Source organism: Hirundo rustica, chromosome 1 (assembly GCF_015227805.2).
Source record: "Hirundo rustica isolate bHirRus1 chromosome 1, bHirRus1.pri.v3, whole genome shotgun sequence".
In the NCBI taxonomy this organism is placed as follows: domain Eukaryota; kingdom Metazoa; phylum Chordata; class Aves; order Passeriformes; family Hirundinidae; genus Hirundo; species Hirundo rustica.
Genome location: NC_053450.1, coordinates 145969202 through 146041290, shown reverse-complemented (window position 1 = coordinate 146041290; position 72089 = coordinate 145969202). Strand labels below are relative to the sequence as shown.

The following is a 72089-nucleotide window of genomic DNA, read 5'->3' as shown; positions in this document are numbered from 1 at the left end:
AGGGGAGGATCCAGGGGCTTCACAGGGATGAAGAGTGCAGCAGGAACAGCTTGCTGAGAACTGTGCATGGCTGTGCCTCAGGTCACCTGGGGAACAGGAGCTGGGGGAGGGATGAAGGAGCAGCACCACACAGGCACACATTGGCTGGAAACATCAGGGACCTCTTGAAATCATCCAGTCCAACCCCCTGTTCAAGCAGGCTCAGTCAGAGCAGATTCTCATCGCTGTGTATTATCAGGTTTGAGTATGTCCAAGGATGGAGCCTCCACAACCTCTGGGGAACCTGACCCAGGGCTTGACCTTTCTCACCATAAACCAGATTTTTCTAATCTTTAATGTGCTTTCCTGTGCTTTGGTTTGAGTCCATTGCCTTTCATCCATTCTGTGGATACCCTGAGGAGATCCTGGCCTGCTCTATCTTCTTTCATTACTCCCCTCAGCACATATTTCACACACAGAGGAGATCTCTCTGCAGTGTCTCTTCTCCAAGCTGAACTGTCCCAGGTCAGGACTGGAGAAATGATGCAGCAGGAATGATGCAGGTGATGGATAAAGAGCCAGTGACAGCTCCATGGGCAGGGTGAGGAGGACCTCATCAAAAGCAGGTCCCACTAAGCAGCTCTGGTCTCACTGGTGGCACAAACATCACAGCCCAGCCCAGCCCAGCCCAGCCTGCTCCAGTGGGTGTCCACAGGCACCAGGCCTGGAGTGTGCTGGGCAGGTGATGCACTGAGCCCGTGTTTGAAATGCACTAAAGGGAGGGACATGATGGCGCATGTGCTCTTCTTACAGCAATGGCACTTGTGCTTTTCCTATAGCAACAAGGTCCTCCAGAGTTTTATGTTCTGTTCTCCTTCACTTCTCATGTTTGCGTTTGCAGTAGCCATCCTACAGTTGCTTTGTGTAAATACGTCACCTGTCACAGTGTTGCTTCTCCAGACAAGTCCTCCTGTCCCAAGCTGAGTGTGCCAGATGTGCCCCAGCCCCATGTCATGCCCTCTGCTGCTACAGCTCCTGGTGAGGTGTTGGAGTGCACTGCCAGTCCCAGCTGCACCACGGGACAGGGCTGCCACTGCCTGCGTTTGCTCACGGCAGGAGTGGTGAATACTGCAGGGTCCTGACGTGACCCAGGGAGACAAATCCACTTTTCCAGCCCTCCCTCCACCTCTGGTACCATCCTTGGTCAGGCCCTGCCAGTGACATCCTCTACCTGACATCCTCTGCCTGGCCCTGCCCTGCAGCACCTGATGCTCCCTTCACCCAGCACACTTCTGCCCACCTGCGCCAGGTGATGAATTGAACCCACTCCGCCGCTCTCTTTGCTGCAGGTGTAGATTTGGGATGAGGCCAGATCTCTGCCTCACAGCTTGGCACCCAGAGGAGCTGTTTGCTGCGGGTGCACTGATCCCTGACACTCCAGCAGCGGGGCGCGATGGCTGCTCCGCGGCCCCTCTGTGCTCGCTGCCGTGCGAGCCCATCCCGGCCTGGTGCCCGTGACTCGGACGCCTCAGCAGCCGAGCAGCCCCGACAGACACGGCGGGGAGAAAACAGCCGAGAGGAGCCGAGGCATGGCCAGAGACTCCCGACGTGAGACGTGGTTATTTTTAGTGTCGTAGCACCGAGGGTATGGAATGAGCCGCTTCCCTCTCGTCACTCTGACGCCATCAGCCGCCACCCACGCACCCACTAAGTGGGTTATCGCAGCCCATCAGGCTCCCGGGGACGGGGAAAGAACACAAAAAGGTCACTTCTCTCCTCCCCCCAACAAACAGCAGGGTACTTACAGTGTTGTGGTATTTATTAATGGACTCAGGTTTAAAATGCTGAAGGTGTCTTGGGCAAGACATCGCTTCTCCTGCTGTGCTGATCTCAAGTCACCAGCCTCACAAACGTGGGCAAACCAGATCTGCAGCACTTACAGAGGGCTTTCCTCTGTCTCAGCTGATAAGCCACTCCCTGGATCCTTGATTCTTCTCCGTTAGATATCACTAAAATCACTGGGATCCCAGATACCAGCCCTCTTCTCAGATGCCTTCTCTGTCAGTCTACTTTTCTCACCTGACATGTCGAAATTCGCACTTGTTGAGATGTTTGTGTCCTTTGTGCCACAGTGTTTATGGGGATTCTCAAGGGATGTTGTTGTCCTCATCTAACACAGGGAAGCGCTGCAAACTCCCCATTCCCCACACCGGTGCGAGATGAACAATGGGCTCAAGGTGGAAAAGACCATCCCGGCCCTTTGCACCTCAGGGTTGAACTTTTCCCTCCTTTCCTCTTTTTCCTCCAGTTAGTCAATTTGCTGATCCACAGTCCCCACTCCTCCCCAGTCACCGTCCTGTGTATCCTTCCAGCACAGAGCTCCTCACTGGGAAGTTTCAGCCCATGCTGTTGCACATTTTCCTTCCTCCATGTTGCTTCTTAAAATTTCTGGCACCAACAAGGCGCCTGCTGAAGTGGTGCCTCTCTGCTCCTCATCTGCCTCACCAACTGCCTGAGAGGGTGTGGGGCAGGGGGGTTTCTGCAGAGATTTATAGACTGAAGGCCAGAAAGAACCAGCATGATCTATATCTGTGGCATAATAAATGCCATAGACAACCAGGCAGCAGTTCCCACAACAAGTCCTCCATCACATCACTTTGTGCTCTGTCCCTAAACAGTGCAGATCCTGACCCAGCCTTCCTGCCTTTTTTTTTTTTTTTTTTTTTTTTTTTTTTTTTTTTGGTAACACTAATTAAGGTATTTTTTGTACTATGAAAATATATAACAGGAGGAGGCCTGCTAAGGTTCGGAAATCTTAATGACCAGGTTTGGGAAGACTGCAGTCCTGTGAGAGGAGTAGTAATTCAGGCACAAACAGCATTTTAAGGTTGCACAGTTTAATTAGAAAATAATACCATCCCATAAAATATGTTGACATTCCTAAATATTTTGTTTCAGTGAATATTGACACCTGTCTCCTCAGGGAGTGCTGAAATACTCAGGACCTGTGCTGTGCTGAAACTCATCCCTGGCGTAAACCCAAAGCTGTGTGATGGGAACCTCCCACTTGTGACAGCCCAAGCAGTGCTGGAAGAAGCCAGAACAGCACCAAGGCAGCAGGAACAGATTCCACATGGACACCCAGCCCCTGACTCAGGTTATCCCAAAGACTCTCTGTCCTGGGTAGCTGTGCCTCCATAAGCACAGATCCAGCTTTCTCCCTGCCACCAAAAAGCTGTCATTCCACCTAACCTGCCACCATTCCTCAGCCTCAGGTGACCGAAGAGCCTAAAAAGCCTTAACCTAGATGGAAGCCTGCTATGTTCTGTTCCCAGCCAAGGGGTACACAACAACAGAGGGGTGTTTGCCCAATCCTAGCTCTGCGTGGTGTTCTACAAGTCTCCACTTTAATTCCAGTTTTCTGCCAGATGCAGGGAGGACTTGAAGCCTCCTTTTCCCAGAACCATAACCAGTAGACTCTTGTTTGGCTCTGTCAATAAGCTTGCTCTCCCTTGCTCAAGACAGATCCCCCAGCAAGTCTTGTCAAAAACCTAATCACAGCCCTGATCACCAACAATAACAGTGGCCTGAAGAGTTCTGGGAATTCCCTCCTTGGTGTCAGAAAACATCCAGAGCTGCAGCCCAGCAGCACAGGCCTAACCTTGACCCCAGAGCCCGAGGTGGGGTTTGAGAGGGTTGATTTAATCTGTCTGTTATCTTCTTGAATGAAGGGCAAGAGATGCTAATGGATGCAAACTCCTTAAGAATGTGCATGGAAGTATTTATTTTCTTTGTTTTTGTTAAAACAATCAAGGAATTGGTGCTTTTTTTAAAAAACATCACTAAAGCTTCCCCAGCACAGGCTAAGTCTCTAGCAGAAGACAGCGTGATGCCTGGTGTTCATTTAGGTATCTACACACCAGAACATACTGCAGGCACTTCTGTCAGACAAAAAGTCCATTTATGGAGTGTCTCACAAACAGGTCCAGCATCTCCCTGTGTGGAACCAACATCATGTGGGTGCTTCACTTGGGCCTCCCAGGGACAGGAACACCAAGATGTAGAGTTCTCCACTGTGATCTGGTGGGAGAAGGCTGGTGTGTCAGGCTGCTGGGAAATTTCTGTCCAGGAATATCTGTGAAACTGGACAATCTCTTGAGTACTGTAAAATATAAAGAGGATCCGACAAATCTTTATCTGCGGATTTCTTGCTTAGTAAAAACCACATTACTCATGGTCAAAGAGAATTGACACTGATAATTCAGTACTTAATGCCACATTTTAGTAATTTTAAGAACCGATATACTCTAAATGCACAGCAATCTGCTATCTATGGCAAGTCCCTTTTTCCAATGATGGATTTAAGTACAAGCAGAGTGGGTGAGAGACACTCGGTTGATTCAGCAACACTGGTGGCTAATTCCTGTGAAAGGCACCCCTCTAAAAGGATGCTGCTTCTCTCCAGACCTCTGGGCAGAGACTCACAGTCACCAGAAGGCAACGTGCACTAATCAACCACATGTGTGCTCTGTGACTGTCAAATAGGAGCTTCTCACAAGTTAGAGATGTGCACAGGCCAGCAGGGCCGTGGTGTTATCAGCAGCATGGAGCCATGGGGGGAAGGCTCCTACCACTGGGGGGGTCAGTGGAAGGAGAGAGGCTCTTTAGGAAGGAGATGTGTGGGAGATGAGGAGGGGGTGTTCGCTGTCTGTGCCAGTGTTGGAGTGCCTGGAGCTCTGCCTGGGGATGGAGGAGAGCTCATGGGTCAGGGTTAAAGAAAGGGAAGGGACAGGTGACATCAAAGGGGAGGTTTGTTTGCTATAGGCTGCTCCACCAGGAAGACCAAGCATGAGGCCCTCCACAGACAGACAGGAGCAGCCTCACAAGCCCTGCTCCTCCTGGGGGTCTTCAACCACCCCAGTACTTGCTGGAGGGACAACACAGCAGGGCACAAGCAATCCAGGAGTTTCCTGAAGGTGCACAAGTCCATTGGACCTGATGAGCTGCATCTGTTGGACCTGAGGGAACGGTTGGATAAAGTGGTTGAGCCACGCTCAGTCATATCGGAGAAGTCAATGCAGTCCATGAAAGTCCCAACTGAGCAGAAAAGGGGAAACATAACCCCATTTTTAAAAACGGAAAAAAAAAAAAGAAGGGGACTGAGAAAGTCAGTCTCACCTCTCAGCACCTGGCAAGATCATGGAGCAGATTCTTCTGGAAACTGTGCTAAGGCACACAGAATATAATAAGGTGTTTGGTAAGCCAACAGGGCTTCACTAAGCACAGACTGTGACTGAAAAATGTGATTGTCCTCTAAAATGGAGTGGGTGGATATCCACCACAGCATTGGTGGGTAATGGAAGAGCAACTGATGTCATCTATTTGGGATTATGCCGAGCATTTGACACTGTCCCACGTGACACCCTGTGTGAAGACAGGCTGAGAGCTGGGGCTGTTCAGCGTGGAGAAGAGAAGGCTCTAGGGAGACCTTAGAGCACCTTCCAATACCTAAAAGGGATCTACAGGAAACATGAGGAGGGACACTTTATCAGGGAGTGTAGTGATAGGATAAAGATAACAGTCTTAAATTGGAAGAGGATCTAGGTTAGACATTAGGAAGGGTAATATGAGGGTAAGGAGTTACTGGAATGCACATTTACTGGGAAGGCAATGAGTTACTGGAAGAGGTTGCCCAGAGAAGTTGTGGCTGCTCCATCCTTGGAAGCGTTCAGGGTCAGGCTGGATGGGGCTTTGGGCAGGCTGGGCTGGTAAAAGGTGCTCCTGTCCATGGCAGGGGTTTGAAATAAGATGGCCTTTAAAGTATCTCCCAACCCCAATCCATTCCATAATGCTGAGGTAGCTCAGTCCTCTTTCATACAGTCTTAGACCAGTGCTGGGAGCACAGAACGGCAGATACATCCAGATGATTTGCTTGAAACAGAGCAGCTGAGCCACATCTAGTTATCTAAATTCAGATAAACTCAGCCATCAGATGACCACTTAAGACAAACAAGTTTAGAATGGGTGTGCTGGTTTCAGCTGGAGTAGAGTTAATTTTCCTCACAGTTGCTGTGTTTTGGATTTGTGCTGAACACTGGGCTGATAACACAGAGATGTTTTTGTTCTTGCTGAGCAGGGCTCACGCTGAGCCAAGGCCTTCTCTGCTTTCCGTATGGCCACAGTGGCCAGGAGGCTGGGGGTGCCTGGGGGCTGGCAGGAAACAGCCAGGACAGGTGACCCCAAGTGACCACAGGGATGTTCCAGACCGTGTGACACCACACTCAGTGTATAAAGTGTGGGAGAAGGAGAAAAGGGGGACATTTGGAGTGATGGGGTTTGCATTCCCCAGTCGCTGTCATGTGTGATGGGGCCCTGCTCTCCTGGGAATGGCTGAACACCTGCCTGCCTGGGAAGGACTGAATAAATTCCTTGCTTTGCTTTGCTTGTGGGTGCAGCTTTTGCTTTCCCTATTAAACTGTCCTTATCTCACCCCAAGAGTTTTCCAGCCTTTGCCCTCCTGATTCTCTCCCCAGTCCCGCTGGTGTGGGAGTGAACGAGCGGCTGCGCAGGGCTGGGTCGGTCGCTGGGGTTAAACCACAACAAATGGCTACCCTGCATTTGTCAATGGTTTAATGCACTAGAAGTGTATTTATAAGATAGGGATAATTTCCCAGTCCTTGAAAAAGAGCACTTTGGGAAAGCAACTGCTCCATCTAGCAAAGTATTCCTGGATGCAGTCAAAAAGGCATTCAGAGCAGCATTAGTTTACTACGATACAGCTTTGGCCAAGAGTCTCTCTTCAGGTTACAGAGACATGGTCTTTGGTTTTATAACTCATACAGCTGAAATAAGTGCCAAAACACCTATGACATCGTAAATCATGTTGTACAAGTTCTCTGCTTCTTCTCTCTGACCAGATTAAATAGCAGCTGCAATACAAGCCAGAACGACAACACTATTTTTTTATAAAGTGGGTTGTAAAATTCCAACAGGGAATGATCCTCTTACTTGAATGCCAGCAACACATTACACTTGAGCCAGCACTGTCTGGGGGAGATATTCCAAATAAAAGCACCCTACTGGTGCCAGCAGGGCTGGGCTGGTGGGGCCAGGGCAACCAGCCAGGCTGTGCAGCCTCCCTCCATTGCTGGCCACGGCCCTGCTGGCACACAGGGTGGTACAGAGCACCAAATCCCTCCTCACCCTCCTAATTCTGAGGAACTGTAGCTTTATTCAGCATTTCCCTGACTGTCCCTTCCTTTGCCCCTGCTCATTCCTAGTTCAGACTCCCTCCCCGTGACCCAGAGGAGCAGGGTGAAGAGCCAAAGTTGGACAAGGGAAGAGGCTGGGAAAAGGGTAATAAGGTCAGGACAACACCGGACTAGACTGCTTGGGAAGGTAGTTTCCATTGTGGAAACAAAATGAATGCAACAAATAATCTGTCTGGCATTAAGGGAACAAAAGAAAGGCAACAGATTCATTTTCTGAAGGCCCTTCTAGAACTTTATTCCTTATTATACTGAGCAATCCATACTTTCAAAAATTTACTGTCTCATAATAGCAGCCACTTGGTACTAGAAAAACCCCAAACAAGTACTCATCAACCCAGAGGAGCAGTGATCAGGGTTACAAGCAGCCTCTTTGTTTCACTTCAGATTTTGTCAAGTATTACACAACCTCTTAGGAGAAGCAGAGTTCTGAAAATTTTCAAGTCTCTAGTTATACAAAGGTGAAAGACAATTAGAATAATTCTCCTTTGTGTGGAAAAGTTCTGGAAGGCAGACTACAGCTTGAGTATTTGCTCTGGTTTTGGGCCAATAAAACCAGCAAATTGGAAAAGAGGAGATCACCAAGTTGTGGGGCTGGAGCACTCGCCCTGGCAGGAAGGCGGAGGGAGCTGGTGCTGGTCAGCACTGAGGTGGGATTATTTTGGGGAAACTTACCTGCAGCCCCTTCCATACAAATGGAGAGCGATCTAGGAAAACAGAGCAGGGATCTGCATAGCAAGGCAGAGGAAGAACAAGAGGGAAGAGGCACAAGGGTTTAAGGAGAAAGGCCTTCCCCAAAAGGGCAGTCAAACATCAGAGCAGATTTCCCAGAGAGGTTGTACAGTCTCCATCCTTGGAGGCTTTCAAAGCCCAAACAGATAATGCCCTAAGAAACCAGCTTTGATGCTCCTTTGAGCAAGATGTTGAACCAAAGACCTCAGAATTACAGAATATTCTGAGCTGGAAGGGATCCACAAGGATAATCAACTCCAACCCAGTGCAAGGTCCAGGGGAAGACTGAACACACTTCTTTGGCATTACTAGCACCATGTACCTTATGAGATCTCTTCAGACCGTAACTTCTCTAAGTTTCTACAGTTTGTGCTGCATGGGAAAATATTTAATAGCAAATAGAAAACCATTTTATGAGCTGCAGCCACTTCCTAACAGACTGTCATAAAAACCATGCTACACGTTTATATTAATAAAGAATTGCATCTCTTGGCCATTTGCACATATGAACTCAAGTTCACAGATCAAGCCTTTGAGCTACATGTGTCTATATAAGCTGTGTAAATCTGTGCCTTCATATTTCAACAGAGCTGAAGAGCTACTCGAGCAGACCTGTGGTGGTGTGTTTCTGTTAAGCTGTTGTGAAGTTATTCTCCCAATGGATCATCCCTGTTTCCCCCCTGATATGTTTGATATCGTCCAGGTTATCTCCTCCCTCACCCAGTTGTCATTCACTCCCTAGATCCACCTGTCACCTCATCTACATAATGTCAATCCTCCCTAATCCCTGCCCTTGTTCCAGAGAGTTCCCTGTCAGTCCTTGTTGTCCCAACCCCCTGCCTAGACCCCTCCCGGGAATTCCCCTATTCCAGGAGGCCCCATTGGCCGATGTGACCCTTTCCATTCCCATTGTCCTTCCTATAGGTTGTCCTGTTGTGAGCCCCACCCTTCCCATGTTCCTCCCTCATTTAAAAGACTGCAGAACAGTGATTTTCGACTTTTTGTCACTGCCCTCCTTTGAGAATCACACGGAAGGCTCCTCCCTGTTCTTGGCCCCGATCCTGGACGCTGTCCCACCGGCTGCTGTTGGAGCAGGGACAGCCCTGCTCTGCACCCACTCGGGTCAAAGCCGGACCCGGGGCGGCTGCGCCTGGCACGGACCAGGGAGTGAGAGTTGCTCGGGGGATTTCCCTGGGGAGCCGCCTCACAGATCCAAGACACAGAACCAAAATTCAGCTGACCAAGGTGCAGAGGAACAGGTCTCCAGGCTCCACTGGCTGTTGATCCAATCTCCATGGACCAAGCAGACAATTAAATTTATGTAAGTCTGTAAGCTAAATCCCAGCCACTGCCTAGTGGTCTGTAACTTAATTTCTGTGTATTATATACACGTCCCTTACCCTTTTATGTTGTATTAGCAGACAACAGCCTAACACAACCCCGCCATTAAAGTGCTTACAAGTCAAATCTAACGTCATTTGCTTGAGAATTTTTACCGAGCTGAGCTCAGTCTGTCTTGGCAGCTGTGGGCAAGGGACAGGAAGACAACTGTAAGAAGACGGGACCAACATTTTACACATCTTAATGGAGAAGTGTCTTGTGGTCATGGTGCCCAAGCTTCTATGGAGCATGAGAAATCTCCACAGACACCTGGCTCAGCCTGCTGTTCTCTTCCTGGTGCACAGGAATTTTTAAATCACCAGTTCTCAGAGAAATGGAATCAGAAAACATTTAAATGTCCCCAGAAATGCTGCCAAACACCTGAAGGTGGCTGTGGATCAGGGGAGGCTGACTCTGGTGACAAGTATCCACAAATGGAGACAACCTCTCTAGGCAACCCGCACCAGTGTTGAATTATCCTTAGAAAAACCAAAGGGGTTTCTTCTGCCCAAACAGAATTCCTTGTTCCAGTTAATGTACACTGCCTCTTGTACTATTGCTGAGCACCACTGAGAAGAATGTCTCCAACATCTTTTCTCCCTGCCTCAGGTACACACAGACAAGATCTCCCTGAGCATCTCCAGGATGAACAGTCCCAGCTCTCACACTGTCGTTTGACAGACGCTCCAAATTCCTTCATCATCTTCACAGCTTGCCACTGCACTTGCTCCAAAGGGTCCATGACTTTTTTTGGACAGGGGAGCCCAATGCTGGACCCAGCAGCCCAGGTATGGCCTCACCTGTGCTGAGCAGAAGAGAAAGATTATTGCTCCCTGACCTGCTGGCAATGCTCTGAGGGCTGCCCAGGATGCCACTGGCCTTCTGTACTCTAAGAGCACATTGCTGTCTCATGTCCACCCACGCTGGGCCCCCAGGTCCTTTTCTACAAAGCTGTTTTTCCAGCTGTTTTCCACACCCCAGCTGTTGCATGCAGTTGTTCCTGCAGCAGGAAGTGCAGGATTTGGCATTTCCCTTTGTTGGACTTTGTGACATTTCTGTTGGTGCCCATTTCTCCAGCCTTGTGGAAGTCACCAACTCTACAACATCTAACAAAACCAGTCTTTGATAAAATATAGCCAGAAATATAGTAGGCAATCAGCAACTCACCCCCTTACAGTTAAATAGCAACCCTCAACAGAAATTACAACTTATAGGGAAAGGGGATTGTACACCTGATTTCAGGCAATTCTACATAATTTGATACAAAGTAGTGACTTTTCACACTAAATCAATGCTAATGCCTGCTGCATCCTGGGCTATCAGGACCACTGAGACAGCAGCATCTGCTGAGGCTAAACAGTGGAACTTGAGGTGTGCCACCTGCATGAGGTCTGTTGCTAAGTGAAGCTCCAGCTTCCTTGCCTTCCCATTCCAGAACCACCTCTGGGACCTGTATTTCCTTTTCTGTGTCAGAACTTAAACTAAGAAAGAGTTCCACAGAGCATATCTTGCCTCTTTTTTTTTTTTTTTTTTTTTTTTTTTTTTTTTTTTTTTAATTTTCAAGCTCAATGTTCATTAAACCCAGCTCGTAACTTCCATGTGTCCAACCCAGTGTGGCTGCCTTGGATTTCCTAGTCTGGGAAAAAAGCATGGACCAGCACTCAGGATGGCAGCCAGCATGACTGAGTTTCTGTCTCCACGGGAATCACTTGTTCAAATGGAAAGTAAAATACACAGGTTTATCTGAAACAGACTTTGCTACCAAGGAGGCATTTGTCTGGCAGTTCAAGCAGTAAAATCCACTGAGAAAAATCACTCTAGCAAATCTGTCATTTCAGGGTCCACTGTCTGAATCAACAAGTCTCTCCAACACCTCTCTGCCACAGCTTCATGGCAGGAATCCTCCCTCAGCACCAGCACGAGTCATCCCAGAGGAGACAGACATATTGCCAGTATGCAGGAAGGACACAGACTCCAGCAAACACAGAAATGAAGAAAACATCACACAAACACCATAAACCCAGCAACAACAGTAAATAATAAAAGATAGAGCATACTTTAATTTATGTATGTATACATTATAGTTTTGAACAATACCTAGATAAACCTCCTCGGAGTACTCAAATTGCTTTACTGAGTGGGACAAAATAGAAACCTCCAGCAAACTGAAATGCTTTGGAATGCTGAGTCTATTGTATTTCTGGAAATGGGTGCAATTCTTAGGAGCAAGGAGCTGCCATCTACCACAAGCAATGCAGCTCCCAAGAATAGAAAGCACTGAATGACTGGAGAGGAAAAGGAGAGTATAACGAGAGGGAAAATGACTATGAATTTTACACATCCCATTTCTTAAGGAGAACAAGATCCTTGAGTAAGAGACTGTGTAGGTCATGCCAGACACAGACACCACGGCTCCCAAGAAGTTCCACTTAGGAATAGGGCCTTCTCCCCCACAAAGCCTATTTAACTGCCCACCTTTGTTCCCATCACAAAGTGCATCCTGCTGCCCTCCTGCAGAAGAGGCACCAGCTGCCTCCCACCCCAAACAGGACCGGCTTGTAGGGGCTGTGAGCCATGGCTGTGCAGAGCCGGCTCCATTCCATGCTGACACCCTAAACCTAAGTACACTGGAGTCGGAGACAAAAGAGCAAAAGTGACAAAGATTTCTTGTGTGAGCAACGACCTATGAACTGTGGGTTCCTAGAAAACACCCCAGCTTTAGAGGTGACAGGTTGGACCTGCTGAATCTCAATCACTTTTCTACCTGGGCTGACATCTCAAGCTGCACTGAGAGTGTGCATGTGACTGTGTTCAGGAAGACATTAGACACATTTCATTGTGTTTCAGTAATTCTGCCCATGTCGACTTCTTAGATCTGTCCAGCCTTGGCATATTTTACAACTCTAAATTCTTCCATTTATCCCTCCTTCCTCAGAGCACCCTTAGCCACGGTAGATTTACTGCTCTGCAGATGCTGTCTGCATTCAGCAAATGGGATGTGAAGCCATCGGGCTGCAGGATGGCTTCTGCACCCTACGTGCATAACACAAGCACACAGAGCAATTTGCTCGTCAAACTGATGGGAATTCAGCTAAATTAGGGAGTGATTTTATCCTTTGACTCCCTTCCCCAGCATACGCCCACTCCTTTTGCAAAACAGTGCACTGCTCCCAAACCAGTTGTGACAAGATGCACTAAGACCTTTAATAGTCTATCATAAGAGAGATTTAAGATTTAGCACATTTACAGCTTGTATATAATAACCAAAAACACTAGAGCAGAAATCGGACCCATTCTCCTCTCCATTGTGAGAAGAAGGCTCAAGAATGGCCAAGCTTGATGACTGGAGCCACATACACTGGAGGGAACAAGGCAACGTTTAAGCCAAGATTTCTGCCTTCCATTTGTTGTAAGCCAACGGTACCAACACTCAGTTTACTCTGGCTGGTTGTAATACAGTGCTCCTGCCAGGACCATCACCATGCCACTCTTCTCTGGGCATCAACTGTACTCCTGTTCCTTCCTCCACTGTACTGCTGGTACAACAAAAGCTGCTGACCTATCCCAAGCCCTCCTCTTTCCTGGGTGCTTTTCAGAGCAGCCAGTGTGCAGCTGTGATGGAGCACACAGGCAGGATTGGATGGCACAGCTGAGGCCACTCGGCCTTTCTGCAGCATTTCTGTGCTTATTTGGCACAACAGCTCAGGAACTGTATTACATGTGCCACTTCCATAGGAGTTACATTTCCACCTGATCAATTTATGTTGGGCATTGAAATATATGCCAAGATGTATATCCACGATGAGTGGAGGCTGCAGTAACCAAGCCACCATAACCAGATGGCACCAGGCTGGTACAGAGCTTATTCTCTCAAAAGCAGAGATGAAGTGTGTAATGTTGCTTTCATCTGTACACCAGCAAGATTTGAAATTCAATCACTTTCCTGACTTAAATGGTTACAGTCATAAAATGCTCAGCTATACCAGAACAAGAGGCTTTAACGTAAAGGTTTGTGAAGTAAAAGCATATTAGAAAACTTAAAACATCATGAAATCTTATTTTCTAAAGAAGCCTTAGGATGAAAGCGTAATGCATCAGTTTCTGTGACAATAAGTAACTTTTGGATGCTTAAATTGCACATAATTTTCTACATTCACTTTTTCTCATCATGCCCAACTTGACACAAACCCACGTGTTTAGCATGAACATTGCTGCAACCACCACTGAACGTCACTTTTTATTGAGGAAAATCAGCACAAAGGGAACACTGCCCAGTTTTGTTGCGCAAACAAATTGGTCCCCAATTTCTGTCACAGCTGGGGTGGTCCTCCAGAGCCAGATTAAGAATTATGGCAACATTGCTGACAATTTTCCATGCATTTTTACACATTAAGTGGTAGAAAACTTTGTCTCAAGGGCAGAACATGCTCAAGTGAAAACTGCTTGGCTTCAACTACTTGTAGCCTAGGTCATCACCAAAGCCCAATGGTTAAGTGACTTTTCCAGCCTAGAGATGCTCACAGTGCCCAGTGCAGGCTGGTATTCCTGTGTTTGCCTGCTTTCCTGAGCAGAGTAGTCAGGAAACAGGAGCAGTAACAGTCTAACCTGTCCAGGAGCTTACAGAACCATCAGCCTGAGGAATAATACTGCAATACTTCCCAAGATCCATATAAACCAAAGCAATTGTTAATACTTCCATGCTTACATCCATTGTTATAATTGGTCAGATATAGCTGCATAAGAGAAAAACCTCAACAAAATGATGGAAAAAAAAAAAAAAAAAGGTCGTGGTGATGTGGTGCTTGAATTATTTCCAAAATATTCTTTTATATAGACAGAGTATCCCAGAAGCTCTTCTTTGCTAGATGCAAGACCTTCTTTGAGAAGAACTTCTAAAACCAGCTAAAGCCAAAAATAATCCCAGGACATCTCCAGATTCAAGCACCATGCAACCAAAGCACCAACCCAAATATTAAAATCCATATTTAGGACCAAGCCAATACCTTATCTAATAAATTGATGAAACCAGCAAAGACTAGGACCTTCCATAAACAACACACCAGCTTTTGTGTTTGCTTTAAAAAAGTTAACCAGTCATAGTTACCTATTAGAGAAAGGCACTGCAGCTTTCAGAGATACCACAGGAGTTCTTGCTGCTGATACAGAGCCTTAGGTGATGGTTACAAGAACTGTGTTGAACAGGAGAGCAAAAGTGGTTTTCCCAAAATTAGAAATATGCAATTTCCAAAAATGGGAGCAAAAGACAAAAGGTAATGAAAAATACTGCTGAAGAAATGTTTAATTAAAAAAATCAGGAATTCAACAGTGCCTAAATCTTTATTTTTCATAACCTACATATTTTTTTCAAATTAGACAGTTTTACATTTTATGACACAAAAGGAAACTTAAATTACTGATAGTTTACATGTAAGCTTGATTCCAGTCTTAATGGAAGAAGAACAAAAACAAAAACCCTCAAAAAGGCTCCCATATTACACTTCTATTTCATGAATTGGCAGCTGTTAGGTCTCCTTACAAATCTTGGATTGTCTGCTGCTATTAGTGTAATAGGTTACAAAGCACAAAACCCCTACCTGTAGCTGAAGGAGATACAGAGATAGGTGTGCACCATTACAGTCAGCTGTTGCTCCTGATACACTGCACCACGCTCCAAAGGGCCTTTCCATGCCAATGGCTCAAGGCTTTGAAGGATAACGCAGAAACATCAAAAATTTGCCACTGCTCACACATTTCTAAGTGACAGTGTCACGGGGTGGGGGCTGATCTGAAATTACATTCGCTTTCGAAAGAACGAAAAGCATTACCACACAGTTCTAACAGGGTAAAATGCCAATTTTAATTACTGTATCCCTGAACCTTGAGCTTAGCTACTGCTTTTGGGAGGTTTTTCATTTTAAAAGCCAGGTTTTAATCCCTCTCTGTATCATAGCAACAGTCTGCATGCAACTTCACAACTCTACTCCGAAAACTCCATTTTGTCACTGAGCCGGGGGGGAATAAATCTCAAAGTAAAATACAGTAAGGAGAAGTTGTATTGTATATTACACAGCGATTTGGCGTGTCACTTTTTTTTTTTTAAAAAAAAAGCTATAAAACCACATCAGAGGAAGGTTTAAACTTCAGATGCAACAGACTGTTGCTGGGTAAGCAGTAATTACAGTGTATTGACCTATCACAAATGGCAGCAGAATACATTAGAACAGCACAACACATCCCACTGGTCTCAACAGATCACCTGGGGCACCGGCTGAGCACCAGGACGAGCCGCTCACAGCCGCTGGAAGGGACCACTTGCCACTGTTTGCAGCTGGTAAAGCCTTTCACTTGCAGCAGACAAACAAAATGAATCATACAGCTGGCCTAAACCATACACAAATCTAGCTACCGCTTTCACTGCCACTGGGGAAAGGAGAAGGGGATAAAAAAATCCAATGACAGGAGTAGTTGAGCAGTTTTGGTGATGGTGTTGGGGTCCTATCTCCTCCCACAGCATTCACAAAGTGCGCTTTTTAAACGAGAAAAATCAACAGACTCCACGTGCCCTATTTTGACCAATTCTGCAGCATACAGCAGGCTGGATTTACAATGCCAACTAGTTACCAATTGATGCTTGTAATAGGAAATTTATCAGGAGTCAACTTCTATAGTTATTTTACAGTTCTATGAACCATGCACTGATACTCTTGAAAGCAGACAAGTAAGGTTCAAGTGTGTATTTTTGCAGCAGTCAAGTTTTTTCCCCAATTAGACTTGATTTTTATTCATGACTTAAAAATTACAGTTTGACTGCTGAAATTCATTATTTACATCGCAGAACACTTTTGAATTGGTTAAATTGTTTGGTTTTAAAGGGACTTTAGGAAAACGTTTGAGGGCTTTCAAATAAGACTTCCGTTCCATTTCCCTTTTGCAGTGAAGAGGCAGAGTCAGTTCAACACACCAGAATAAAATAAGAAAAAGAAAAAACAACAAATTAAAGTAATATTCAAACCACAACATTTAGTTTATCTACATCCAGCTCAACAGCAACATTTATAATATCAATAATTTTTATCAGATTTTTTTCTTTAGGGTACCTTTTTATATGTTCTGATTATTTACAACTGTACAAGCAAAGCACACACTTCCAAGTGCACATATTTAATACAGTATTGACTATTTGCATTTACAGGTTTTTCAACAATCTGAAAAAGATCAACTGTTTAAGATCTTTAAGGTATATTACAAAAACTGCTGCTAGTTCCTGTACTACAGTATGTTTACCCAGTAAGACCAGTGACAATAGATACATACTGTAACTGAGTAATTCTGTATGCCATTCATGCTAACCCTCCACGGGGTCAGACCTCATTAACTCTAAACTGTCTTGTACAAAAGTTAAGGCAAAGTCATTTTCAAGTTTAAATAAAATTCAAGTCTTTAAATATTGGATGGAAATAATTCTTTAAAAAAATCAGTTGTTTAAATAAACATTTTTGTGGAATAAACTGTACTGTCATAGTCAGCAGGAATGAGTTTTGTCTGAACTTCCTGCAGTTTAAACACTTAAAGAAAAGCTTCAGGCATTTTAAAACAAAAATAATTTATATTCAACTTTATTAGAAACTTGCTAATTTAGTGCATCCTTGTCCTTCAGAAAGCGCATCACTTCTAAAGTAAATAAGTGTGAGAAACCTCATCCCAGAGGTAAATATCAGGGATCTCTTCCTCCACCACACAAAACAAACACCATTATCTCACGTCTCGAAAAATTTAAATCCATATGCCAATGCTTGTAGTTACAGGAAGATGTCAACACAAGGCTGACTAAGATATGAACTCTTTCAAAGAGCACTTGGGGCAGAGTTTAAAAAAAAAAAAAGTCTACACAGAGCACAGGGGTAACCAGAATATACAGCGCTGACTCAGTTAACTCCCTTACAAGCACAGGGAAGCTAAGGTTATCACAAGAAGGCTACTCTGCTTTCTCCTGATAACATCCACTAACAGGCTTCACCACCATAGAAGCTCACAGACTTGATTCTTTCTATTCACAATGTGCTTTGTATTTGCAAATTATAACATCAGTTTTATTCTGGAGTGAGAAGATGGTTACTTGCTTGCAGTAAGTCAAAAAAGGAAATATTTCAGAAAGACTGCTATGGTGCCCTGTAGAATTCACTTTGTGTGTGCAAAACATCAAAAAAAGATTAAGTTTTTAAAAATGCTAGAAACAGCTACTCATTTAACCTAAAAGTGCAAGTTCATTTGCTGACACTTAGTACAGCAGCCCAATAAAAAAAAAAATCTTCAAGGTCACATACTAATTTGTAAAATATATCTACTTTCTTGCACTCTACACACTAGCTGCCGTTATCAGTCTTTTGGACACTTTAGATATGTACTTGCAGACCAGTTTATTAAAAATATTGCAGCAGCATGTTTCTGCTTAACAGTTTAGAAAAAACTCACTATACAGAGCTTGCACTCACACAGCCACAGAGAGGCTTAATAAAAAGTTGATTTTTTTTTTTAAGACAAATATTTTACACCTTGGAGAAAAAAAAAAAAAAAAAATCACACTAAGCTTCACCTCCAATTAAGCACCAATCTAAATGTAAGGTTTAGAACAACTATCCAGAAATACCCAGAAAAATAGAATGTTTGTTCAAGAGGGGAAAAAGTATTTCACAGAAAAATAACTTGCAGGCATTGTTACATGCCTTGTATCACTGCAAGCTCCTAACCAACAACTCATTCTCAGGTATCTTAGTGGGAACATGGGTTTAATTTGTGGGAAACAGACCTCTTCTCAAATCCCTCCCAGGTGTTATTTTCACTGAGGAGATTTTGGAGGGGTACTCTGTTCTTTATTTAAACGTTTGCCAACGGCTGGAGGGGACGATCTGCGTCCTGACTGTCTCCTCTGGTCTTTGGGTTGTCCAGGATGTGACTTTGCAGGAGGAGGTTCTCTGTTTTTCTCTATTGTTTCTGTGGGCTTTCTTTCTTCTTTCCCACATGCTACAGTGTTTGGCTTCTGTTCTTTCTGGGGTTGCAATGTAGGAGGATCCTTAGTTGTTCTCTGGCAAATTTCCGCATAACTAGGTTTTCGCAGTTCCTGGGAAATCAGGAACAAACAGGACAGAGTTAAACAAAGCATCCTGAGAAAAAAAAAATTACTTTTATGAACAAAAAAGGGACAAGTCCTTGCCCCAAAAGACTCTTGCACTTAAATATGCAGATGAGGGCTTGAGTATGAAGTTTACAGAAACTGTATAGACAATAAAGCTGAAGAAAAGGTTAAATGTAAAACAGTATGCCAGAAAAATGGGGTACTGGCATAGAGCAAGATACTTCCTTTCAAACTCTAAACCAGCTGAAACACGATGAATACTCTGGTTTCAACATCAACATATGTATTAATATTTCTACCTCAAAGATACTACCAAGAAAAGGATTCAGATAAAATCTCTTTTGCACTGTTAATTGCATAATTCTATCATGCAAGCAATCATGAAGCACAGTAAGCAAATTTAAAGCTGCTGGACAAATTCTAGGATGCTAGAATTGATTAGGCAACACTGGGTAGCAATAAATATTCTGTTAAACGCAAACTGGATCATTAATAAAAAGTGAATTAATATGATCACTTACTATGGCAGCCCCATTGACTTGTACCGATTTACATGCAGTACTCAGTGTGGAAGAAGAAAGTCTTTCTGTACTCTGTGTCTCTCTCTGCTGTTTATCCACAACTTTGGAGTCCCTGTAAGCATCCAGCAGGAAGCAAGGCTCATGAAAAGTGAAACTTCAGGCTAGATGAATGGTTTAATAATAGGTCTGAAAAGTTTTGAGTATGACTGCAAGTAGTTACAGCTATAATTTGCCTAGCACATGATGACTAGCATTGCACTCAAAAATGCTATCAAAAATAGAAAAAAATATATTCCTGTGCAAGTGACACTACCTGTAATTTGTCATGTTCTAATAACATTTAGTTACTTAGCTATTTCATTTGCAGGTTCCAAATAAAGTGTCACCAAAACTTTTTTTATGGTACGGACATCAGTACTGCCCACTGGGCCATGGGTTTACTCTGTGTTTCAAATCTATCTAAATACAAAACAGTAAAGTTATTCATTAAACTTTTACTCACAGAAATTAAACCATGACACTAAATTTTCTTCTGCTATTATGATTGAACCACTATTATGATATTGTTTGGAAATTAAGCTTTATTGCCTTTACTACAAGTACAACAAAATATTACTCCTTTCATTGATTAAGATTTTAATAGCTGTTTACATTGTTCTGCTTGATGAAAGAAAATGCAAATGTGATTCAGAGCAGAATAATTATACCCATGTAATTAAGTGCTTACTCAGTAGGCTGGGGTGGCGAAGGAGACCTTTCAAAGGTCCTGGGCAATGTAGAAGAAACTGGTAACGGCTCTCGAGGAATTCCTGATGGAATAGTGTTTGTACTTGCATCCACATTAATGTTCTGAAGGAAGAAAAAAGGCACAGAAGAACAATGAAAATATCCAATTAATATGGTTTGCCTGAGAATTAGCACAACCAGGAAACAGTTCATAGTTTAATTTATGGTAAATTGATTACAGGAAGGTACAGGAGGCAATATGCAGTTATGATGAATATGTTATTTTTCCTGTACAGTTATTTAGAAACACCGACAAATAATACACCGTGGTTATTTCCAAAGAAATGCCACTGTGGTTATTTCCAAAGAAGTTATAAGCTTCAGCTCCCTTTGGGACATATCTGAATGACAAAATCACTTTGAATCAATAAGGTTAGAGAAGACCTTTAATCACTCATCAGCTTGTCAACTAGACCATGGCACAAAGTGCCACATGGGGTCATTTCTTGAACACTTCCTAGGGTGGTGACTCCATCACTTCTCTAGGCAGTGTGTTCCAAAACGTCACTTGCCTTTCAGTAAAAAAAAATTTCCTGACTTTCAACCTAAAGCTCCCCTGGCACAGCTTGAGGCCATTTCCTCTTGCGCTGTCACTGGCTGCCTGGGAAAAGAGACCAACCCCCACCTGGCAACAGGCTCTGTGCAAGCAGTTGTAGGGAGTGATAAGCTCTCCCCTGAGCCTCCTTTTCTCCAGGTTACACAACCCCAGCTCCCTCAGCTGCTCCTCACCAGACTTGTGCCTCAGGCTCTGTCGCCCTTCTCTGGACACACTCCAGCACCTCAATGTCTTTCCTGTAGTGAGTGGCCCAGAACTGGACACAGGATTCGAGGCATGGCCTCACCAGTACCTGGTACAGAGGGACAATCCCTGCCCTGCTCCTGCTGGCCACACCATTGCTGCTCCAAGCCAGGATGTCACTGGCCTTCCTGGCCACCTGGGCACACCTGGCTCACGTTCAGCTGCTGGTGCCCAGCACCTCCAGGTCCTTTCCCTGGGCCACCTTCCACTCACTCTGTCCCCAGCCTGTAGCACTGCCTGGGGTTGTTGTGACCCAAATGCAGGACCTTGCACTTGGCCTTACAGAACCTCACACAATTGACCTTAGCTCATCAATCCACCCTGCCCAGATCCCTCTGCAGACCTTTCCCTTCCTGCTCTCCAGCACATCAACACTCCTGCCCAACTTAATGCTGTCTGTGAACTTACTGAGGGTGCCCTCAATCCCCTTTTCCAGATGACCGATGAGGTTATTAAACCAGACTGGCCCCAACACCAAGCCCTGGGGAACACCACTAGTGACTGGACTTCTTTCCACTTGGAAATTTTGCACCTCCTGGTGACAAAGTAGGCTTTACACCTGTTCAGATAACCACAGGAAGCCTATGAAGACAAAAGTATCTTAGTTCTGTGCACTAAGAACTGTCTTCTTCAAAGCTCTAATTCTGCCCAATATAATGATTTGCTACCAAGCAAAAGGGTTTTTCCACGGCCTTCAAAAGATTCTTCTAGTACCAAGTGATACTGTGCTTCCAGATAAATACCAAATAGGTTCAAGATGCATATATTAATTGTCACAAAATAAGAAAAGACAACTTTGTATCCTGAAAAACATGTATCTCACATTTATAACTATTTTGTTTGTGTTAAAGGGTGCTATGTTCTTTGTATTGCTTCTGATCTGTCTCATCCTAAAAACTCTAAACCCCGAAGGGATTCAGGTATGCAGAAGGGAAAGCAATAGAACACAAGCTCAGAAGGAACTAGATAACTCTCCTTTTCCCCCAGCCAAGCCACCATTCAAAAGGGCATAAACCCCACGATTCCTAACAGTCACTGTTATAAAGGAAAACGGTGTTTGATGGCATTGTTTTAAAATCAGGCAGCATAGATTACTGCAGTATATCTAAGCCTAGTTTGAGTCAAAGTAAGAGACTGCAAAAGGTGGATGATTAGAAATAACAGAACAGCTTTTATAGTTTTATTCACTGTAATAGTGTGTGCAAGGGCTTGAAATTGCAAGCTGCTGAGCATTCTGGCCCAAGTGTATCAGAACACGTAGGTACATGGTTAAGTGTGAATAGCTTCAAGTCAAGCAGACATGCAAGAGCTTTTCCTTGCCATAACACTCAGCCTTTGATCTCACAGTGCTGCACTCCCTAGTTAAAAAATGTGGGATGATTATTACCTGCCATTCCCCAGAGCTACATCTAGAAGAGCATCACTAAGCAGAGAGTTTAAATACATGATGCTTGGATAACAGCTGCTGGAAATTATAGACCTTTAGTCCCCTCAGCTTCTGTACACTGGACTTGCCCATCTATATAAAACAAGGGAAGCACTGTGTAACTCTACTTCAGTGCTTTTTAACACCACATCAAGTGACATGAAAAAACATTGAGATCAAGGTGAAAAGCAGCCTGTATACTTTGGCAAGACTGATGTTAGCTCAAACAGCTTTGTAGCAGAACACAATCACTCTTTGGAGCCAGCTGCTGTTACCTTACACTTTATTTAAATGCCAATAAGGAAAGGTAGCATAATGCCTCTCTTCCACACAATGCTACAGAATAACTCCTGTACGCTGGAAAATGAAACTGGTAAATCGAAGGATGCTTTTTAATGAGACAGTGCACTGCAAGTATCATAAAGCCTCAGCGCTTAACTGATATGAAGACTGCCTCTACAGGACAGAAGTTTAAGTTCTTTACCATAAATATAGTGAAAAGCAAGTACCAGATCTGTAACAGGGGAACAAAGGGTTTTCAGCTGCAGCATTAAAAGCAAGTGCTGGAATTGTATTTAAAACCTGAAATACAATAGTCAGAAACCACTTCATAAATAACAGAGGTAAAATAGTTCAAAATTAATAGATCTTAGCCAAGAATAGCCCACACTCTGCAGTACTGGCTCACAGGAAGTTAAACACTGCTCTTACTGTGGCTCCGAACTGCACACTCCCCTTAAAAGCAATCCTGGAATACAGCTGCCCCTCCTACCACTTGCAGGAGACAGAGTAGATGACTTGTCTGTACAGTCATTGCCTCGGGTGCAGGCTGCCCTGCTGCCTCCCCCCTTCTTTACCAACAAACACCTCTAACCACCCCTGATACGTGGGCACCAAAGAAAACCTTCTAAACCCAGCCTATTGCAGGAGAAGATGCGAGAGATTGTGGTGGTTCACCACATCGCTTTGCACTGCCAATCCAGGGCTTAGCTTCTTCAGTTGTGGTACAGCTCAAAAAACACAAGTTAAATGTGAGCTATCAAAAAAAGCCAATACAGACTTTCATAGCCCAGAGCATTCCACAGTGCAGAGGGTTACATGAGTCTTGCTGGAGGAGAACATACTGTCACTCACAGATGGCATGGCAGAGACAGTTCTAAGAATGAAATCTATGAAAAGCTACAGAACATTAATTTCAGCTGCATCTCTACTACATCTATACTGCAGTGGTTGCCAAGTAATTCTGGTGTATTTTTATATTTCTGAGCAATATGACAAGACAACACTGGGAGCTGGTTGTGGTAGCATTTCTTGTTCCAGTTATGATGCCTGGTGTACTGAGATTATGTAGGCAGCCTCTTTATTTTGGTGCTTAGAAATTTGTCTCAGTCACTTTCAAGTGTTTTATATACAACTCAGAAGTCTTACTTTCAAGGAGGAAAACTGTATCACATACTTTTCACCTGAGTCTATCAAAAAGCCTGAGGCAGTTATGAACAACAAAGAGAATATTTTCTAATCTCTGCTATTAACATCTAATTCTATTATACTGGTGCCCATATTCCACACCATTTCAAAGAGAATACCCAACAAATTCTAAAATATAAAGTGAAGAAGGCAGCAGCACATCACCTGACAGCTGTTTTTTAAGAACATTTGTTACAACCCATGCAAACCCACAAGTTTTTCCATGTATAAACCACGAAATCAGAAAACAAGAGGCATGCAATTCTTTGTTTTTCCCAACAGAAACGAACATCCACTACTCACTCTTTCTTTTGACGTTCCTATTACCACACTGCACAATCTGTTTTCAAACAGGTCTTCAGTCTTTAGATTGCCAGCAGCCCCGGGTAATGGAGGAAAGCTAGATAAACCCAATTCAAAGCTGGGAGATGGAGGTTTTGGGGGTGGTGGAGACTGTGTTTGGCCTCTCTGGAATAGAAACAGCATGTTGGAGTTACTGCACTAGATGACAGAAAAGATACGCAACTCTAAACTGTATTTTGCACTTGATTTGTATCAGCAAACCCCTGGAGAAGGCTCCCCCAGTCTCATCTCCCAAAAAACCCACAGAGTACCGAGGAATAGATGCTTTAATTTTCCAGTGTTCTCCTTAAAATATTTAATTATTATTTAAATGTCATAGTATATGCATTAGCTTTAGGGATAATGACAGAGTAAGAACTCTCACTGACTCTTCTTGAGGACAGACACACTGACACAGAAAGGAAAACAGACTGGTTTATGTATCATGATACAGTGAAAATGTAATGCCCACCTATGTACAGTTAGTAACATCCTAAATAAAGAGACAGGAGTCAACAAGATTCTTATTTGCAGACATATGAAGAAAGGGCAAGACAGTATGCCTTGAATGTAACAGAGACAATAACAATATATATCTAATTAATATTAATATATATTGTCACTGTGTAAAAATAGAAAGGTAAGTGTCAAAACTAATTTTGAAACACGCTATCTAAGAAGAAAACCAATGTCTCAAGCAAAAAACAACCTGTGTGCTAAATGCAACTATTTTGCTCCACAGAGAGCAGTTCAGGAGTCAAAAGTACTACTGTTTTAGATCACTTGTGAGAACTGCTGGTAAGTTATTTGTAAGTTATATTATATTTAAAAACTAAAACTCCTTTGTAATAAATATGCTGTAACTGCAGTTACCAATTAACTTCACCTACATCATGTAAACAAAGAAGTTTTCATGCAAACAAAGAAGTTTTTCTCCAAAGAACTGTTTCTTGACTGTACTGAGGCCTGTGCTAAGATGATCTCTGCTGCAAAATACCAAATGCAAAGCAATCTTTGAAACAGTTCTTATTTTGAAAAGGAAAATAGGAGTACATAGTCAAGATGGTGTGAATGTGAGCACAATGCTTCTGAACAAAAAGAACAACAGATACAAGACTAACTTTGAGGTCTTTTCAAAAGCTACATGTAATGTCCAAAGAATTGTATGTCAAGAGGGAAGTAGAGAAAGAAAAAAAAATACAGAGGCAATAACAACTGCAACTCCCAGCACTGCCACTGACCCAGCATCACCCCCTGGAAGAATGCTACAGCCATGGCGGCTGCAAATTTCCAAAACTGAAGTCAGATAAAACCTGCCAAAGGTCAGGGAGAGAGACTACACTTATCCAGGTCAAACTGCAAGAGGAGCAACTCAAATTTTTTTCTTTTTTTTTTTTTTAAGTCATTGTTCAAATCACAGCATTTGTTCTTCTTAAAGTAGACTGAAGTTCTGCAATAGCTAATGCTTTTATATTACATTTTAAGTTATACAGTTGAGTCCTAAAACCCCCAAAATATGAAGAGTGGCATTAACATCTTATATTAGCAGGATGAGGGAGGACTTCAATGAATTTTAAGCTAACTGCATAAAATTTCTCAAGTTTACTTCTTGTAGGTTCAGTACTTGGCTTATGTCAGAAACAATCTGAAAAGTTTCATGCTCTTTTTCATGCAAACGTGCATACAACTCTGTTACCCTGGTTTTTCTGAGTTTATTTATTAGCCTTTTGATTTTCATAAATGGAGTCAGATCTTTTAGTTACTGTAGAATATTAGAGCAGTTTTCTACCTTTCCCACAGAAGTAATATAAACAAATCCTTTGTTTTTCATTCTCTGTCCTTTGTTTGCATATTTCTAACCTGAAAACAACTGTAACTGACAATTCGTCTGGCCACTGAGGCGGAGGGGTGGAAACCCCAAAAAGCCAATCTTCTGCTAGACCCACAAATGTATAAAAAGTAAAAAATAAACAAAGGGCTCTCTTCTCTCTGCTCTTTCAGCTGGGAGCTGGATCAGAAGAACCTCTGCGAAAATCTCTTGTCTGCATGTGATTTCTTCGTGTGTCTCGGTGACTCAACTCTGTATAATTTTTCCTTTAAAAAGAAAAATCTTCTAAAGAAGGCATTACTCCATTCAAATATACCGGTTTTAGTGGAGTCCTGTGTACACTATCTAATTGCTACAGGATTACACAAGAAACAGGATACTGGATTCAATTATTTCCACAGTCTAAAGGGGGAAAATTTTAATCTTTTGCTTCCAAGTACACTTCCTTGCAGTTGTGGGTGTGCAGCAGCTCTCACCTCTGCTCAACGTGCAGCACTGGACACTACAGACTAAAGACTCTTGGCCCAGAAGAGACTGGGAGGAACCTGGTTGCCCAGGCTGCAATTACAAGCTGGTGCTGACAGAAGGGGACCGTGGGTCTCCAAAGAAGTCACATCTACCAGTTTTTACATTCAAAGTTCAAATAATCTTTGCAGTCAGCTCTGTCTGAAGTGCTACTCTGCTCAGGGAGGTGTCTAAGGTAATCCTTTCACTCCAATCACCTAACCTTTACCACACTTCCTTGTTCTTTTAAATACAGAAGAAAGTTAACAGGAAAACTTCACTCTAAAAATTCAAGCAGCTTTGGAAGGGCAAAAGGATGTACTGGAAATCCTACATGCAATGTCGTCTCACTGCCTCTGGGAAGTTTGATGAGAACTAAAAGCCATCAAAAGGAAGAAATCACTTGTTAAACTTTCCTGCTCCTTTAAGTTCACTCAGGCCACTCAACAGCAGGAGCCACAAACACATAAATGCAGTGATTCCAGACCTTTAGGAAAGTGTTATGGTTCCTGCAGTAGTGTTATTTACAATTGTAATACGAATAATGAAATAATCTGGTTCAACTTCATGAATATGCCACGTGGGACAAAAATGAATTGCAAAGAAATGACTGGTTTTATCACATCAAACCTTAATCCTACAAAAACATGTTTTTTCTCTTCTACACTTAGTGCAACCTTTTCAAGTACCAAGTCTGCTTTGGCATTAACCCTGAATTTCAGTTTTCCAAAACCACAGTATTTTAATAGTGTTAGCACACCCTTACCAAGTGACACTTGAAGAGTCGTTTAAGAAAATGAACTGACCACTTCAAAACAATTATTTTTGCCACGCATTATGCCACAAGGATCTAGAAAATGTTCTTCACTGACACCATGATTGATAATGAAGTAATAAGTGTTTTGAACTTCAGCTGTTTGGCTACTCCTTAATGCTAACACTGGCATGTTGACAAAAACTGAGATGGAAATTTTTTGCTACTTTAAGAGTAATTTTAACCTTTCCCTGACTTCTACATCAATGGAAAATCTTCTCTGATACCCAAATGCAGTAAACTCACATGACTAAAGAGCCGCTGTCTTTAATCAACTGTGATGTACAACCGCTCCTGCAGTAACTTATGTCATCTGCTATTCCATGTAATATCCACACTATTGCCTTGTTACCCCTGTTTTATTAGAGACAAATAAGATCATGAACACTCACTGTAAACTTGTCCTCCCTTTTCTTTCGGTATCCATACGAGTTTTTCCTATGGGAAAGAATGCAGATATGAGAACCTTGCCTATAAACGGATGGAACAGTTAATGAAAACAGAAGAAATTAATTCCAATTGCTATTTCATCCATCTTCATTCTACACAGGTTATTACAAAATGTTTTAGGGCAGAATTCCTAGCAAGCTGTTGTTAAAATAAAGGTATAGATCTTAAGTAAGTCAGTGTAAGAATACATTGGTTGCAAATAATTCCAGTGTTAAAAGCATCTCAGTAGAGATTACATATGAGAACTAGACAAAACATTACAGTATCTAAATAAGGGGGTTAGGAATTTTTGTATACCAATGTAACTTCTCAAATACAGCTAACTATTTTCAATCCAGGGAAGGCACCTTCAAAGCATTTTCAGCACTTTGCCCCCTGCCCTGCTTCAGGTAAAGCCCCTCTAAGTAGCACTGTAAAATCTGCAGTGCATTTTAATTCAGTTTCAATATATTTGCTAAGTTTGTTTGACTTTTATTATTCTAAATGCATTCAATACTGGAACATCAAAATGTAATTTTAAGTACTGACTATTCCTGTACATTTTTGTAGTCTATAGTTTGAGCAATCATATTTCCTGAGCTCTTAATCATACTTTCATCCATTAGTTATAATACAATTTGGTAAATTAGATTTAGAAACATATTACAACCCTTGCACAAAATACCCATTTAATTTTGCAATGATACAAGTCTAAAATAGGATCATCTGCAAAACACTTGAGTTATCTTCCAACTCAGTAAGTCACTCAAAATGTGATTTATTTGGAGTCATAAACGCAGCCATTATCAAAGCCGCACAATACTTTCATAAAGCATTTATTAGAACTGTATTTATAAATAAGCCAATTTTCAGCTCCCCAGGTAGCTGGTTGTGGTTTCTGTTTGGTTGCTTTTGAAGCAACATAACAATAGTTTCCTTAGTTGCCTGTAGCCGTTTTTCCTCCCTCCACACCAATCCATCATCTTTGCTGTTGTGTATATCCAATTTGGTCAAAATTCTGGTCCTCCAACTGAAAAAGTTATGAATGAGCATCGCTAATACACGTTCAGGTGTACAATCTAGAATGCTGAACAATGGAATTGGGCAGAACTTCAATAAAGTCCAACAAATAATAGACAAAAACTTTCTTGCACCAGATGAAGAAAGGATAGAGGATTAGATCTTATAGATCTAAATTGTTCATCAGTTGCCAATAATGATTTTCATCTGGTAGGAAAGTATGCAAGTCTGCTTTGCCTTCGCTCTGTACTTAACACTTTCTGTGAAGTACATTGCAAGATTTTAGCTTTGAGGAGAGCGTCTGAGTTTAAAGCAGTATTGAGAACAGTAACAATACCATGCTTCCACTAAACACAATAGTTTAGAAGAAGCAGTACTTGGGTGTTCAGAGGACAATACAGAGTACACTCACCTTCCTCTCCCTAGTCCAGGGGACGAGTCAACGCTGGTCTGTTCCATCCGTCCCGTTCCCACTTCCCTCTTGGTGTAACTGCTGGTGGCACTCTGCACCCGTGTCCTGCTTTGGCCCGGCTGCCGCGTCTGTGGACTCCTGACGCCATTGATTAAACGATCAGCAGAAAAGTTGAATATTGTAGGACTGTCTAGAAGCCCAGGTCCCCTTTCTGCACTGGGTATTGTATGTCGTATATGTGACTTGCTAGGATTCCTATAAATTCAAAAGTCATTTCAACATACACACACTATCAGAGATCTTCTGAGGCCTAAGCCTGTTCACAGAATTCAGAAGAAGCAAGATCTTCAGTCCTTTATCACTTATTTATAAGAATGACCAACATTCATTATAACAGGTCACGTGAATTGTCAAAATTAACCTTTTTTTCCCCTGTCTGTTTTCAGGGACCTTTACTATATGAATAATCCTGCTGATGACATGCCATCTTTCAGAATACTTCAGTTGAATACCCTAAATCACAGAATAGACAAGTTCTCAGCTTTCAGACTGTCCATTAACATTTCAATACACTACATCCATTAACATCAGGAGCACCATCTGCCCCTTGGCCTCGTCCCTGGCACCAGGTTCAGTTTCACAAGTATTCTCAAATTAGCTGGTGTTACTAATAAGCAGATGAAAACCCCATGTGCCAGGTAATACAACATTATTGTTAAAAGATAGATGAACTTGCCTGTTCCTGGGAGGATATTGTCTGAGTGTTGTCAGTGGAGAAGCAGCAGGCTTGAAGGTTGGAGATGTGAACCCATTGATAAATCCAGCATTTGGAAATGGTGTTACCTAAAAAAGAAAAAAAAAAGGTATTGCATGCTCATCATTATAAACAAACTGAGAATTACTTTTCTTAACCCCATATTTTATGGCATTCTGTGCAGGACAGTATCCAAAACATTGTCTCAAACAGCAATAAAGCATCTGTCTAGTGCCTTGTAACTAACTTACAAAATTTCAGAAAAAAACCCCAAGCTTCTGCTTTTCTGAGAAGTCAGCCACTACACATATTCAACTTATGATAGTTCAAGAGGAATGAAAAACATCAAGCCAAAATTCTTGGCTATAAGTTGAATAGCTCTTCACCTATGTCACATATGACTTGGGAGTACCGAGATATTTCTTTGTCAGAGCATCTAATCTACGTGGCCTGTAATTGTTTCTCTTAAAATTGTATGTGAATTCCACCCTAAAAAAACCCCCAATAACTTCTTTTTAATTCCTCACTCTATTTCCATGTGACATCTAAATAAAGCTAGAGAATCAGTGGATAATGAGTGGACCTCTGATGCTTTTCAGATCTTAGCACCTTATTCTACATGTGAAACACTGTCTTCCCGTCTGAAGAAACAACATTCACAAAACATTTTCTGAGGTGGGTGCATATCAGCGTCTTGTAGTAGCAAGATGCCTCAAAACCTGAAGCATTTTCAAAGTAATTTCTCCAACCTCACTAGCACACTTTTATCTTTTTTATTTAAATGCCCAAGTGAGTTGCATTTAAGAAATGTTACTGTTAGCACCAGCAAATGCTTGCTTGTCTTCTTCCCCTGAAAATAACTACAATGCAAAACAAGACTATTCTACATTCCATTGAACGGTGAGAAATAGCTGGGATTAAGACCATTTGCTATAAAGGTACATTTAAACTTGAGAAAGGTTTCTTGTGCAAGTTACATCACTAATCAGTGGAAAACAAAATTTAACCCCAAAGCTGTCATATCAAACTACTGCTAGCCTAACCTAGTGTGCACATCAGCAGATGCTACCTCAGGCTTCACAAAAAGGCCATTAAAAAAGGCCTGTAACAAAGCTTCTTGAGGAACAAAGTTTCATCAAAATAATGCTTTGAAGTGCTTTCTGGTTTAAGAGCTACAATATGAATGCTGCAAAATTCCATCAAAGGCAGTAAGCAACCACTGAACCTGAAAAATGAGAAGACACTGAACACGGTAGTGACCCTAGCAATATTCAACTTTTCTTTCTTTAAAATGATGTGTGATCCTTTTGAAGAAAAAAAAAAAAAGAAATTTCCCCATTTTCCAATAATACCAAAAGCATCTCCACAGAAGTTAAGTGATTCAAACATACTTTCTTTCCAATTTCTTTTTTTTTTTTTCCTGAACAGGAACAACTAGATCTTTTCTCAAATAGTATTAAGTACATGATGGAGAATGAAGTAGTTTTAGAATCCTGAGGACTTGTTGTCGTACTCAAATTTCAGAACTAAAATGTTATGCCCACACCACTGGAGTATTCAATCTCAAATTAGAGATGAGAGAAAGTAGTGTTTATGTTGAAGCAGAATAGTGAAACTTTGCCGTATTTTCACACAAGTCTCTATATGCAAACTGCAACCCTGTCTCATGAAAATTATTGCTGTGTCATGGTTCCTCATGGTCCCTGTTCTCCTCAAGTGATTTCTATTCAAATATAGCTCTTCCTACAAAAGAATCAAGAAACATCACATTACAGTCATGTACATAAAATGCAGCTAACCAATGACAATACACTGCAAAACAGTGAAAAGCAAAGCACAGACAGTTGATTTCCTGTCTTGACTAAGAAAAGTATGAGATCCTTAATGCTGGCAAACTCATCATGCCTTCCCCAAAGGACAAGACAAGTAAGCTTTCTTGGATACAAAAAGTTACAGGATAACATAAGGTAGATACACAGTACACTGTGCTTGAACCTGCGGCTTATTAATCTATGTCTTCTGTAGTATTCCCATCCAGCTCCTTCAGTATCCCAGAGCAATGCTGTGCAGTAGTCAGTCTTTGTTTATCTACAGGCAGATTCACATCCATTGCTGCCTAACAAGACAGCTTTCTCCTGGAATAACACTGCTGTTACCTTGTCTCCTCCACATTCTTCATCCCCCCACAGAAAGCCTCCCCCTACAAGGGCTCTGGTTCCCTTCCCTGTGTGTGAAGTGTTTAGCACACAAACTTTTTAATTAGCTGTGGTTCAGTACAGAAGATGTTAGCTCAACTTCGTTCAAGGACACTTTAATCCTCTGCCAAAAAAAACATCTAAAGAACTTCTAATTTTGAGCATTTCTCCCCTCATTTCTTTGAGCCACACGCAAAGAGGCATCTCCAGAGGGGATAAAGAGGCTCCAGAAAGGAAACCTGAGCCTTCCAGTCATTACAGGAAACTGTCCATAAATCTGTAGGGTAACAAAGGGGCCAAGGTAATTCTGATGAGACTGTCACAATGTAGAAGATGGATGCAGCATTGCAGGATACAGTAGATGTCTCATTAGAGTATTTACGGATTTATTGCTACCACCCTAGTTTCAAGCCTTACCAACAGCCCCTTTAAGAAAAATCATTTTAAAAGCAATTTAAAAGTGATTTTTGTAATTAGCAAAAGCAATTTTACTTCATTGTCAAAAGAAATGTTATTATTGCACAGAAAATATTCTGCTTTAAGAACATGCCAAATAGGGCAATTCAGCATGTTAACCTACAACCTAACTTCCTGTTAGAACATCAAGATAAAGACTTGTCAAGATACCAAGTTACTAAAGAACTGCCTCAAAAGCCTAAAAGATCTAAGAAGAGGATCACACTCCAGTCTGAGATCAGACACAATTTTCAAATAATCCATTTTGTACACACGGCAAGGATTTTGAAGGACTGTTTTTCAAGAAGAACCGGAAACCTAAACTCCCCTCTTCAGAATAGGTATGTTGTTTCCTACACGTCAGTAAGAAAATAGTATCAGCTTTGTAAAGAATACAACTGTTTCAGAATCCAGAGACTTACCAATGAAGGGTCAAGGTAGCTGTGTGTGGCTGACCAGGTCTGTGGGCCAATTAAGCTGTACAGTGGGAAGTGCTGCTGGGGACTGTATACTGGAGGTATGTAAAAGGATGTTGTGTAGCGCTGCTGCGTGTAGAGGTTCATATCCAGAGGTCTATATCCATTCTTTGGCAAAAATGTGTTTATAGCTATTGCCTTTGCTTTTATCCTTGCCTGAAAAGGAGATTAGATTATTTATTATAGCAGCCTTTCAAATTAAATCAGGATGCTTCAAACTAGCAGCTCTCAAACTTTTACTGGACAGTTATCAGTCACTGCTTTGTCCTCCAAGGACAGCAGGAATAGCTGAATGCTTCCCTGCTTCCTGATGCTGGGCTGGATATACCACTGCCAGAAATGAGGAAAAGAAGAAGTCAAGTGGTATGTGCTACATTTTAAAACCACCTCCAGGTCAAATGGCTGCTGAGATTGGACCACCCAAATTTATACCAGAAATCACAGTGAGCACCACAAACCCCAGAACAAACACACATGCCCCACCCCTAACATAATAAACCTCTATTTACCTTAATTGGTTTTCCTTGGAAAGTCTTCACTTCTTCTCTAAGGTATCTGTAAGCCTTAAAAAGAAAAAAAAAAAAAAATTTAGATTTGTCACATATAATTTAAATAATGGAAACTTGAGTTTTGATAGGCTGAGCCTAACAATAATTCTTGGTGCATCTGCTAATGTCACAGTATAGCGAACTCTCGTACATAATCTGCATTTAGCAACATTTAACTTACCATTAGGTGCTTCAGTAGCATTAAAACAAGGCTCTAATGGTTATGATTAAAGCATTTCAATGTGTCACCCAAAATCTCAACACTCAGTATAAGAAAATCATAGCTTTAGCCAGGAAGCAAGGATATGTGAACAAGATTTAAAACAAACAAACAAACAAACAAACAAACAACCAAAAAAAAAAAAAAAACCCAACCCCTCTCAAGTGTTGCATTTAATAGTTACTGAAAACTGGATTCTACCTAAGGGGAAGCATTACTGTTTTTGCAGTTTGGGGTATTCCTCTTTTTAAATTATTACACATTTGTAATACAGTTCACGACCTGTCAATTCTCCCTTATATCATCCTTATTTACTTTCACATTCTAATATGCTTCAGAAAACAGTGTTACCTGCTGTGCATCAGCTTCCGATTCAAATGTGATGAACCAATTGTCATTATAGGCAAACTCACAGTTGATGAACTTAGGCAAATTGTCTCCTTTGAAAAGTGCTTCAACCTCCTGGGAAAAGTGGTTTGATAAGGAGGTGGGGAGGTGAGGGGGGAAGGATAGAGAGAGGAAAACATCAATGTAAAGTGCAAAACTGACACTGAGAAAGAAAGGCAGAAAGCACAGTTGGGCTTACAAAACATAACAGAGTAGTTCAGAACATCTGCAGTAGTGTCAGCTCTCTCCAATTTCCCCACTGGAAAGAATTCAAACTAGCACTGTCTAAGGCCAATATTGCAAGAGAGGTTTAGCTGGGAGCTATTTAGGCCACAGAAGACATTTAAACTTGGCATCAAGTGCAGAAAGATGTCTATTTCTCCCCTCTTCCCAAAACCATGGAGCCACATGAAAACCTGTGCAGATGGCATGGGACAGGAAAATCATGCCCTTGCAACAGAAACCTGCAGGTAAGCTTTAACTCATTTATCTACAGACCCACGTATTTGAAATAGGACTTATGTGATCTCAAACATAACTGGCTAGTTTCTACAGAAAAAAACAAACCCTGGAGTTCTTATTTGTTTTAATTCATTTGCACGTTTTTTTGTTTTGTCACAGATTTGAGGTGAGCAGCATCAAAAGACAACAGAACTTGGGAGGCCTTACAGCATCCTGGAATTTTGCTGCTTAAATAAAGCTCTGTTCTGCTGTGCCAGAAAACATAGGTTATTAAATTTGGTTAGGTAAGTCTAGATTTTTCCAGCCCAACAAATTTAAACACAATGTATAAAGCATTTCACCAGAGACCAACTCTTCTGAAAATAAAGACTCCTCAAGAACTTTGTTGTTGTCAAACATTTAAGAGTGAACACACAGTGCTAATATATTCAGCCTGACAAACTGATGACAGGGAAAAAAAAAAATTCTACAATACTAAAAGTCAGGCAATCTTTGAAAGGCTACATTTCGTTTGGAAAGCTAGAAGTAGCCACTATTTTTAAGCTATGTACATAGCATATAATCCATCTTCTTCCCTCAAATTCCTTTTAGCATTTTGTTTCATGTTCCTGTTTATTAAGGCCACTTACTTTTTTCTTATCAGCAGTACTTCTGATTTTTGTATGATGGTTAGTAAGAGGAGCAACTCTTTCAGAATCTTTAGTCTTCCTTGTAAAATTAAATAGAAGAGAAACCGAAATATATACCCATCATCAAGAATCTGCACCTTCTCCTCCTTTTTGAGATTCAAGATGGTTTAATTATGACTCCATAATTTTTTCTAATATTTCCATTAGCCATAGTCCCTGCTTCATCAGAGTGGCATTAAGTATCTTCCAAAGAATGAAGTTCTCCAAGTCTTGCACTCATTCCACAAGCCAGCAGAGATCCTTAGTGACTTATTGACACCTCTCACCTCAGCATTATGGAAACATTTACAAAGCTTTAACTACTTCACTTGAACAAGCTTCAGGGTGCAACAGTGGCATTTTCTAGTCTAAGATTTATCCTCTTTCATCTTTGTCTATTTATCCAAGGATCTGAGCACCAAGTGCATATAGGTAAGACGAAGTCCAAGAAAATGATGTATCTCTACCAAAAACAGCACTATCAGTTTCTCAGCCCTCTGCAGAACTTAAGATTCCACCACAGCCTTCCTGTGAGCAACATGCTTCTATGAAAAATATTTCTTATCCAAACAAACACAATAAACTACGTTTAAGAAGTGCAGTTAGAAACTAAAAGTGTAGTAAAAAATGTGATGTGCTTATTGAAATCTAGAAGAAATCTAACTTCCATGTCCTAAGGGAAAAGTGTTCTTTACTGAACAAGGGAACACTTACTTCAATGGGAGTAGATTCAGGTACTTCACGTAAAATCACAATACAGCGATTCTGATTTGGCCGAACTTTTTCCCCCTTTTCATCCACTTGAACTAAAGGCAACGCTAAGAGAGAAAAGACAAGAATGCATTTTAACTGTCAACAAACCTAGTAGCTTTGCACTCCAAAAGATGCTGTGAACACAGGCTTACAATGGAGAGCCTCAAATATTTTTGAACATTAAGAAACAAGCAGACAATGTTTCCTCTGTTCATCACTTACATGCCTGAAGAACCCTCTCTAGTTTTTTACAAAACTTGTAGCTCTGGCCAAATTCAATCTGAGCTGAGCTTTTCCATTTAAAACTGCATCTCTTCACACCCTGGCAATGCTCTTGCAGCTCTCAACAGGCATTCATCCACTCTTCCATCTCTGGTATGCCTCTCTCTTGTTTTGAGCAGACCCAGAAGCACAGAGTTAAGCCAAGGGGGTCTCTTGATCCACCTACTTCCCTTACCTTTACAGGGGATGAAATGTTTTTGTGCTTTCAGGAGAGAACTCCCAGCACTAGTATAATTAGTGCCTTTATCCTCCATGGAAACTTCCCACAGAATCCCTCCCAACTGTGCTCTGAGCAAGCTGAAGTTTGCCCCTGCAAAATCTAAAACCTTCAAAATGCTCAGTGTATTCAGCACGACCCCAAACATCACAGTCCTGTAACTGCTGAAGCCAAGGCTTCCACTGACTGAGCGATTACAAATCAGGTTTTCTTAGTTTCTGAGTAGTGAGTCCAGCAGTGCCTCATTCCTGGTCGGCATATCTAACACTTGTATGGGGAACAGAGTCCTCTGCACATTCCAGAAACTTGATGGATGACATGAGCTGCTGTATTGTTCTGCCAGCAAATATCTAAGCCATTGAAATCGACTGTAAGAACCAGGTTTGGCTGACCCAAAGCTCACTTAAGTGACACAAATATTGCTCTGTTGGCCTTATTGTCTTGGTTTAGGTCAGTAGCAGATGCCAACTGTAAGATCCCCCTCAGAAACAACCCCCAGGGTCTTGGCCCACAGGTACTCCATAGAGCTTCCACGACTGATGCAGTTGATTTCTATACATTCAAGGTTCTCCTTAACAGAGTGAGACTCCCCCATACCTTTTCCCCCCCCACCTGTCTTTACAGAACAGTCTAGAGACATCCATCATGATCCTCCAGTCATGTGAGTTGTCCCACCACATCCCACAATTTAAAATCATGAATTCTTATTTGCATAGATTATTATTCAATAGCTGGCATACAGAATAGCTTTGATAAAACTACAGTCCTATAACTGTGATGGTCTTCAGCTGCTTGAGCTACTTAATGCCATACAGAAAAATAAAGGCATTTTACTGCAATACAAGAAAGAAAATTCAAATTAATAGCTTTGAACCAATAACCAAGATACTTTTTAGCCCTGAGGAACTTTTACTTACATCTCAGCACTTCAACAATCAAGTCCATATCAGTACTGAGTTTCTTGACATGATCAAGGTTTGCTACTGTCATTATTGGCACATACTGATCACTGTCCATCTGTGATATAAGGTACATGTCACTGGCAAGATTTTCTCTGTTGGGAGAGAAAAATAAAAACAGGGAAATGTCACAGATTAACTTTGTTAATAAATTTGAAACAAAAATTCATCACATAGTAGAAGGCAGATTCCTTCAGCATTTCTGCTAATTAACAAAAATCACTGGCTAAAACAAAGCTTGCTAAATGGCTAAATTACTTCGTTTTAATTATGACCCGTAAAGATCACAAAAATTCACCTGATCTGTAACTGCCTGTAACTACCCTCAATTCAAACCCGTATATTTGCTAGTTTATCCAGTATGCACAGAGGTTTCAGGTAAGCTTTGAGAGGTACATCAACACAACACTCTGAAATTTGTGTGTCACTTTTTCCAAATTCTCATCCTTTCCACTCAGTTTTAAGTAACAACAAAGAAATGTATTAACATATGTTCCAAGTTGTTAGTTGTCCTCCTGTTTGGTACATTTAGGTAAATACATACCTAGATAAACAGAATTCCAGTGTCTTTTTCAGTAATTCTCGTAAATCTTCCTGACCTTCTGGCTGCAACTGTTCATTTCCACCTAACAGTTAAAATACTTCAGATTAAAAAGTAGCTCTGCTATATTACACAATACCTGTTTTAAACAAGCCATCATGTCTATTACTGACTATGTAACTAGTAATGAATTTTCAGATTCAATCAATGTTTATTATGTATTAGTTACCAACCACCGAAATTGCATGGCAACACCTTTAAGACAGAAAAGACAAACCAAGTCTAACTTTACTTGTTAATCTCTGTTCTCCAAATACTTAAAAATCTGAGGCACTTTTAGAACAGCTGCAAGCACATCTCAAAGTAAATACTGAAGTGATTTGGCTTGTAGATCTGTGTTCCATCCTCAGGAAAGCAACCAATTTCTAGCTGACAAAACCCTGACTAATGCAATGCAAGGGAACAATGCAATGGAGGCACTCCATACTTCTGGTCTCACTCTAAATTACCAACACACTAATTCAGAGAAGGCTTTCAAAAATATAGTTATGGAATATCAGCAGGTATCCAATCTACTAACAACAGATCTGTAATCAATTTACCACCTTTTGGTTAAGAAGGCGAAATTCATATTCCTTTTAGTTTGGACACAATATACCTATGTCAGTAGAGGGTAAACTCATTGGGTCAGAATGGGAACTCATTGGGAAGAAGTGCTTAAAGATTGTGTGGCCTTTAGAGATTTATAAAACATTTAGTAGCACATTATTCATGTAAATATATATGTATGTAAATGTAAATTAGCTTTTTAGAAGTATGGCACACCAACTAATGTCCTCTATACCCTTCCCTTCACTAACTTTCATCATTTTATTCAGCTGTCCTTAGCCTTTCTTCTTCCTAAAGTAACTTTTAATTTTCTCCCACCATGCTGTCCTTTACGTCTTCTACTCTGATGGAGAGAATGCCAACACCTGATAAATATATGTATCACATTCTAACCACTATTTCCTTTCTTTGTCTCCTCTTTCTTTCTTGTCCAAAACCTGGCAAAGACCAAAATGATATGCATTTTTAAAAATAATTACTAAAAAATGTAAGATCAGATTTCAGATGTGGGACCATGTGTCACTATTCATCAAGTGGAACAGACCTGACCTGCAGTTCAGCTCTTTACAATAGTATAGGACTCTTGTTAAAAGTTAACTATTTTGGGCACATAAAGGACACACTGACAAGTTCCAGCATTAATCTGAAGATTCAGATCTGTTCCCTAGAGTGTGAGGCACCATTAATACAACTTTCTGCTTGCCAGCTATTTCTTATTTAATATTGCCCAATAGTACCCTTAAGTAGAAGAGTCAATGAGAACTTTCAGGTTTTAAATATAAAAAAGATTATGCCACAACTATGTCTGATTTCAGCTGCCTTGATTTCCAGCTATTACGGATGCTATACTGGTAATTTTACATAAAAAATCAGCTAAGCACAATGAACAGACCCATCATGGATCTCAAGAAACACCCAGCACATTTTCCTCTCCTTCCCATCCCTCATCTCAGTTCAAGTAGTAATCCCACATGCATCTTGCAGACCTTCTGTCCCATTCAATGAAATATAAGCATGGTGAATCTCTAGGCTAGTTTCCAGAAGCTTCTTAAAACATACCATCTGGTATAGACCACAGCTACTAACAGTTGCACTGAAGAGAAATCCTGGAAGTTCGTTAAATAAGAATGTGAAAAAGTTAAAACTAAAATGTTGCTTATTTTAGCATTTCAAGTATAAAACAGGTCTTTCCCCAGATTAACATTAGCACTTGAGACAATGACTGTACGTGAATCTCACCTCAGCACTTGATCCAACTAGAAACATGCACTTGTTTGATTCTGTGCAGTACTTTGTAAGATTTAAACCAGGAGGAAACCGGTCTCTAACCATGTCTAAGTTTGACTGCAAAAGAGACAGGAACTCCTGGGGTCTGATTTCTTTAATGCATATATTGAACAAGAGAACTGGTATAGCTCAGGGGGCTTTTTTTTGTTTTTGAGATGCTCACCATTCAACTCAAAATACATGTTTAGTTTGTTTCTAAACAAAGAGCAAGCACATGTTAGCTTTCTCTTACCTGTCTGGGTGGTTTCATGCATAGACTCATACTCGGAATGATCGAGAGCCAAAGGGTTCATATCCGTCTGCTCGGAGCCCGGAGCAGCTGGGGCCGGCTCCGGCAGCTCTGTCAGCACCGCATTCGGATGCTTTTTGTCGCCATTGCCCTTGGCATCCAGTCCTGCAGCACACATCACAACCACACTCAAAAAGCCTTCTTTCTAATCACAGTAACACCACAGTGAAAACTAAATCTGATAAAGGTGCTTACATACTTGCTTTAAATTTTTAACAAAAAACTAAAATTGAGACAGTGCTGCACCAAATTTTACCTTCTGTTTGAGCAACAGCCAGAAACTCTTATTCATACCTTCTTTACAAGAATCTGGAGGCTGGTCAGGTATTTCTTCCCACGTTTTGCTCACACTACCATCAGTGGCACCACTTGCTTCCAAGTGTAACATATGATTTCCCCAAACCTTTGCATTGGGGTTTAACTCAGAAACCTTGGTTGACTCCTGCAAAAAAAAGTTGATTATGCATTTTGGGGATGCACAGCAGGTATTTGGTGCAGATACATTCTGTTTCAAATAACGGTGTCAGACATACAACTCAAGATTTTACTCTCATGTTTTTTCACATCTGAATGTATTAAGTGAATTCCCATAATCATTTCAGGTACAATACACAACTGAACTGTGCACAGTATTCATTTCCCTGATTAAGAACCACCAAGCAGAGCAAATGACAACAAGCATTTCATCCTTTGCCTTTGACAGACTAACTCAGCCTGTACTTGACCCAGACTTTAGTCAGCTCTCTAATACACATGCCTACTTGATGTTGATTACATTGCCATTTTATCTGTTTCTTCAAAGTGATAGTAAAAAAAAAAAAAAAAAAAAATCAAGAAAATACACAATTACTGGGATTTTTCTTGTTATACAAACATGTAACAGTTTTAATGAAACATTATGGAAATTGAAAGCAGTAAGATGCGCATGACCACTTCCGTTATTACTTTTTGAGGAGGAACAGAGCATTAGGACAGAAAGGATGAATAACCACATCCAGTTAGATCATCTTAAGTTAATCTCTTTTAACCTGGATTGGGAAAGGACACATTTAATCATTACATATGGTTATATACAACCATCATATAAATGGTTACATCTGTGCTTCAGAGAGATTGCTCTCTGCAGTGCAAGCATCTACTACAGTACTTTTTCAGAGTAACATGAAACTCGTTTTGCTAATGTTGGAGCAAAATGCATTGAATTATTCCATACCAAGAATACATGTTGAGTGTTTTAATATAATTACACTGGGAAAGAATATTGCCCATGGTAAGACACTGGAAAAGCTTATTAAAAATTTGCTTTCTAAATTTTCAGATGCTAGGAACGTTACAGTGTTTAAAGACAAGCAGTCCAAAACCCCACAAAGCTTTAAATCTTCTTAAACACATGCATTCAAAAACTTATTATCACTGTGCACAGAAAGTATATCCAGAAAAAAAAAAGACCTTTAAAAATTTTAAATACATCTCTTGAATGACAGAGAAGACTTACAAAATGTGGAAGTGTTTGACATAACTACTTGCATAGTAAGGATTCAAAGATGACAGCAAGATCCATCAGTTTCCATTTTTAATATAAGAAGTTTCCCCAGGAGACAGCCTCGAGTACAATCCACTGCCCACACTGCAAGTGCTGGGCAAGGTCAGAGCAGCTGTTCCAACACAGCCAGTGAGGGGAACAATTCCAGGGAAGCTGAGCAGGGAAGGAAAAGAAGCAGCAGCTGCTACAGGTTGACTTCTGCAGAGTGGGTAAGGCTGGAGGGGACCACTGGAGGTCATCCAGTCCAACCTCCCTGCCTGAGCAGGGTCCACAGAGCACCTCAGGACTGTGGTCCGACAGCTTTGCTTATTAGCCCAGCTGGCCAAGACCCAGCCTAGCTCCTTCCTCTCACTTCTCCTGCAGCCACTCCTCTCTACAGCACTACTCACCTCCAGAAGTAAGCAAAAGATTTCCTAATTGCTACCAAACAGGAACTTCAGGAAATCCACAAACATTTCTTCCTATACAAAGTTAAAGAGCACTAAGAATGGTTTGTAGCAAGCTTCCTTTCTGCACACTGTTTATCTTAACAGGAACTGAGAATCTGAAGTCAAGTTACTTTGCCAATGATTGAATTTTCACACAAAGTAAACAGAATGGAAAAAAAAAAATCAATATTCAGCAATTTTTTTGACTTCTGCATTCTGTACAGCATTTGGTTTTCCAAAGGAAAGGGAGTCATCAGGTTCAGGACAAAACATCTATTTAACTAATGAAACCATAGCTTGACTGGGCTTAGGCAAACTTCTAGTTTCAGATTTAAGCTTTAAGAGCAGATCACTTCTGCAGGATACTTACAAGTTCGTCTTTATTGTGCCATCCCCATGTACCAGTGTATTCTGGTGCTAGCAGCTGATATGGGTACGTTTCCACTGCATATGAAGCGTTTGTTAAATCTTCAGGTTCATTCTGGAAGTTTTCATTAACTATACACAGTCTGTCATTCTTCATGGTATCATTAGAAGCTGCATTATTCCATAAAAAGCCTACTAGGTATTCACCATTACCAGAAGGAACCGTGTCAGAAAGCAGTTGATTTGCCCAATTGGCATTGCCAGTCTGAAGATTCATGAAATGTGACCACATTTCAACGTGGGCATTTTGTCTGTCCAGGTCATAGGAGTGCTTCTGGTCACTCAATCCATCTTCCATCAGACCTAACACACACTGCTCTCTGCCTTGCTGAAATCCTGCTGCCCCAGGAGAGGCACTGGGTATTTCATACGAAGGAGTAGCAGCATATTTGTCTACCTGCTTTGGGTCAACACAAACTCCAAGCTCTTTGTTTGAGAAAATCTTGTGATCTGGCTGAATCTGTTCCCAGCTTGTGGTCAAGTCATTCATCTGAGTATTTAATATGTAACTGGTGTTTTTCAGTTCAGTAGTCTTGGCTTGCAACTGCTTCAAATTCTCCCTGGTAAAAGGTTCTGGAGTCTCAGCTGATAAACAAAAACCAGCGAGGTTCTCCTTTGTGTGGATGCTGACACACTCGTTTAATTCACTGTCCTGAAGATTACATTCATTTACATCACTCATACTTTTTTCATGAGTTTCTGACCTTTCTTCAGTTAAAGGTCCTACAGAAACTTGAGTGTTCCCAACTTCTGGCTCTGGACTGGCACAGTGACACAACTCAGGCTCCTCTGCTGGTTTATCATGCTCATGAGAACATGCATTTTGACAAAATAAAGGCAAAAAGTTATGGTCTTCATTTAAGAGTTTACTGGCATCTTCCAGATTTTTAGTGGCATCTTTTAATTTTACACTCCTGTACATACAGCTGTCTGTGACTGCAGGTACAGTGGAGTCAGAGGGAGCATTCTGACTGTCAGTCAAGTCTTTAGTGCACCTGAATATGCCTTTATCACAATCAGCAATGTTAGCATCCAGATTCTGTTTTACATTTTCTGCCTTATCAACGGACTTATTTGGTTGACCTTTTGTCTGTTTTACAGATTCTACTACATGTGCAGCTATTTTGGCTGACTCAGTCTCTGCACTCCATGGATTTTCTACTGCGTGGAAGGAACATACATCCTGCTGTTCATCTTGTCTGCTGTTCATGTCTATTTTATTCATACCCTCACATTCCACAGGAACAGAAGAGACACTGGTTTTGTTATCTGAAATTGAATATTTGCATACTTTACCTTCATTCTCTTGTGAAACCTGACGCTCTAGCCTGTTTTCCTTTAGGAACATTTCATCTGTGCTTGGGTTATGTGCATGAGATGTCACAGTGCCATCACTAACTCCTGGTCTAGTTCTACTCAAGCTACCAACTTCCTCAAGCAAGTCACTTTTTAGTTCAGTGGCACTCACACATATATCTTCCTCCATGCCACTGTGGATTGCAGCATCAGACGATGCCTTGATTTCAGTGCAACCCTTAATACGAGCTCGAAAATCAGAACCTCCCTCCAAGTTTAGCTGCATTTCAGTCACGTTCAAAGCTTCACAGCTATGCAAAACTGTACCTGTGCATTTCTTTCCCTCTTTCAAGGGTTCTTCAAAACTGCTGTGATGTTCACTAGAGTCTGGTGAAAATGTTTGGCTATCACCATATGTTTTTTCAAGTATTTTCTTTTCCACATTTGAGTTTACTTCACTTTCTGGCTCTAAAAAGCAGACTTGTTCATCAAGTTTTCCTGCATTGTCTATTTCATGTAACTCTAATGATAATTTAAAGTTCCCCCCCATGTTCTCTACCACCTGTTTAGTATTTATTTGCTCTACAACACTCGAGGGATGCCTAGCTAGTGGCACAAGTGGTACAACACCAGAACGGTTCTCCTGATTTTCCTCAGTTTTTCCTGAATTAGATACTCCAGTGCTTAACAACGCACTGGAATTGCAATCCCCGTTTTTCACCTTTCCTGAGTTAGGGCTGTATTGGTCCTCTTCAGCAGCATCCACGGGCTTTACAGAATCACAAGCTGTATGCAGTGATTCATTCCAACTGGCAGCACTACCCATGGTATATACCTCCTCTTGTTGATTCTCAGGGATGATTTCATCAGGCACTTTTGCTTTTAAGACATCTGTTACTGTACTGTCAGTATTTAACCTATGCACCTGACACCTGTCAGTCATTAAGTTATCAAAAGAACACTGGATGTCTAGGCTACAATATTCCTTTGTATCCTTTTTGTCCATGTTTGATATAGCCTCTTTTTCATACTCAAACAATTCTTCCTGTGAATTAAACTTAGCTTCCACTTGTGCCAATTGCTGCATTGGAAATTCCTTCCCTCTGTCTAGAGGTTGTGCCACGGTGCACATTCCTTCATCAGTAACAGCTGAGTTATCTATGTCTGCTGCAGTCTCTTCATGCACAGTAGCTGGCACCTCTTCATCCCCTTTCAGATCTTCGGCATCTACAACACAAATGCTGTAAAACTCCTTGTCTTTGACATTTTGACTGTTGTCTACATCAAGGCAGGAAAATGTTGGAGACATCTCTCTATATGAACTCGAAACTTTCTGTAAGCTGTCACTCTGGCTGTCTTCACCATTTACTGTTGTTTCATTTTGCCTTGAATGGTCACATGTAACTGCATAATCCTCCAGAGAACTTCTATTTAAGGAAATTTCACTCTGTAAGCCTTTGTCTATCATATCTGGTACATGTGAATTAGAAATATGATCAAACAAACAATGCTCTTGTGCAGTTACATTTTCATTATTAATATTGCTATTATTTTTTTCTATATTGCTCACAAGCTGGCCATTATTACTATCAGGTTTTTTAGGTGCTCTTTTTTTAATACTCTTATCTTTCTTTTCTTCACTTCTCTGCAGATTTCCAGAAACTTTCAGGAGGTGACTAAAGGAATTAAAGAAGCTAAAAGGTCTGCCATAGGTCCTCCTAGGGCTCGCTTGGGGAGTACTCCCCATGCTGTTATATGACGAATATTTTGCTTTTCTACCCCAAAAGCCAGATTTAGAATCTGACACTGTGCAATCATCACTACAAACGCATTCAACGCCGACTGTCACAGCTGCCCCATTAACCGTCCTTCCCACTGTATGCAGATCCTGGCTTTCCACACTTCCAAAAATTGAAGATAAAGTTTTACTTATCCTCGACTTTGGTGCTTCCTCTTCCACGGATTTTTGTAACAAGCTGGTTTTCTCCTCACTCGTGCTGTTACTCAATTCTTTACTGAAGCAGCAGCCCATGTTTAATAAGTAGTGTCAGAGGGTCTTCTCATTGCAAATCACCTTCCTCTTTACACTAACTTTCTATGGCTACTGAGGAGACAAGCCAACATCCAACTGCCAAAAATAGCACACTTTAAAACCCTGCAGGGGTTCATATGTCATTGCCACTCAAAGTCCAAATCCCAGTTGCTGAGCAATGTTTCAGTATTTCATCATATACACTGTAATATCCAAGCCAAATACTTCTTCTAATGAGATTACAGTCTGTTTAGGAGTATTACTGAGTTTTATGAACTTCTATTGTTTAATTTCCTAAAAAGTTTTGTTTGTCCAAATCATTAAAATATTTTAATGACATCTTTCACAATGCCCATCTGCGCCAGAAACTACTTGTTTTCATATTTAATACAACTCCCACCTTCTATACAGGGATGAATGCATTCTGGCTTTACATGTTTAAATGTGACGTGCAGATCAAACACATTTTGGACCACTTTCTCCTTCTCCTCCCTTCCCCCAGAGCTGAATCTACACCACAATTACTTCTTTAGGAAAAACAGGCTAAAGATAGATAAGACCTCATGTATTCCATTGAGCAGTCATTGTACGTTATCAGAAGCTAATTCTGTTCCAAGCCTTTTTTTAAAATTTGTTATCTGCATTAAAAAAAAAAAAAAAAAAGAATACATAATTCCTCAGTGACTTACAGCACTGAAGGGGGCCTCAAGATCATTTACCCACCTCATAGTACTCTGACAGGATTAATTACACTTAATCTCAGAAAAAACCCGTGTATTCTGTTATTAAAAACTGAGAAATATTTAAAAAGTAATCTGACTGAATGCTATTCCTTCCAAAAGTCTGTCCTCAGTATAGTTTTCATTGTTGTACATATACAGACTCCTTCTGACCTTGTAACTAAACCTTGTAACCAAATCATTTTAATACGCGTGTATTTACATATTGAAATATTTCTATTACTGTAAGTTCCTGTAGTTGCTAATAAAAAGTGGCTGTTTCTTCAAATACAAAAACTCAATTAAAAAAGCTGAAAACACCCAGAAATCTCTTTCTGCTCTAAACAGTTGTTCTTCTTTGCCCTTTCCATTACCTCACATCAGACCTCTCAAATTCATAGCTATTATTTCAGATTTGGACCCCACACTTCAGAGAGCTTACAAAGTGTACAACTACAGTGCCACTCTATTACTTAAAAGATACTGAAAATATGTAAGAGTGTAAGACAAGACAGACCCTTAAACTCTATTTCAGATGTTCTTTCAGACAAACACTGAACTCACTGCTATTTTTCCATTGGTTGTGCACCTTATGGCAACTAATAGTCCACTAACTGACTATAAAAGATTGCTGAACTGGCTAAAAGTACATCCCCTCTTCAGCAAGCCTATAAAGTAAGATCAGAGGAAAACTACCTTCCCCCCACCCCATATCCAACCCAGGAAGACTCCAAGTGCCTGCAGCTACACTGTTCCTAAGGATAGGAAGTCCGATGCATCATTGCTGCCATCTGCTGCATTTTTTTTAATTCTCCCCTGGGAGAAAGTTATTCAACATGCTTGCATCCAGACTGAAAACTATGCCAAGTCACTCCTCTCTCTAGCATTCCCTGGAACTGAGAACAGGGAAAGGGGGCGGGAGTTACTTATAATAGTTTTTTTGAAGAAATGCCATGAGCAAACAATTTAACTGTTTTTAATGTCAGCTTAAAGTCACAGTAATACTTAAAAAGTTCACAATTATTCAGAAAACTCTTTTATCAGGTAAACAAATAGCAAGATTTTTCCCTTTGTGATTTAACCATTACTAACTCGAGCTTTCTAGAGAGGTGCTAAGTGTCTTTAAGAGACAGACTAGGGCAAAGTCCACTTTTCCAGTGGCTTAACAACCACTTCTCCTATCAACTAATGGGAAGAAAAGGGGTGAAGCAGTTCAGGCAAGCAGAAACTTATTCCACTTTTCCCATACCCTTCTCATGTGCAAAGGCACATTTCGTACTTGTTTCTTTGTTTTTTCTTAGGGTTCCAGGGATAGTTTCTATTTTAAGGCAGCTACAATGTACATTCATTAAATCAAATTTCTCAATACTATTTACTGTGGGATCGCAAAAAAAAAAAAAAAAAAAAAAAGGGGGGCAACATGAATTTAAGCAGAAAATGCCACTCTTGTTATGCTACATCACCCAAGACACCTTCTGGCTAAGCTCTAACACTTGCCACTGACTTGAAAAGCACTTAACAGAGTTCATGCTCTGCTACTTCAGCACCCAGCTCGACTGGGGAGTAAATTTTCTTATTTGTGTTTTTTTCCTTTATTTATGCACATTTTAGCTCCAGTATATTTCTCATCTACTCAAACCCTAAACAGGTTTTCTGTCTGCATGAAACAAAAGTGTTCTGAAGCAGCACTTTCATAACCTCTACATTTTTTTAATAGGTATTTATTTAGCCCTATGTCCTGCACACACCTACACAGAAGGCAAGAAGTCAAATGCTTATTAACTAAAGTATACTTACCCAGCTTCTATTTCTCCACATACCTATTCTTTGCCAAGGAGTAAGGGTTTATCCCAGATATAGCCTTATGGGCCTAAGTTTAAAAACATCATCTAGGTTTAAAGTTACAATAACAAGTCAAAACAGTCCTTACAACCTACCAAAATCTAACCTCCTTTACTATTTTTCTATAATAAAGTCATGCAATTGTAACAAGTCCTGACGAAACAGTGATTATGCTGCACTCCCAGGCCACACCTGATGCCATACCCATCAGCAGTTAAGGGAACAGAGAAGAGCAGCATCACAACAGACACTCCAGTGACACCACTGCAGGCTTCTGGAAACAGCTCTTCAAGCTGCCTAACTCTCCCTCCAACAGTTCATGGTTAATGGACTGCTAAGAGTTTAATTACACATTCAAATAATCAAACATGAGCATTAGAAGTCGTCTACAGGTATAGAACTATTCTTATGACCTATTCACTTTTCTTATGGCCTAAACCTAGAACACCACGACAGAAAGAGCAAACGCTGACCAATACTGATCCTTCATGATGCTGATACATGTCCAGTTTAAAGTCTAATTCTCCCATTTCTTGTTTGAAGCTAGTTGTGATCTCTTGCATTATTAAATACCACTTATTACCACTAATTATACAAACTGCTGCTTAACATTAAATTGGCACATACTGCATGTAATACCGTGTATCATCAAATGATCTGAGGGTTATATAATATACTGAATTTTCACTGAACACATGGTCCTGTATTAAACTAGTAAACCCGATTTCCTCAGTTCATTTTTATTCTAAGGCTTATTCTTGAATGGGCTGCAAAAGGATTTTTGAACAACATAATCCAGCAGCAATAAGCCTGAGACATCTTTGTTTAGTACTTCCTAAGAAAAATGTTTTTGGGAAGTAGAATTAAGTGCCACCTTTGACAAATTTCTAGTTATTTTTCCCCTGCTTAGAACAACAGTATGTCTGAACTTGTATTTACAGTACCTATAAGGATTGACAAAAATCAGAGTACCCACAGATTTGAACTCCCATTAACAGAAACCCATGGCAGCACCTGGTAATTATTCAGTTAGGGAAAGAATAGGTGATTCTAATATTGCAATCAGATGGCAGGTTTAAATGGCCCCTGCCTTTTTAAGTAGTACTGTAATATCACTGGAACACACAATTGCAAGACTTGTTGTCACTTGATGACAAGAACCTTCTAAAGATATTTTCATATTTCCAGATCAGGTCTTCAATTTGACTAATCAAGGAAAGAAAATTCTTTGGTCCTTCGAAAGTGCTCTGAGAGGCCACACATTCAAATGTGAGCATGGCAGAGGAAGAGTTTAGGCACAACAAGCAAGGAAAAAGACTATCAATACCTTTAGCACTAAAGGTCAGTTAAATTCTTTCTGGCAGAGACAGGACATACAAACTACCTCCATCACTGGATTTGCATCTTGGCCTTTTCCCTCAGAGTAACTAACTTCTAGCAGCAAAGAGTTACTATTGAAAAGGAAACACGGAATTGAGTTAAAATGGAGTGAACTGCTTCTTGAACACTGACTTTCTTGCGTTCAGCCTAACAAGGGCTTTCTCAGAAAGAGTAATTATCAATCAGGATACAAACAGTCAATTGGCAGGTGTCACCTGAAGTGAAAAAGTTCACCTCAAGGTTAAAGAAGTTGAAAGAACAGCACATTTAACTCCCAAATCTAAGAACCATCAAAGTTAAGAATCTGCTAGTATCCTCTAAGCTATGTACCTCCATTGTAAGTCTAAGCTACTCTAAACAAGAAATCCATGAAGATCCTCAAGATGCTAATTTCCTTCAAACTGCTTGTGTGCAAAATTACTACAATCCTGCTGTTAAATACTACTAAAATCAGCCAAACTCAAGAATGGTTGTGTTAGAAATGAACCATACTAGACTTGTGATTGATCTACATTATGCTTTAAATAGCACAGCTTCATAGCTACTTCAGTGCAGAAGAAAAGACTGTCTCCCTCACTGAGATTAAGACTTTGAAAAATGTTAGTGAACAAATGACCTGTGTACTTTTAAGCATCAACTCTGGAAAGTGATTTCTGAAGGGTTCCATCACAACGTCAAAACTTGTATTTTAATTTTGTCACTACTGATGACCTATTCAACATTTCTCACAGTACAATGTCTTCAAGTTTTGCTCTTGCCAAATAACAGAATGACTATGTTCGTAATTGAAAAATTTAGTTATTGTTCAAAGAAAAAGCAAAAAAATACCTTACACAGCCACTTCAGATTAAGAGCTAGCCTAACACCTATTTTAACAGGATCTACAGAAGTGCATCAAAATGTCCCATAGAAATTCTACAACCTTCTTCCTGAACAAAAGCATCTGGACAAGGTGTATCAAGAGATCCCAGTGGAACAGCACAGCCAAAACAAGTGGAAATTCAGCACATTTCTTTTCAGTCTGTTAAAAACACACTCCTAGAGAACTCACTTAGGTGACATGGCAGTATGGCCCCATACCAAATGCACACTGAAATAATGATTAGCACACACATGCACCTATGTCATTTTGCAGTCTAGCCCTCATAAGATAATTAAGACACAAGAAACAGCAGGTGATTTTCACTTCACCTGGAGCATGTAGTTGCTAAAGGCAATAGAGTCAGAATTCCTGAAGTTTTTCCCCTTCCTATCACATTTATGGAAAAACGGAAGTGTGCTAACAATTTTAGTTTGGTAACTCTTTCCTGCACTCCATGAAGTTTTCTCCAACTATAACCTTTGTACCCAGGACTTGCAAGTGAAGTCCTGAAGCACTGGCAAAAATCAACTCATGTAAGCATGGCATTACAGAAGGGACCATTTTGAGAAGACCACTCTTAACAGAATATATTGGTAATTATGCTCATACAAGGGAATGACCTTCTGATGCTGTGCATGTAGGAGTATCACACCAGTATAACTTAAAGCCTAACGAGCTACAGGTCTCATCTTCTTCAGATAAAATACTCAGCCAAAGAAAAGCTTTAATCACAATAGAACAAGTTATTTGAAATGTACCATTATAGGACTTGGATACATTCCAAGACACCTAAATTGACATCAGCCTTCTCTTCTCATGAACGAACAGTAAGGTCTTCTGAAGTATAAAGAAACTGTTATACTCTTTCTCCAAATAAGTAGGGAAGAACAGGAATTAAGATTTAGATAAAATTTTTTTAAAAATAAAAATTCTAATATGTCAAAAGAACTAGCACCCATGTGAAGACTAAAATTGCCTTTAATGCTAATGCACCTGTTGAAATGCACAGACAGCTCCAAGCTCTTGAAGCAAATCTACAAGCTGCTCTTACTCAAGTTTATACACTGGTTTATTGGCACTAATGCCCTGGGTACAGGGAATTAAAAAACCCCAAAAATCACAAAACCCAGCAATTCTCAAAAGTTCAACTTTTAGAAGTATGGCAGAAAACCAGGTTGAATTTTTCCCTCTACTGTCAAGTAAGTAATAATTCACATCTGAGAAATGTAAAACGGAGAAGAGACCTCAGAATTGGGGAAAAAAAAAATGGGGAGAGGAACAAACAGAAAATGCACCAGCTTGCTTATAAAGAAAAGTTTTTCCGAATGCTTAGTGCTTGCTCCAAGCTAAGTTGGAAGCAGGAAGTATCTACTGCTTAGCATAGCACAAGCTAAAGGTCCTAGCAAAACATACACTGAAACCAAACCCTTCAAGATGTCCCAAGAGGAAACATTCCTCCCCACATACAGTTAACAACAACAAAAATTTGAATACATTTGAATACAAATCAAGTCTTCAACCTTCTTGAAGACCTATGTTACATTTACTGCCAACATATATGCACACAATACAATCTACTGTATGATCTGCCAAAAGCATCCCATCCAGCCACTTACTGGATGCTGCACAGCAACATCAGCACGTGCCACTTGGCAGAACTGACTGAGCAAAATTCCTGTTACAGACTGAATTCCTGCTTTATGGGTTTGTGCTTTTTTCAATTACACATACACGCAGAGTGCCATTTCCCTGCATTTTCCTCACGTGGTGAGGTGTGAGCAAGAACCTAATTCAAGATCAGTGATACAATTCCTGTATAGCCTAATCCTGCAAACTGCTGTATCTTGCAGTTTATATAAATCTCTCCACCGGGCTGAAGCCAAGTTAAGTTGGGGTTCCCAGTCGGTACAGAGAATTAACCACCCCCAACAGCTCTGTTCTGGCTGTTTAATGTTGCAATGCTGTCTGTCAGTCAACTGTCTTCTAAAATGTTCTGACCTACAATTTTGAATAAGACATTGAGAAAGCACGTTTCATACAACACTTACACCAGGGGAACATGCACTTATAATACTTACTAGATGAGAACCGTCCTTAACTTCTTGTACTTGCTGCACCTGCGGTTCAGCCACAACTTTAGTGTCCTGATCAGAAGTCATGAGCTGTCTGCTTTTTGGCTGCTCAGAGAGAACTTTACTGGTCACCTTTGTAAGCTGCGGAAATAAAAAGACAAAAGATTCTGTAAGTGGTTGTGGAAATTCCCAAGAATCCACTCCAGACACACCACCCTGATTCAGACCAAAGGTCCAAAGAACTTCCACACAATATGGTTGGGACTATGCATCCAGAGAAAACATAAAATAACGAATTAATGAATGAATAAAATGACAAAGACACCTTGCAGATACACTCAGTTCCCAGTCACTGGCTGCCTTGGGAGTACAGATGAACACTTGCCACAGCACTTCACAGGGAAATTCCACTGGGAAGGTTTCTCTTGATTCTCACCTTAATTATGCAGACTGCATTTCAAACCATGACTTCTTCATACCGCCTGGCAGACCCCACTCACTAAGAAGCATTTAGTCACAAACTAACCCCTCTTATATAACTACTTTGATGGTCACTTTATCTTTGCAAAATTTAAGAAGCATGTTAGAACAGTTCTGCTAGACTAGTAACACGCAACCAGTTCTTCTGCTCTATCATCCCAAAATCTTATTTTATTTAACAAGTAAAAAACTCAGTAGAGTTGAAAGTCTGATAATGACATTGCTTAGAAATTTGATGCTATTATTTACTACTGTTATTTTTAAAAGTCTTGAAAAAACAATAAAAGCTAATTAAAAGCATGAAGTCTCAAAGTAAATACTGTGGTGTGAAAATCAGGCTTTTTAATTTTTTCTTTTCTAAAAAGGTGTAAAATGGTGTTTACATTTTTAGGTTTTTATTCTTATGGAAATTCCAGTACTGCATCTGCAGCAATGCACGAGAGAGATTTACTGCCTTCAAGTTAGTGACACCAAACATGTAGTCTCCTTAAAATGAAAATGTAAGGATTTGCATGGAAGTTAATAGTATTGCTCCATTCCTTAGCAACGTAAGCTCCTTTTAGGCTACCTGGACTCCTAAACTAGAGTTAAGAAGACTTTCTTTCAGTCTAGGGCATTATGGCCTTCCATGGAATCTCCTTTACACTGTATTTTGAAGTGGACAAAGGCAAATGCCAAATGCAACTGACTGAATATATTCCAAAATTTTCAAAGAAAATTATTATGTCCAGCTATGAACTGATTTAAGCACCTGTATGACAGGATTATGCAAAAAGGTATGTTGTACGTACAGTTGAGGAAACAAATATACTGACATCCCCAAGAAGATGAACAGCTCAGTTTAGATGAACAGTGGCTTATCATTTTGTGCTAGTGATCTGAAGTCAGCACAAAAAATATGTTTCCAAAAGAAACACGTACAGTGTCACTGTTATATTCTCAGAAGTTTCTTGTCCTAACACTCTGTCTCTCACCTTGGAATAGAAGCTACTTAAGGAAGAAATGGCACAGATGAAAAAAACCACATTAAAATGAAACTAAAGGATTACACTATCCCTCACATAGTGATACAAATATACTCACAGGTTATGTAACAAAGTCTGGAATTCATTCAGGATGTTTATATTTCATAAAATAACCAAAAATCATCCTCAGGATGAAAACAATTTTTTAAAAGCAGTATTAAATAGCCAGACTGTGTTGCTCAAAGCCATGCATGGGAAGAGAAAGACACATTAACGCTGTGTGAAGTGTCTAAGCATCTTGGAGAACACTTCTGTTCATATCTATAAAGAAATTGTGTTCAGCCATTCAAAATTTTGGATTTTTTTTTCCTAAAAAGAGCCCAAGACTCCTTACTCATTTCATGTTCACTGTATGTAACCTCCACTGCTGTTCATACTACCCTTGGGCATACACTTTAGTCCAGATTCATAAGTTAAACGCTACTTCACAGAAAGACAGATATGTTTCAGTCAGCAATGGTGTTATCTACTCAGCATTTTGATCCCCAAATCCACGTTAAGGTACCTCTTGGATCCTTCTGTCACCAACTTATCTCACATATTCCCATTCCCTTCTAGGATCAGCCTGTGCAGAGCTACACTGCAATCTCTTCCATCCTCTGGCGCATAGTGTCAGCACCAGAGCTTGGTTAAGTCTATGGATGAAAGAAGGGAAACAGCTACATTCATGAGAAACTGTCAAACAAAAAGTAAAATTACACATATATCCTTTAGAGCGTTCGCTGACTGGCCATCAAGCACAAAATATCCAGCTAAATCATTAATTCCAGCTGAGGATAGACAACTTGTCAGCCAGCCTGACAACACACAACTGCAATGTGCACGCTGCAACTTCAAATTCCTTGGGCAAGCCACCACCAGCAATTAGAGCAGCATATCATTCTACTGCTTTTCAGAAGTCCCTTAGATGAGATTATGCAAGATGCTTATCACAGGCCAGGCCTAGATTGAAGCTCTAGGTAACTTTGTTTGCGCTACTCAAGACTAATAATCATATTCTCATTAGGTACACAGATTTGTTGTGATACACACCATATTAACACCACTCACCTTGTAAACAAATTATTTTTAGTAATTACAATGTCAAGCCCATATATTTAAGTTGAATTCTGATCACTAAAGATCAAAATGGCACTCCAAACAACAGCGATAAAGTAATTTGTTTGAAGAGGATAAAACCTGCTTTCCAAATACCATTATTTTAACGATGATCAGCCTCTGCCTTTCTGCAAACGGGCAAGACATACAGAAAGACCCAAAATACAGAAGGAGGGAGCTTCTGTTGGAATTTTCTTCACTTAATACATCCCACTGCTACAAGTCTACAGGGTGTCAAGTGCTCAGATGCAAAATCCCACCAGCTGTGAGATACTTCAAAATGATTTCACATGCAGGGCTGTTCTGGAAAGTTAATGCCACCTTTTCTACTGCAGAGCTGCCACTTACTGGACCCCCAGAGAACAAAATACGACTGCAGACTCCCATGATAATCATGTCAGAGAATACAAGGGCTGTAGAAAAGGCACTGCTACTTCAGAAAGAAAACCAATAAAAATCCTGGAATGTTAAAAGCTCTCCATAGGATATGTTTTAGTATGGTTTTCATTAGTATTGATATATATCTTCATATAAAAGCTTATTTATGCAAACCACAGTCAGTAGCTGGTAATTCTAGAAACCACAGGTATGGATTCACTGTTTGAAAGAGTTTATCAGCCAAATAAATGACAAAGTAAATGAAGCATTTTAATGCAACAAAAAAATTATCATCCAACTGAAGAGTTAATTTGTCCATGAGTTTAAAAGATACAGTTTACCAGTCAGCAGTTCAGTGTATCTTTGCATAAATAAATACTGCAGCAATAAGCAGGAGACATTCAAGAGAAAAACGCAAGTTGGCAAACCCGTTTGGGATAGAGATTGCACTACCTACAGCAGAACACTGAGCTATCACAATCAAATGACAATTTTTTCATCACAGAATCACAGAGCAATTTTTTAGTTGAAAGGGGCCTTTTGAAGGTCATTTAGTCCAACTCCTCTGCAAGAAGCAGGGACATCTTCAAAGAGATCAGATTGCTCAGAGTCCTGTCCAACCTGACCTTGAATATTTCCAGGGATGGTGGATCCACCACCTCTTTGGGCAACCTGTGCTAATGTTTCACTTATTTAGAAGTACCCATTAATTACAATTCTCCAAATGCATATAGTAAATAATTGTATCCTTCTGGCTTGCCATTTGGTCATCATAGAGTAATAAGTCAAGTTCAGCAACTCAAGAGTAACTATGTCCTTAACTCACTACACATTCAAATACTTACTTTGACAACTACCTATCCTAAGAGAAACTACCTAGATTTTACTGAGACTTATCAAAAGTAGTCCAAACTCAGTTTGTAAATAGGCAAGACAGAGAAGTTTAAAATACAGGTAAAAATATTTTCCTTTAGAAACTGCGCAATATTCAATCACGCTTGCTTTCCCAAAACTGTAATGCACTGCTCCACCTGCAAAACTAGTAATTGCAACAGCAAGGGCAAGAGCGCCTTATTACTCGTTTTCTCATTAGTTTGAGGGCAATGGGGTCAGCCACCCTTTACTTTACAAATCTGTCCCTGTGGACACCAGAGTGGATGGTTAACCTGAGGAGTTATAAAAATATTTTCAGGAGGGACTGAGACCATCTGGTCAAGCAACATGGGTATTACAGCCTACTGCCACCCTGCAAGATCCACAACCACCTTCACAAATAGACATGAGGTTTGTTTGGGGGGGAGGGGTTGGTGGTTTGGGTTTTTTTTGAGGTTTTTTTGGGTGGTTTAACATTGACAGCATGTTTCTTTACTGTCAAGTATTTTCAAAACCATCTAGTTACAAGAATTCCATCATTCCAGAAGATACCAGATACAAACCAGCAGTGGCCCACATGATGACTACACAGATAAGTGCACACAACCACATGATCACTCTTGCCTGGGTGCCAAGCCAAGAAGAACTGGGACTGTTCTCATCCAAAAGCCACACGTGTGTGTTAGCATGGTGCCAACATCAGACTAACCTTTACACTGCATTTTAGTGCAATTTTAGGTATCTTAGTATGGGCAGAGTTAATGTGCAACTGTCTGAAGGTATTTATAAACACACTGCATCCACATGCACCACAACCTTGCAAATAGGTTGGAAAAGACATCTATCTCCTTGATTGTTACACAGCAAACAAAAGTCCTACTGCTCTTGCTGACCTCCCTAAAAACCTCCCTAGACTGTAGCCCCCAATCCTCCTGCTTTTTATTAGACATCTCTAATTCATATTCAAAGTGTGCTTTTCTCAGTCTGTTTAACTGTCTAGAGTTACTACAGTCTGAGTAGCAGCATGCTTTCTCTCAATCAGATCAGTCACACAGATCTGTTATTTAAAAACATGCAAAACCCCAAACAATGCTCTAGGGCTGAGATCTTGCCTGCCAACTTTAAGCCCAGAGTAATCAGCCCTTAAAAAGAGATTTACAAATGCAAGTGCTGACAACTAACTTTCACCCTGCAAACAGCAACACCATAAAACAAAAAAAGCTCACTAGAATAAAAGAACTTTTCACTGCTCTTGCAGCAAGTACAAATAAAAATAGATTTGGTTTTGGCTTTGTGCAGAATTCATCCTAGCAAACATTTTAGAAACTTTAAACACAGATTAAGATAAAGCTTTCATATGGCTAATACAGAAATACACTTCAGTAACATGAGAAAGCTTAAAATGTTTTCCAAACAGAGGTGCATTGCTTAACTTGAGCCTCATAGCAAAGGTCCAGCTGCAAGCCAGAAATCCTCTTTCTACTCTGAAAGAGAAAATACTTTCTCACCATCTAGCATACACTTGTGCACCCATGAGGATCACAACACCACAGCAGAGGTAACCAGAGCTACCACTGACCTCAGTTTTAGCACCTGCTGAAGACATCACATAGACATTTATACGAGAAATAAGAGATGCCTTTTCCAAAAATATGCTACAAACTTATTTCATTCGCTCCTCTTTAAATGAGGCTTAACTTTTCTTTATTAGTTTCACCAGTATTGTGAATAGTCAAAGCATCTGTAATATGTCTAAGAGCGAATCATATTCTCAGTCCAAGTAAAGGTGCCAACTCGGATATAGGATATATGGTGAACCTTATACAGACAGCATCATCAAGAAAAACTGGGAAAACCCTAATTCTGAGAGGCTGGAAGTTTCCCTCTTAGTGTCACATGCATTGATACAAACTTTCAGTTTTCATCAGGTGGTTGGTTGAGAATACTTTCAAAAGAAGATTCTCAGCTGTTAAGAATTGACCCATCATCCTGCTGCATGGGGCACATGTTACCATTCTGAAGATGAATAATGCCATCAAGCTGTATCACGCTCACAGAGAAAACTTGCATCGAACTGAGGGGTTTCCATCTTTCCCTTCAAAGCAGGAAATCCGTTTCTTTACAGAGCAGATTTGACAAGCAATCTAACTTTCAAAGGACGGCATTATTTAAAATAAAATATACTGTGAAGAAGTTCCATTACCACAGCAGATAATATAGCTGTGAATGAGAAATCTAACACCACCAAAATCGTATCTGTTTGTGGCGATCTCCGCAATCATCACTGCGCCTACAGCAGTTGTAAAATCTCTATTACACAACAGCATTTAAAAAGCTGACATGACATAAATATTTAGTCACAGCATGTGTCTACAGAAATCTTGAATGCACTACTATTAAAAATCATCACAAAGTTCTCAATTTAACTGCTGATTAGCTAAACAGTTGGGGGAAAAGTTGAAAATTCACCTCTGGAGCTCAGTGTTTAGACCCAGTGATTTATGCAAGTCTGTCAGACGAAGGTTTCAAAATGTACAAGCATCCCGTGTACGTGCCAGCATGGTGGCTGGAAAGTTAGATTTCAAAAAACCCAAGAAAAGTACCACTGGATTTGTTTCAGTTTTTCTTCCTGCCAAGAAAATTACTTATGCCCCAGCACTCTCCAGAATAATGCAACTTCTGGGTTCCTGAAGAGGAACATGGACACAAGCACTGGGGGCAAACCTGCAACAGAACACTTGGCAGACTCAAGGCACTTCAAAATGCACAAGGCAAGCAGATGTCAGCAAGAAATACAGCGTCAGAAGAACCTAAACCTTAATGCTGTACTTTTTTAATATCCTTCAACAGAAAACACAAGCACAAATTGTGTAGAGCTGCTACTGCATCTACTTCACAAGTTTGTTTTTCTAAAACCTCTTCTGTTGTTTATAAGGTTGATAGGCTCCAAAACTGTTCTGCAATTCTATTAATTATCCCTTCAAATGTAGCCTCTCCTTTAAGAAAGGCTGAAATAATAAATCTTGCTATTCAAAGGGAATGCTGCATTTCTTTATTTAAACATCTATGAAACATTTCTTTGTGAGGCTTCCCAAGCAATTCACAACTCTATTTCCTGAGCATTCTCACTCACTCAGACACAGAAACCTATGTGATGAAGAGCACACCAGAACTGATTACTCTGCAAGTCTGGAAATCCAGATCATTACAGTAATTAGCTGTCCAAAAGATGCCAAGCAGCAAGTTACTAAACAAAGGTGATAAAATACGAAAGAAACCTGATACTGGTAAATGATAAGGACTCTGCACAGAGGCATATGAAAAACTCAGTGAAGAGCAAGAAAAATGCGAAGAAGGTAAAGTTACAGTCTTACCATCTCAAACAAGACTATATCAATAGTGCACAGAAGATAACAGGATGACCTCCACCAACAAAAAATTGATTATCATTTTTTTATCTCGCCTTTTATGCACTGTACTTTAAATACATGTGTTTATGGTCTCTCAAGGAATTTCTGCAGCTGTCCTGCAAGCCAAGAAGCTTCACATGCAGTTACTATCTCATATGCACTCAAACATCACTCCAGAGATGGACCAAGAATCCTGTGGATCACATCCACCTCAGTAATTCAATAAACCAGATGTTTAATGCTATATAATCTAACAAAGATCTTACCATTTAAGAATACTAGGAGTATTCCTGCCTACCAAGCAGGAATAAGCCACTGGGAGGAATGTGCCTTGAAGACAAGAGTGATTGTGTCATGAGCAGTTTTCAGTTTGCTTATGGCTTGTTCTCAGTTTTTAAGTCTGAAGCAGCACTCTCCTGACTGCAGGCTGAAGCACATTACATTAAGAAACCCAACTCATTAATTAACAGGAGTTGCTTCATGCTGCACATCCATCACAAAGCCACAAGCTTGTTTTCCTCACTGTAAGTGGACTAACAGCACACACCCTGCAGGTTATTCATAAAGATATATATTTAATTTCTATTATAACTATCGTGTTAGATAAGATACTTATCAGATTATGATTTCAAAAGCACCATACGTAATTAAAATTCATGTCTTGACTCTCTGATTTGTGCATTTTCTAAGAAACCCCTCAAATAGCAGAGTTAAATTGTTAGCAGGTCAGCCAAATCATGACAATTCTGAAAAGTGGAATGCTAACCTAATATAAATTGATTATGATCTAGTTCTCCACAATCCTGTTCTCTCTCAATAAGCTGAATGTAGAATCACACATTCTACATTCATTACCAAGGCTTATAAAAAGCAGAAAACATCTCACATTGACTGAAAAAGGTCTTTTAACTTTCCCAGGAAAGAGATCAGGAATTTGTTACTCAAGTAGATTAGGTAAGTACCTTGAAGTATAATGATTTTCCACTAAAATGCCCCAACACTTGCCTTCCCTTATATTTGTGAGCATTTGACTTCCTCCCTACCTCACAGCTCTGGTAGAAAACATCCCTAGCAAGAAGAGAATCTGAAAAAAATTGAACACCCCCTTCTCCAGTTAAAAAAAGAACTACACAATAGTTGCCTGCACATGCACTTTACTTCTGTGACCCCCAGAATAGCAGGAGAGGAGAGTGAACTCAAGCTGAACACCTGGTGGCATTAATCCTTCTGTCCTGCTGCTGGAAACCAGAGGAGCAGAGAGCTGCGAACCAAGCACCTCAGTTCTGAGTGGAACTGAACAGCTTAGGTCCACATCACTCTGCTGCTGCTGTTACAAAGCATCACAGGGGGCTACCTAACCAATTAAAAAAGTAAATGCTACAGTAACATATCTGGAGGACCTTCACAACTGAAACCCCAGCAGATTGCACACTGCCTGTACCGAATTAAAGAGTTAAAGGCCAGCGCAAGCCACTGCTCCCCTGCACTGAAATAATCAAAAAACTAATTAAGCATAAATACAGGGCAAAACAGTGCTTTAAAGCAGATACAGAGTAACAAGCATGGAGTTGGACCCCGAACTCTGCACAGCGCCTCATATCTGCCTCTGCCTCCCAACTACATCGGAATATATTTGTTAAATGAGCCTAACCATAGAGGCAGACTAATTTTTCACATAATCTTCTAAATCCTGCCAGACTAAATAATGACTAAGTATATAAAACCCCTTATATTCATGCCTAACATGGCTTAAAAGAAACTGCAGGAGTGATGGAAGCTCCCTCCTTCTGCAAGATTTTTTCTTTAATTAACATATTTTAATAACTGATTAGGTTCTCATCAGAGCATAAGCATCACATATTACACTGACCCACTGATCACATTAATTTCTTGTAACACTCCTATCCACCTGCATTTATCTGCTACATTTGCCTAAACTACAAGGCAACAGCCCGTGCTTCCAGCGTACAGTGCAGTATGATTCTGACCTGCAAACACAAGTCACAGCTGAGGCAATACAAAGAAAATCTCTGTATTTTTACTAATATGCATAAACTTAACTGCTAAAATTGTTTACTTTCTACACAAATATTAATTTTAGGTGCTTTGAGGTGATCTTTGGTAGGCTAATTGCAATTTCTCTGAAAGTCAAAGCTTTTCAATAACTTCAGAGATCTTTATGCCAACAAATTATCTGGGAGACTGTTCCAGGATTTTAATGTGATATCAGTATTTAATATCAAATAGTGCTCACTGATGCAGAAATTAATTTTGTCATTTCAAACAAATGTTAAATGATGGGAAAAAAAAAGATGGAAAACATCACAAAAACAGGCTTCTAAATTTTAGCACTATCAAATACAAAACCTCACCTAAATCAGATACCATCAACCCTTTTGCTTGCCTGCACTAATGTGACATGAGTCAAAAACTGCGCAACACTTCTATACACACAATAAGCAGCAGAGCAATTGATTAGAAACGTAAACTGAATTGGCAAGAAAATTCAAGTCTGCCCTGGAGCAGACAGGGCAGGAGCAAATACCTGTTAGCACTAATGACTGGATTTCACAAAATATTGCTCATTCCTGTACTATTTTTAGTCATTTACAGAACACTACATGGTAGCTTAAACTTTTGAACTCTCAAAATAGGCCTGTATTGCTCTTTCCCATAGCCAACCAAGACACCACATGAAGAGATTAACATGTCTATCACAAAAAGGCACATGGAAGACTTCTCCAATATTTTTTTTTTCTATGAACTGTAGTTCTTTATTTTGACACACATCTTATTTTCAGCAGGTTAAGTTTACTTTGGCCCTCTGGACACCAAATCTGTCTCACCCTACCCTCTCTGAATTCATGCATATATGAGGAATTACTATGCAAAGATAATATCTTGCATAATAATATATTTTCTTTGTTTCCCTTCCCTCCTCCCATAACTGGCCTGCTCTCACTTAACCAATGAGGTGGGAGGGGTTTTTTTTGGCGTTTGCTTTTCTTGAAAGTAGCTGTTGAAGGGAAGTATGAGAATAATTTTCCTATTCCTCTGCTGAAGGAAGCAACAATTACGCATGCTAAGAGCTCACACAGAGCAATGAAGTTTACAGAGACTGTTGCACTTTCACTATGAGGATCAGTTTCAGTCTAAGACAAACTGATTCCTGACTCTGAATGAAAACTAGAAAGATACTGGACTTTGCTGGGTAACACTCACCAGCATCTCAGCATGTGAGGCCTACTATAAGTAGAACTGTCATTTCATAAATTCTGTTCATTTAACAAAACAACAGTTCTACAGTATTTTACTGGTTCCTTCAAGTTGCTTAGAGGGAAAAAGTTAAATGCTATGCATGAAGAGTGTCAGTTTGGCAATGCTGGGAACAACGAACTTCCTTGTTTCAATTACTGAATGTTCCTCCTCGCGATTTACCAATACCAGCTCTAAGCTTTCCGCATTCTTCACTACGCTGCTTACCAGAGAGTGGCTGTGGCTGTGACTCCAGGAAGGACACTTGGCAAAGGTAAAGGAAACAACTAACCCAGCTCTGCTTTTATGATCATCATCTTCCTCAGAAAATTCTGAAGCTGGCAGAAGCAGATGCAGTATTTTATGATGAAAGACAAGACTAAAACCACCACTTGAAGCTACAAGAGTTAATATTTCGCCAAGGGTGAGGTTAGAAGTCTGACCTTCTTTAACATATCTTAATAGTCTTATCTTAGAATATTGCTATTACTTGGATTCCGTGTTTCAAGTCTGCAATCAGTATTGCACTTAAGCAAGAGGAGGTCAAAAGCTGCATCTAGAATTTCCAGGACCCATGATATTTTTCGTACTTTGAATTATTATTTAAGACACATACATAGCTTCAAAGCAAATTTGCCAAGTTCTTTATCATGACATTCTGGGACCATACAAACTCTTAATTCAGGGAAGCAGAAATCTAACACCAAGGATCTCAAATTCAAATGCACACAGAACTAGAATTCTGGAAAAGATTTGATGCAAACCAGTGGGACAACAATTACAGTTCTTCTAGAACATATCTTCCCTCACAACAGGCCTGATAAAACTAAGAGAGAAGAGGATCTATACCTACATGAAGTCCAAGTGAGAGGTATAAATAATCAAGTAAGATGTTGATAATGCCAGTGATAAGCAAAAAGGTACAGTGACAATTTTTGTCCCAACACGAATGTATACAGCAATCCTTGGCAACACAAAGACTATTTCAATAAACAGTCATTCTGCAAAACAAACAGCTTGGGATGAACTCCTCTCAAGCTCTGGGGCTTAGCTTGCCTTTTTTTTTTTCCCTTTTCCCCCCCTCGTTTGTTTGTTTTAGTTTGGGGGTCTTTGTTGTTGTTTGTTGCGTTGTTTTTTTTCAGATGACTTCAAAAGCATTCATTGTCCTAAAACATTAGTTCAAGTTTTGAAACACGTTCAGGACCAAATCTAAAGTGAAATTTAACTACTCACAGAAGAAGCATCATTTAACTTTAAGGTTTTGTAAAAGAAAAGGAAGCTAGCATTTTTTTGCCAGTGATTATTTCATCAACCTCTTTACCAAAAACAGAATTTAACCCCAATAATCCAGTCATTTTTAGTATTACTTCCTCTTTTAATAAAGGCTACCATCCTCCATTACAAGTTTCTCTGAAACCAGAAGCAACTCTTGCTTAGTTTTAAAACACTGTATGAAAGACTATCACCTCCTGGGTGCACATTTGTTCACAGTTAGAGTACCCCACCTTCCTAGAGTATCACTGTAATCAAAACTACTGGTAATTCAGGTTTTGACTCACAGTTAAAGGATGGACTGCCAATATTTTAGCTTGAATTTTCTGACAATAATACTTCCTTGCAAGTCAAAATTCTTCTAAAAATTCCATTGACTCCTTGAATTCAGGCAGCTAGAATACACAATGTTAACTAAGAAAATTATAATCATAAAAAACAGACTATAAGCTAAGCTGCAACATATGTTCATTAAAAAGAGCCCCTTCCCTTCTTCAGAGCATAATTTTTTTGACATTTATTATGAAGAATTGGACAAGAAGCTTTGAATGTGAGCAGGGACACAAACCCAAGATCCTGGAGAGATGCCAAAGTAGACAATGATATTCTGGCCAAATTGTTTGCCTTGCTGCTTTAAACAGCCAACATGGTGACCATTTTCTGTCCCTATCTATCAGGCAGTAACAACATTGAATGGGAATGAAATTCCAAGATAAAACTGCAAATTCTGCACATACAGGTAGCTCAGAACTGCCTCAGTATGTTCTTCACTTTTGCTCTAATTTTTAATTCCTAGAAGAAGAATCAGAAACCATCAGGATACATCTAAACATTTGAACACAAACCCTCAGCACTAGGGTATGGAAAAGCAAGCTACTTTGGACATTGGCCTGTTGATTCATCAGTTCCTTGTTTGAACAACAGTCAGAGTCAGACTCTGTTGTGGGGCAACCTGTGACAGCATCACAACCTGTGAAAATACGCATATGGATACCAACAGTGACCAAAAACAAAACCATAAAGCTGCCAAGAGACGTCACTGTAAAGTTTTCAAACCTTTCATTAAGTTTCTGCCAAATGAGATTTATGAAATGATTTTTTTTCCTCAACATAGTTGCTATTTAACTAATATTTTGTTTCTCAGGTTTCCCTGTCAGATCACTGGTATCCTGTAATTATAAAATACTTTACTTGAAAACAGACTGCAAAACATTAGATCTGCTGAGAAACACTGATAAACACTTTTAACAGAATAACAGAAATCTACAGTGGTTTAAGCATGTATGGAACTCCACCAACAAGACAGATGGAACTCTGCCTTAAGAATAGTACCAGCGAAGCAGTCACCATTGTTGCTTACTTCCAGAAGTCAGGAGGGAAGGGCCAATATGAGGCTGAGAGAGAATTAATCCATCCAAAGGGAAAATATTGTTTAAACACTTGTGCAAAAACCACAAGAAATCTAAAAGCAAAATAAAGTGATACAGTGTTCAGACTTCTGAAAAGCCCAGTACAAGCTTTAGATAAAATAACTGTATGTTCTTCACGCTGAAAACTCAGTGTATTCCCAAACATATTCCAGGTGAAATTGTGGTAGCATCTGAATGCTACCAGAAGCATTTCTGAAGTCTGTACTGCCAGTGTTTGCTGTCTTCCATAATGAAAGTGAAATTGGCATTTTAGAAAAGAATCCCTAACAGATAAAGCAATTGTGTCCAATTCATCACAAGCTACCACTGTAAACAGAAGTCCATACATTTCTATAGGTATCTGTATTTCTATCTATATGTGCAACAGTCCAGAACTCAAAGCTGTGTACACCTGCCACTAGCTTAAATACACGTACACTGAAGTCAACACATCTGTTGAGCTCTACATGGCCACAGAGGCAATCAGAATAAACCTTTACTGTAGGATATGCTCTCTGGGACACCAGCTCCTTACACGCCAGCAGCCTTAGGAGAATAACAACAGAGCTGCTGGAAGTGCAGAGGTGGCAATCCATTCAGCTTATGAACAACTGATTCCTTTTGTATTACATCATTCAACTACCCATTAAGGAGCTGGACTGACAGGATCCAGAATATGCATAGCCCAGCCCTCCATGGTAAATGAGAGCATTTGAAAAGATTAAGACTCAAAGAAATTGGTGATTCATCAGGGTGTCAAAACAGCGCTTCCCCAATTCACGGCAATGTTCTAGGCCAAGCAGCTAGCCACATATTAGTAACCTCTGTCAGACTTCCAGTTCTGGAGTTAATTGTCGTTCCTGAAACACATACCCAGACGCAAAATACCTGCAGCAGCACACATCACAGAATGAACACTGTCAAGGGCGCATTTATGCTGTATTGCAGTCACACCTAATTTGAGCACTCCAAAGTACCTTTGTTGTCTGCAGGTATTGCTCCGTAGCACCCGCTTCTGAAAGGGGGACACCACCCTTTAGAAAGGGTATGGAACAGCCACACACACACACACACACACACACACACACACACGTGAAAGACGAGTGATTTCCTAAATCCTTGGCTCCGTCACATCACCAAAATTTAAGTACCACCAGCTGGGAACCAATTAACAGAAATTGTTTCTATCTTGCAATACTTTTATGGAACTTGAGTAGATGAATGATGGAACAGAAATCGACTGCTGGTCTCCTGCTTCTAAGAAGTTCCTTAAACTTGTTGGTTGTAGGCACATTTTTATCATTAGACAGTCAAAGTCATTATCCTTAAAGAGAATGAAACAAATTGTTGGAATAGCAATGGGTCTTCTTCAATCGTCCAGTATTTACAGTACTGAAACATTTTTTGACCAGGTTAAATATCACTTTTATATTCAGAGAATTTGCTTCAGAGTGCAATTTTTGTGTTTGACTGTTATGATACACTAGCCTTCCTTGAGTTTTGCACAGAGAAGGTAATGCACAGAAAAAGAAAACAGAACTTTCCCAAAGCATTAGTTTGAAAATGCAAATACAGTTAGAACCGGTGCCTTTGACAAAGCACATTTTCAGTTCAGGGGAAGATGGTGTGCATGTGTCTTCTCTTTTTTTGAGGGATCACAAACTTTGAAATAGTGCTAGTTTTAAGTTTTACATCAATTTCCCCTCCCTAATTCAATTACTGGCTTCTGTGGTGAAATCCACCATTTAGGTCTTGTATATGGACTAAAATTAGAGTACTAATTTCAGCACGTGCATGCCTTGCTTTCAGAACAACATTGCTCTAACACCCCTCCAGGGCCTTTACTACAAGAGTAGCTTTTATTCTCCTCTTCTATACAGCTCTCTGCACACCATGGCCTCTTTCAAAACTGCAGGGAGAGGGTTAATTTTCTTCCTTACAACATCCTGTTTTGTAACATCCTGTCCTTCCTACTCATACCTTCGTGCCCATTCTGAATGCAAATGCATGAGACTTCCAATATTCCTGTTAGCTGAGTATCACTGATTACATGCAGGAAAAACAATGCAGCCTGAGATTATTTTCTACAGTTATGTCTAAGACTTAGACAAACATGTTGTCCAAAAATGTCATATTGCTAGTAAATGCTTAGAGGAAAAGAGAACTTTGCAAACCACACTTATTACATCATGTAACAGTTTCTCACATGTGTGCATACATGCAGACACACACAAATCACACTCCCAAAGCTTAATATTCTCCAGACTCCAAAATACATTTTTTTGCTTGCTTCATCTCTTTCTGCCAGTGACAGACCCCTGACACTGCATTTGTGAGCTACCTCCACAGCCACCTTCACACCTCCAAGGCAAGGGTGCTCTTCTTCAAGATCAATAAGGCTGTGGCCTTTGCAAAACCTGTTCCTTCAAACACAGGCACAAGAAAAGGCAAGTCAAGCGCTTTACGTGCTTATTTGTGTGCCTTTCCTGGTAATTTACAAGGATGTGAATGCCTGATGAATATATATAGACACCATGGAATTAAACATTAATAGCGCTGACAGTCCTAAAAGCCACCTAGTTTTAAAAAAGTCAAACTGATGGAACACATCTCCACCTAATTACTTTGGTTTTTGTTACTCCTTTTTTGCTACCTTTAAGCTGTCGCTGTAGATTTGTCATGCACTATGGTCACAAACATGCCTTTTCCGTGTCTAGCATGTGCATTTTGTGAGGTAATGTAATAAATATTTAACAAAGAGTTTATATTACCATGCCAATTAAGCTCTCAACTGATTTAAAGCCAAAGCCACTGCAAGATATGAGACTTAATAAGAGACGCAGCAGCAGATCAGTACAGAACATGGAGATTAGACAAACCTGACTGTTTTGACTTTGCATTTCAGTAAATAAACCAAGGATTTAACTTCACTCTAATCAAAATAAAACATCATCATCAGAAACTGCCTACGTGGTTTCTGTACATCTCAAAGAAACAAAAACCCCCAAACAAAATCCCCAAGCCCCTAGAACTGCCTCCAGTTCCAGATCTTCTGTTTTGCTCTGTAATGAAACAGATTTAAGACACAGCCCCATATCCAAGCAATATATATAATAAAAACGTATCAGTCATTTGTACTTTCTATGTGTATATTGGCACTAAAGCCAGCCACAAAAAGCAACCAAGGCAGCACATACTTGTGCTGACACCTTTATTCCCTTACAGTTTTTGGGTATAAATGGGTAAAAAGAACCCGGAAAAAATTACAAGGGAAACAATTCAATCTAACCCATAACGTTGTGTGTGCTTAAGGACCCCATTACCTACAATTGTTTATTAAGGAACATCCAAGAGATCAAATGTCTGCAGTTAACTCATTTAAGCAAAACTTTTACCTCTGTTCAAATCAAGATTATTTTCCCCAAAATGTAAGACAAATTAAATGTAGGAAAAATTGTGGCTTCTGTATAAAGAGCATACACGCATAAATGACAACATATATAGAAGAATAAAATTTTCTGTAGACATTATACATAAAATAGATATTGCTTTTTGTATGTGTATTATCAGGCCTCAGTCACGTTTTTGCATCCCTTCCACTTTGCACAAAACAAAACAAAAGTTAAAAATATAAAAATATCAGCGTCATTCTAATAGCTAGAGTGATTAAGCTGATTAGCTCCATATCTTGAGAACTTGAAGAAATGCTTACAAATCAGCAGGGAGAAGTGAAAGTTCAACTGATAAAAAGTTACCAGACCAGAATCAAAACCCAAGAGTTGTGAAATCCCAGCAAGTTGAAAAAAAAAAAAACCAAAAAAAACAACATGCTTTGGCCTTTGAGAATTTATCCAATAAAAACCAGATAAATTTGACATGAAACTTTAACCACAAAGCAGACCTTTCAATAGCAATGCTTGAGGCAGTACTTAAGAAAGAGTCCTTCTCCAATTTTACTAAGGATTCAGAGGCCAACAAAACTAGGCCAGAGACAAGACGCAGAATCGGAAGCCAGAATTCCCATGGTTTTACCCCAACAGTGACTCAAGTTTAAACAGTGGTTTTGAAACCAGCTCTCTCTCTGTGGCCACAGGCAAGTCTTAACCACTTTGCCTCAATTCGCTTACCTGCAGAATAAAAATAATTATACTTATCTGCCACACAGGAATCTCATACAACAAACACTGTTTGGCAAGTGCACATCTGTTTAAACCGTGGACAAAGCTACACAGTAATTTTGAGCACCTGGACAAACTGAAACCGAGAGTGAAAACAACTCCGCCGAAGTAGCTACGGAAGGCCCAACAACAACTAAATCCTGGGGGCAACGCAGCGCCCGTGTGCCGTGCGGTGCCGTCCCGCAGGTGCTGCCACGCAGCCCAAGCGCACCCCCGGCCCGACGGCAATTCGCCTGCTCAGGACACGGCTCGCGTGGAAAGCCAGCGACGTGCCCGGAGCGATGGGCCAGCGGTCGGCACCGCCTGCTACTCCGAAGGGTCCCGGCCGCCCATCCGGCCCGGCCGGGCAGCCGGGAAGGCTCCAGGCGGGTTCCCCCGGCGCTCACCCCTTCCCGCTCGCCCCGCGACACACGCGGCTCTCCCGCAAGGCCCCGGCGGCGCGGGGGCAAAGCTCACCCGCTGTGCCCGGGGCGGCGAGGCCGCAGTGCGGGAGCGGCCCCGGCGGCTCGCCCGCCCTACCCGGGCCACCACCGCGGCCCCGAGCCGGGATCCTCCTCCTCCCTCCCGTCTCTCCCCCGGGAACCGCCTCGGGTGGGAAGATGGCGGCTCCGGCCGCCTCCCCGGTGCGAGGGGGCGGCGGAGCGGGAGGTGTCGCTCCCCCTTCGGCCCCGCCATCCCTCCGCACCTGGAGATGCGGGTGCGGAACGGCCCCGGCGGGCGCCGCCGCCCGGAGGGCGCGGGCCGGGCGGCCCCTCGCACTCACCTGTCACCAACAGCCGCCGCCGCCCTCGGGCCGGGGCTCGGCAGGGAGGACACGGGCGGGCACGGGGAAGGGGGGGGAGGCGCTCCGCCGGCGCGGGGCCTTTCACTCCTGTCGGGTTCCCGCGGGCGCCGGGGCCTCTCGCCGCGCCGCCGCCGCCGCCGGGGCCTCGCCGCCGGATGCCGTGAGGAGGAGAGCGGAGCGCGGGGCGGGGCCGAGGGGGCGCGGGCGGCGGCAGCGCCGGGGGCGGGCGGGGCGGGGGGGGGGCGGCGGGGGGGGGCGGCGGCGGCTCCGGGCCCGAAACGTCTCCGAGCCGAGACTTAACCACCCGCTCGCATGAGAGACCCGCTTCCGGCTCCCGGCGGAAGTCCCGCCCCCGCCGGCTGAAGGGATTGGCCGGCGCCGCTCGGCCGGGCGCCGCCGCGCGCGGATTGGCGGAGTGGGGAAGGGGGGAGGGGGCCCCGGCGCGCGCGCGGCGTGTGACGCGCGGAGCGGCGCGTGAGGCGCCTGACGTCAGCCTCCGCGAAGGGGCGCGCGGGGGCGGGGCTGGCACCGCCCGCCCCCCCGCTCCCTCCCCCTGAGGCGTTTTGTCCCTTCGCACGCGCCGTAGCCCCGCCGGGAACTGGCGGGAAAGGAGACGGGGAAGGGAAGAGAAGGGGGAAGGGAAGAGGAAGGAAAGGGGAGGGAGAAGGAGGGGAAGGCGGAAGGAAGGGGGGGAGGGGCGGGTCACGTCCGATGCCGCGGAGCGGTGACCCCGATCCCGCTGTCTCCGCGTGTGGCGGGGGGCTGTGTCCTGCCGGCGCCGGGCGGTGCTTCGGGCCACAGGGACGGAGCGGGCCCTCACCGAGGGCTGCGGGTGTGGGAGCACGTCCAGGTCTGTGCGTTACACAGGACACGTTATCGCCTCCTGGAACGCTGCCACGGCAGCCACGGGAGGGACCAGGTGCCTGTCCAAAATTACCGCAGAGTGTCCCAGGTCCTGGTATAGCAGCTCCTGTGGAGCAAAACTGAGCAGTTTTGGCTCAAAGGGAAGTGATAAACTTCAATCGGAGAATTTTAGGGGGAAAATATTTAATGACAGAGCCTTGTCTTTCGTGTGGTTATGAAAGCCTGGACAATGTTGTCTCATCGAATCACAGAATGGTTTGGCTTGGAAGATGCCTTAAAGATCACTGAGTTCCACCCCCCTGCCATGGGCAGGACACCTTCCAGTACTCCAGGTAGCTCCAACCCCCGTTCTGCCTGGCCTTTAATGTGTCCAGAGACAGAGCAAACACAGCTTCTGTAGGAAATATGTTCCAGTGCCTCACCAGCCTCACACTATTCATTGCATGGAGGAAGAGGAGGCAGAGAAACAAAGGGCTGAAAAACAATCCTGGGAAGACAAGGGCTGCAGCAGGAAGGCAGG

General features: G+C 41.2%; 1 protein-coding gene across 5 annotated transcripts; it reads right to left on the bottom strand.

Moving 5' to 3' along the window:
• Positions 1–14683: 14683 nt before the first annotated feature.
• Positions 14684–70808, bottom strand: LARP4B (La ribonucleoprotein 4B). 5 transcript variants are annotated; one of them, XM_040056674.2, is made up of 17 exons: positions 70685–70808; positions 52550–52684; positions 40238–40385; positions 39887–40048; positions 37762–37843; positions 37176–37312; positions 35721–35824; positions 33841–33951; positions 33231–33284; positions 32668–32877; positions 29577–29683; positions 28841–29095; positions 27372–27417; positions 23795–23959; positions 19741–19862; positions 19014–19125; positions 14684–18477 (listed from the first exon to the last, which is right to left on the bottom strand). In XM_040056674.2, exons 2-17 carry the CDS (start codon positions 52628–52630, stop codon positions 18196–18198), a joined length of 2178 nt encoding a protein of 725 aa, XP_039912608.1. In that variant the 5' UTR covers positions 52631–52684; positions 70685–70808; the 3' UTR covers positions 14684–18195. The 5 variants fall into 5 exon arrangements, with proteins under 5 accessions (XP_039912608.1, XP_039912618.1, XP_058276067.1 ...); XM_040056684.2 differs by having other exon boundaries at positions 28841–28978; XM_058420084.1 differs by lacking the exon at positions 70685–70808 and adding an exon at positions 42285–43609 and having other exon boundaries at positions 52550–52687.
• Positions 70809–72089: the final 1281 nt, after the last annotated feature.

Excerpts from the sequence above, each read along its gene's own strand:
- LARP4B (XM_040056657.2), bottom strand. The coding sequence starts at position 45,668 with ATGGGCTGCTGCTTCAGTAAAGAATTGAGTAACAGCACGAGTGAGGAG. Across the intron at positions 32,878-33,230 it reads TCCAAGGAAAACCAATTAAG|GCAAGGATAAAAGCAAAGGC; the intron begins GTAAATAGAGGT and ends TCTCCTTTTCAG. Across the intron at positions 19,863-23,794 it reads TAGGAACGTCAAAAGAAAGA|AACATTAATGTGGATGCAAG; the intron begins GTGAGTAGTGGA and ends TTCTTCCTTCAG.